This window comes from Pinus tabuliformis, chromosome 4_1 (genome assembly GCF_031772625.1).
Source record: "Pinus tabuliformis cultivar Carrire ecotype Pingquan chromosome 4_1, CPIR1, whole genome shotgun sequence".
Lineage (NCBI taxonomy): Eukaryota > Viridiplantae > Streptophyta > Pinopsida > Pinales > Pinaceae > Pinus > Pinus tabuliformis.
This window is the reverse complement of record NC_142303.1, coordinates 713,536,605-713,608,693: the sequence shown is the minus strand read 5'-3', so window position 1 is coordinate 713,608,693 and position 72,089 is coordinate 713,536,605. Positions and strand designations below refer to the sequence as shown.

Sequence of the window (72,089 nt, the reverse complement as noted above, 5' to 3'; positions counted from 1 at the left end):
ATTCTACATCAAAGTCTCTGACCTCAACTTCTCAATGCATCAGATCCTCCGAGTCCACCATATATGAAGTCCCCAAAAGTCACAACAATCTCATGTCATCATGAGCTCCATGAGTCATCTCCAACCAACACTCAGCAAGCATACAAGTCTCGGCCCAAAGGTCTCTGCAAGATGCCTCAGCTCTCCATGTAGTAGGAATGCTCCATTGTCTGCTCACAACTCCATCCAAGTCCATGGCCTTGTTTGTTATGAAACCAGCTCAAGAAAAGATTGAAAAAATAGATCAACGCCTTAGAATTCAGTCTCTTCGAGGGGGCAACCTCCTTTACATTACATAAATGAACAATTCTTGGATGATTCAAATGAGAAAACCTCATTTCTATATATAAGAGTCTAAGGAGTCACAATATAACCCAGCCGACCTAACAATAATAATATAAAGCCACAAAAATAACAATAGAGGGATTCTATGGGGCACAGTAATAACAATATGGGGATAATAGGGCACAACAATATTAATAAGGGATGCAACTATAATAGTAATGGGGTAATCACTAGTATTATAAGGACCCAACATGCCCCTCTCCTTCAAAAAAGTGTTGTCCTCAATGCTTGAGTAGTTCTGGATGCTTTTGTATAAAATTCTCATCTTCCCATGTAGAATCTTCAACGGATAAATTCTTCCACTTGATAAGATACTCCGAAATTGATCGATTTCGTAGCTGTCGAGTTCTTATTTCTGTGATTGCTTCAGGTTCCAATATAATTTTTCCTTCCTCGTCAAGTTCTGGCAATATTGTTTGAACTGGGAACTTGTCACCTATAACCTTCTTTAAACATGAAACATGGAAAACAGGGTGCAATCGAGAAGCTGCAGGAAGCTCCAATTTAAATGCCATAGTACCAATCTTTTGCAACATCTTGTATGGACCATAATACTTTGGTGATAATTTATTATCCTTCTTAGCTTGCTTGAGGGACATTTGCTTATATGGTTGTAGCCGTAGGAATACCCAGTCACCTACATCAAAACTTCTTTCGATGCGATGTTGATCTGCCTGTTGTTTCATTCTATTCTGTGCCAACACGAGGTTATCCTTTAAGAGTTGGAGGACTTGTTGTTAATGTTCGACGTGGTGTTCCACTGCTTGAACCTTAGAATTTTCTCTTAAATATGATGTGATGGATGGTGGCTGATATCCATAAAGTGCCATAAATGGGATCATTTTTGTTTCTGTATGGAAGGAAGTGTTATACCACCATTCAGCCAGAGGCAACCATTTGACCCATTATGTCTGTTTATCAGATACAAAGCAACAAAGATATCCTTCCAAACATTTGTTTACTATTTCAGTTTGGATAAGATGAGCTATGAGCTAACTGAGTACCAAGACAAGAAAATAATTCTGTCCAAAAATTTCCAGTGAAAATGGAATCTCTGTCACTTACAATAATCTTTGGGTTTCCATGTAGCTTTTGAATTGTTTCCATAAATGCAGTAGAAACTGTACTGACTTTAAATGGATGTGATAATGCACAAAAGTGTGCATACTTGGTAAGTCTGTCAACTACCACCATGATGATAGTATTTCCCTCAGACTTGGGTAAACCTGTGATAAAATCCATTGAAACCTCCTCCCAACATTGCTTGGAATGGATATAGGTAGTAATAGACCCGGTGTCTTAATTGTTTCAACTTTATTTTGTTGGCAAACCAAACATTCCGCCACAAATTTTTGAATATCCGATTTAAGGCCATCCCAAAAAAATTCCTTCTTAACCCTGTAGTAAGTTTTTAAAAATCCTGAGTGCCCTCCTAAGGGAGAAGTGTGCAATTCCATAAGAATTTTTTGTTTTAGTTGGGAATTCTTACAGAGGTATAAGCGATCTTTGTACATAAAGAATCATTTTGCCAGCTAAATGTATCAGACGTACTAGAATCTTGTTGTAACTTTCGAATAAGTGCCCACACTTCTTCGTCATTCTTCCATTCCTCCCTTGCTTCGTTTATCCAATCTGGTTGGATAATAAAAATGGCGCACAACAATGTTTCCACATCCTCATCCTTTCTTGAGAGTGCATCTGCCACCACATTTTGCTTCCCTTTTTAGTAGATGATTTCAAAGTTATAACCCAACATCTTTGTGACCCACTTTTGTTGCTCTTCAGAAGATAATATTTGTTCTAAAAAGTATTTAAGACTATCATGATCCGTTTTTACCTTGAAGTGTCTTCCCATTAGGTAGGGTCGCCATTTCTTAAGTGCATGGAGTATTGCCAACATTTCCTTCTCATAAAATAGCTTTGTGTAAAAACTTTCCCTTGATTGGACGACTTTCAAAAGCAATGAAAACAGCACCAATTCCATTTCCTGAAACATCACATTCCACAATAAAGGTTTTTGTGAAGTCCGATGTAGCTAAGACCGGTGCTTGGCACATTGCCTCTTTAAGATGTTCGAAAGCCTTTGTTGCTTCTGGAGTCCATGAAAATGCATCTTTCTTCAATAATGTTGTTAGAGGTGCTGCTATTCTCCCATAATTCTTAACAAACTTGCGATAATACCCTGTCAACCCGAGAAATCCTCGCAGATGCTTTATGGATGTGGGGATTTTCCATTATTTAATGGCTTTAATTTTGCTAGAGTCTACCTTAACTCCTTCATGAGATACAATATGACCTAGATATTCCACCTCTTGTACTCCAAAGAAACATTTGGATCCTTTTGCATATAATTGTTTCTCCTCCAATAGTTGTAGCACCCTGTCAACATGTTCAACATGATCCTTCCAAGACTTGTTGTAGATTAATATATCATCAAAAAATACTAACACAAATTTTCTAAGGAATGGTTTGAAAATGGAATTCATCAAACCTTGAAATGTTGAAGGTGCATTGGTAAGGCCAAAAGGCATGACCAAAAATTCATAATGACCCTCATGAGTTCTAAATGTTGTTTTCGGAATGTCTTCAGTCTTCATTCTGATTTGATGATATCCTGAACGAAGATCCAACTTGGTGAAGTAAGTTGATCCATGCAATTCATCTAGTAATTCATCAATGATAGGAATGGGAAACTTATCTTTAATAGTGAGCTTGTTGAGCTCCCTATAATCCGGACACATGCGCCATGATCCATCCTTCTTGTGCATTAATACTACTGGAGCAGAGAAAGAACTTTGATTCGGTTGAATTATACCAGCCTCTAGCATTTCTGCAACCATACGTTCAATTTCACTCTTTTGGGTATAGGGATATCTGTATGGCTTGATGTTTGGAGGAACACTTCCTGGAATCAGATGAATAGCATGATCATGATCACGAATAGGTGGGAGACCTTTGGGAGTCTCAAATACCTTGGAATGATTGTCCAAGACTTTTTAGAGATCTGGAGAAACAGATGATTCCAATGTGGAAACATCTAGCGAACATAATTGTGCAATTACACCACTTTGTTCTTTTTTTAGAATCTTTGTCATACCGTTAGAACTTATTATCTTTCCCGGTTTCCCTGCAATACCCCTTAATTCAACTTCCTTTCCTTCCACTAAAAATTTCATGAAAAGTTTTTGAAAATTAAAAGCTATTGTACCCAAGGATTGTAGCCATTGGAGTCCTAGTACAACATCAGCGCCTCCCATTGGAATGGAAAGCATTGGACTCCTAGTACAACATCAGTCCCTCCCATTGGAATGGAAAGCATTGGGCTAGTCAATACATATTCTCCCATCGATAGCTTGATATTATGGCACTTTCCAGAGCAATTTATTGTTCCTCCATTTGCAACCATCACTTGACACTCTGGTGCTAGATATAAGAAGCAATTCAATTCTTTTGCTATCTTACAATGAATAAAATTGTGGGTACTTCCTGAATCAATCAACACTATTACCTTTTTCTTCTTGATTTGTCCTTCTATCTTGATGGTTTGAGGAGTGGTAATTCTCGCCAATGCATTACAAGATATCGTCGAATTCATTTCTTCTTTATCTAGGCTTTGTTCCTGAGTATATCCTCTTCTTTTGACATTTCTTGCTCCTTTTCTTCTTCCTCTTCGCATTCTATGTAGAAAAATTTCTTCTCAGCACACTTATTACCTTTAGTGTATTTATTATCACAACTGTAACAAAGCCCTTTTGCTCTTTTTTCTTCCAATTGTTGTGGTGTCAACCTTATAGGTTGTGGAAGACTAGGGGCAACAACACTTCCATCTTTATATTTGTGAGTGGTATGCTTCCTGGTTGTCATAATTTTGCTTTCCATTTTTCTTGCTAACCTGAATGTCTTCTCTAATGAATCAGGTTCCCAAAGGCGAACATCATGTTGGATATTATCCTTTAAAGTCCCTATGAACACATCAATCCTATGCTCCTCTGGAATATTTTTTACCCTTATGTTCAATTTTTGGAACTCCTCAATGTGCTCCATTATTGAACCCTTTTGTTTGAGACTTATCAATTGACTAAAAAAAGTGTTGCTTTTTGTATCCTCATAATGTGCTGTCAATTCTTCCGTAAAAATTGCCCATTGATACCATACAAACTGATTTGGTTCCAAATATAAAGTTGCAATACGTACATTTTGTATGTTTTGCACATTATTGAGATCGAAAAATTGCTCCATCTGTAATATCCATGTTGCGGGATCATTGCCATCAAACTTCCTCATATCGATTTTTGGAATATGGTGGGTCTTCGATCCCACATTAGAGTCTATGAATCATGATTAACATTTCTTTTGTTCGCATCATGAGTTTCCTTTACTACCTTTTCACCATTAGTAAGTATTTCTTGTAGAAAATTTGTCAAATTCGTCTTCAAATCTGCCATGTCTGTCTTCAAATCTATCTTCAAATCGTCCATATTAGCTTCCACGCCCTTTATCTAAGATTCCACGCCATTTATCTTAGTTTCTGTTAGCTTTTGTGAGAGTGACATTTGTTGCACGTGTTCTTGTAATTTTGATATATCATGTAGCATTTCTTCCTCTTCTTCATGAGTCATGCTAGAGTTTTCAGGTTGCTTACTAGGTGTTTGCATTTTCTTTCCTCGGGGCATCAGTTACCAATAATAATGCTCTACTATGCCCTTTGAATTCCTTCAAAATAAATTTTCAAACCAATCTTAAGCAAAAATTTAAAAGAATCTACACACCTTTTTTCACTTTGTAGGAGCTCGATATTGCCTCTGATGTATCTCTGTACTTTCAAATCATCCAGTTCTGAAATTGCGACCTGCAGTAGTCCTCTGTGTCCTCTTTCCAATCCCACCAGTCAAATCCAAATTGGATTCTCCAAGGAAGAGTTATGCAAAATCTCCCACAGTGACCTGATTATAGACTAGTTCAGTAGAGCGAACTTGTACGACGTGCCACGAGTCACTGTTTCGACCTTTGGCTCTGAAAATATATACAAGAAACTACAGTCCGTCCTCTTTCTGTACCTTCTTACGAAATTTCAATCCAATGCTCAGAGAGAAAGTTATGACGATTTTCCCCAGGTCACCTGTTTGAAATGTAATTCAGGAGTCTGCAAAAAGACCAACTTCCTCAGATCATATCTCCGTAAATATAGCACGAAAAGCTCTGAAATTCGGACCCGAGATTCAGCACGATTTCTTCTCAAATGGGTTTTTTTTTTAGCTTCTGAAACGTCACAGAAAAAAATTATAGCGAAAATGCCATGATGACCTATTTGGAGTAGCGAAACCCTAGAATCCAAAGCTCTGATACCAAATGTTATGAAACCAGCACAAGAAAAGATAGATCAACGCCTTAGAATTCAGCCTCTTCGAGGGGGCAACCTCCTTTACATTACATAAATGAACAATTCTTGGATGATTCAAATGACAAAACCTCCTTTCTATATATAGGAGTCTAAGGAGTCACAATATAACCCAGCCGACCTAACAATAATAATATAAAGCCACAAAAATAACAATAGAGGGATTCTATGGGGCACAGTAATAACAATATGGGAATAATAGGGGCACAACAATATTAATAAGGGATGCAACTACAATAGTAATGGAGTAATCACTAGTATTATAGGGATCCAACATTGCTGTACAAGAATGCACAACCTCTCCATCGGCTCATAAGTAAAATATCTCCATGTCACACCAGCAAATCTACCTGCATAACATCCCTGCCTTGGCACTCCTCATTGGATGCCCACAAATGACACCTCTACAAGTGCTCATGCATAATGTCCCTACATAAGACTGCCATGCTCCATGTCTCCAACCTGATGTCCATGACTAAGTTGCCCATGTTGTCCAACTAGGTAGACCCATCACAACAATCGTTCATCCTCATCCAAATCTGCATATCCGGTCTAGTGAACTCGGTCACCCAACCATATCATCATCATCACAAGTCCCTTCCATCATAGCTCCCCCACTAAAGGTTCCACCAAGACTTGCTCTTGGTCTCAGCCATGAGAAGTCCACCCACGTATCATCATACCTCAAGTGTGTGCCCTCCTTCAATCTGTCCATAAGTCATGCTGGGCACTTAGCCAATTCCACATGTGGCTAAAGCATGACCCAATCCTCCACAATGATCATCATGTTCCTCCCTTGTCACGGGCCTTTGTACCTTCTGCCACAAGGTCACAAACAACCCCAACAAGTCCTACAACAATCAACAATCATTGCTTCTCCATACAAGATCTCATCATAGACATCCATGGTAAGATGCTCCCTTGCATCGGCAAACTGAATTTTCTCTTCCCTGCATACAGTTCATCTACCAAATGCTCAAGTGAAACACAAGTATCAATAGTACTTACATCATCACCATGAGGCTCCTCCATCTGAGTATCCTCATCCATCCATGTGTGCAAACTACACGATCCTGGTCCAACTTGAATGACTTCAAGTTCATCCTTCATCGCTGTCATGTCTGCAACATCCTCAACTATCACGGCTTCCTCTTCCTTGTTAGCACAATTTGCAACTTCATCCTACTCCATTGTCCAACCAAGTTGAAGAAGTTCGTCTTCAACATTCTTTTCCAAGACTTCAAGTTCCTTTCGAATCCGGGGATTCTCTTCTTTCATCTGCTTCAACCTGTATAAGGTAAGCAAGAGCTTCCCTTCGCATTCTTCCAAACTTGCCATGCCTTGTCGTTCAGCTTGGCCCAAGCACTAAGCTTCACCTCTGCTAAACCTGTTTCACCATTCACCTGAATCACCCTGATATTCCACCTGTCACTTGCAAAACTTGAACTTCCTTTCAAGTATTCGGTCTTCATAGAATCAACTCCTTGATTCAGTTCACCAGCTTCACCAAGTTCCCTGCAACCATGAACCAGCTCTTGTCCCACTTATATGTGAAACCAGCGTCCTTCAACTGCAAGTACCTGCTTCCACTGTCAACCACTGTCAAGTGCATCCACACCTGCACTTTGTCACGAGCAACCTTGCTCTGATACCACCTGTCACGCCCCCACACCTGCAGTAGTCTTTCAACCGCTTATGGCGAGGTGCGGCACCACCACACACTTTCTTTTCACCAATACTTATGTTCATGGACTACGCCTTAACATTCAATACTTGGTAACGAAAAATAAACTAAGTATCAAATGTTAAGGCATAGTTCATGAACATAAGTACTAGTGAAAAGAAAGTGTTCGGTGGTGCCGCACCTCGCCATAAGCAGTTGAAAGACTACTGCAGGTGTGGGGGCGTGACAGTGCCTGTCGAACTAGCACTATAGTTATTTTACTTAAATTGTTTTATTTCGTATTAAATTTTTTTATTTATAATTTCAATGATTATTCATGTGATATTGTATACTTTAATTGAATAAATATAAACTAGTAGTGCACATCTTTAACAAAAAAAAAAAACCTAATTAAGAGAAAAACATGTGCAGCGAGATGCATACATAAGTCCACATCTCTACTTCATCATCCTTCCAGATATGGGAAGGAAACTTTAATGAGATCCCTCAACACAAGCTATGTTACTTCATTCTTTCGGCTAGATTTTTCTCTGGTTGTAGGTGAATAAGGCCAACCTCGACCAGTGCCATGATTGGTCTCTGATTACTTTAAAGAGACCCTCTCAACACAAGCTCTAGTACTTCATTCTTTCAACTAGGTTTTTATCTGGTTGTAGGTGAATGAGGCCAACCCCGACCAGTGTCATGATTGGCCTCTGATTGCTTGCTCCTATGCTTTCCATACCATGCATTCATTCATTACTCCCAAATCGTGAATGGCTCGTCTTTATATGGCCAGCAAACTGAGGGAGCAACCTAGAATAGCACCATACCTTACAACAATAGAGTATGTTGAAGTTCGGACAATATTTTTCAAATAAAGAATCAAAATAGACTACATTAAACTTCCTTCAGTCTTATTTTGCTTGTGTTTTCTGTTATTATTTGCAGGTGGGAAGCCCACGTTGTTGGGTCGGTTTTAAAATGGATCAGTTAGGATAGGAGATGTTCATGAGAGCTAACATAACATTCTATTTAGAAGGAACTTGAGAAATTAACAGTATAAATGTGGTTCAAAATGGTACATAATGCTTATGTCAAATGTACAAAATAATACATTATCATTACTATTGAAGTAACTGCCATCAACTATGCTATGTGTTTCATGAAACAACAGCGAGGTATGATCAGCTAAATTTATGATCTCTGAAATAGTGCTTAAAAACAAAATGCTAACAAGTGTTTTATGAAAAGAATCGGCCTCTTCCTAGGTATGAGAAGAATCTTGAGAAGCATAATGAGCAACAGATAAGCAGCAATAGTTACGAGGAACCACAATCATGATGATCCCATATGAAGTGCGCCACCATGGGTTGTTCTGCTAAGAAGTACATGACGCTACCATTTATATATGAAGTACATGGCGAAGGGCTACTACCCCTCGCAAAAAAAATGATCATAGAATCGGTTTATCCTGGCACGCGCCTAAGCCTATAACTGCCCCGTCTCACTCTAGACTTATCCCCTCAAAGCTCTCTACAGTGCTCAGGGATATGAGTTCTTCCGTGAATGAGCCACAGACAGACAGTTACCAGATTAGCACCACCACAGTGACTGAAGGGCGGATTCTCTCTCACAAAGGGAATGGTTCGATTAGCGCCGACATAGTGACTGAAGGGAATATAAGAATTGATTAAGGGGATGCCTCGATAGGTACAAAGTGCATGTTGTTTTATCTTTGTTAGGCTACCATGAAACCAGCAAAGATTCTTTATAATGAAACGCTGGTTGGCTACAATCGCAAGTATGTCTCACATAGTTTTGTTGCAAATTTACATATTTTTATCGCTTTGTGCAACTCTTTCATATGCTCCCTATTTCGATTGTCTTATAATCTTGTACTCCTTAAAGAATCCATTCGGATTGTTATCCTCCTTTGTCTTTATAATAATAATAATAAATTTTAAGCTTTTGTGGTAGTTTTTTGGAGTAGCATGATCCGGATTATCCACAGTGTTATGTTCATTCTGTGGATATTTCGAACCCCAAAGGTGGTCCATCATCAGGACCAAAATTGATAGAATATGAATGATAGTTTCTTGAGAGAAAAATCTTCCAACCAGAGTATATATAGACCTAGAAATTGATAAATCTTTATATAAAAGTCGACCCTTACATATATGAATTCTTTAATTTTTAATTTTTAATTTTTATTAAAGAATTCATGTATGTAAGGGTCAGCGTCTATATAAAGATTTATCAATTTCTAAGTCTATATATACTGTCGTCGGAAGATTCTTCTCTCAAGAAACTATCATTCATATTCTATCAATTTTGGTCCTGATGATGGACCCCCTTTGGGGTTCGAAATGTCGACAGAATGAACATAATATTGTGGATAATCCAGATCATGCTACTCCAATAATAATAAAATTCTCCATGTATTATAAGTTTCTAACCAGGATAGTAGCTCTTGTAAATGAAAAGACATGCACTTTCATAAGACACTTGTTAGCATCTTGTTTTTAAGCATTATTTCAAACCCAACAGGGATTACCGCTACCTACAGTCCTTGTTTAATTATATTAAATCATCTTTCCCTATTCATCTTAGGGATTAAATTTTTATATTTTTTTAATTTCTTTTTTATTTTATATTAAAAATCTTAATTAAAGAAATAATTATATATATATATATAATGTTTTTAAAATTTGTCTCATAAATAAACATTTTATGTTTTTTAAATTCCCTTCATCCTCCAAATAAACATTTTAGATTTTTTTAAATTTCCTTTCGATTTTTAACATTAGCATTTTATGTTTTTTAAATTTCCTCATCTTACCAATAAACATAATAAACTAGTGTTTTTAAATTTCTTTTCAATTTTATATTAAAAATCCTAATTAAAGAAATTGTCAATTCATTTTTCAAATTTCTTGTTTCTTATAAATAAACATTTTATTTTTAAATTTGCTTTTGATTTTATGTTAAATTTTCTCTCATATATTATATTAAGAAAATATAATGAGCAGGTACATAAAAGCCAAATCATGGCAGCCGGCTGTTCCTGAAAATTCAGAAGATATTAGCTGAGGCCTTGCAAGCAAAAGCTAGAAATCTGGGCCTATAACAAGAAAGAGCTTAAACAAATCCATATGTGAAGACCTAATATATCAAAACATATCCTGGATATCTTCCAATAATGAGAGGGAAATTCTGTGGATATATTATTTAGTAATATATATTTTTTTATATAAATTAATATTTTGTTATTATCATGTATTTATTTAAATAAAATTATCTTTATTATTAATAATGCCATTAATAACACTGATTAATTCATTTTTTTTACCATTTTAAAATTATCATTATTTATATTAATTTTATTTTTAACAAAATTATTTTTATTAATAATAACCACTAAATCCAATTTATTTTCAAATTATTTTATTGGTTAATTCAAATCATTCTTTAATGAATTTTAAATCTATTTTGTAATTATTTTAAAAAAATTTGTTTTCTGATTATTATTAAAATTTTGTTTTAAATTTTTTAATTATTAGTAAAATCTTATTTTCTCATTATTATTCAAAAATTAAAAATTATTTTAAAAATAAAATTGTTAGTTTAAAACATTTCTTTTAACATATTCAAACTATTTCCTAGTATTGTCATTATTTTCCTCCTTTATTATTTTGAAATTATCAATTATTCATTTCATAATAAATAAACATTTTATTTCGAATATTAATATTATTTTAAAATATAAAAATTTACAAATAATTATTTTTATTATTTTAAATTTTTCAATTGATTTTTACAATAGTATAGCTATATTTTGTTTTAAATTTTTTAATTATTAGTAAAATCTTATTTTCTAATTATCATTCAAAAACTATTTTAAAAATAAAATTGTTAATTTAAAACATTTTTCTTTAACTATTTCTGAGTATTTTCATTATTTTCCTCCTTTATTATTTTGAAATTATCAATTATTCATTTCATTATTTTCCTCCTTTATTATTTTGAAATTATCAATTATTCATTTCATAATAAATAAACATTTTATTTCGAATATTAATATTATTTTAAAATATAAAAATTTAGAAATAATTATTTTTATTATTTTAAATTTTTCAATTGATCATTGCAATAGTATAGCTATTTTCATTATTTTCCTCCTTTATTATTTTGAAATTATCAATTATTCATCTCATAATAAATAAACATTTTATTTCAAATATTAATATTATTTTGAAATATAAAATTTACAAATAATTATTTTTATTGTTTTAAATTAATTTTTTCAATTGATCATTACAATAGTATAGCTATTTATTCTAAACATTAAAAGTTTAGGAATATAAAAATCACTAAGTTACATGGGAACTGCTCCCTACATATAGGGAGCTTTAGAATGGGGGCAAAGTGTTTTGTTTTCCCAAGGAAAGATAACAGGAGCAAGGTCACATTTCTAGAACTTTGAGGACGTTGATCATGGAACTTGGGAGCAGAGCTTTTAGTGTTCCCAACTGTGGGAATGACCACTCGTTCCCTCCTTGTCGAGGAGCGTGTGGGGGGAAAGTGTTCTTATTTCCCAAGGAACGATAAGAGGAGAAAGGTAACATTTCTAGAACTTTGAGGACGATGATTGGGGAACTTGGGAGCAAAGTTTTTAGTGTTCCCAACTGTGGGAACGCCCACTCGTTCCCTAGGGAGGGAAAGAGTGGTCGTTCCCATAGTTGGGAACACTAAAAACTCTGCTCCCAAGTTCCCCAATCAATGTCCTCAAAGTTCTAGAAATGTTACCTTGCTCCTGTTATCGTTCCTTAGGAAAACAGAACACTTCACCCCCACACGCTCCTCAATAAGGAGGGAATGAGTGGTCATTCCCACAGTTGGGAACACTAAAAACTCTGCTCGACAACGTGTGGTCGTTCCCATAGCTAGGAACACTGAAATGACATAAAATGGCACGAATTCTCCTCTTTGGCACCAAAATTTTCCCTCAATTCTCCTTAATTGACGTGAAAGCGACTTTGCCTCTACTCCCAAACATCCATAAATTCCACTAGATCGAACCTCATCACTCATTTGATCACTGAGGTGTGAGGCGGGTGAGAGCATTGTCACTGTTTGTGCACTACGGATTGATCAAAGGAGAGTGATCTATGTATTGTTGAGAGCCGGAGGAGAGAATCTCTATGTTCACCTGGCAGCGAATGGTCGAACAATGGATAGTGGGTTGAGCAATGAGCTTTGCAAAGGAGAGGCGCTATTGGATGACCCGATGCAATATTGGATGACCCGACACAACTACAAAAGGAGGCTTGTTGGCAATTCTAATTTTTTTCCTTAGTTATAGAGAATTTAAAGAGGAATTTGCATAGGCTACAATAATTTAATTAATATCAATGCATTTTGTGCAACTAATAAGGTTACTATACATCATCAAATTAAGTCATTAAATTCTCATTCTAAATTTACTCTTAATGGATTCATAGTGTCTTGGATGTATTATGATTTTTGTTGTTAACATTGAACATATTTTAGTTGGAACGACTAGGTAGAGCACTTGCATGTTTATGGCAAAATTTTAATATTTTTGGAGTTTGTTGTGTTGTGTCTTACAGCGTGTTATTGTATTTTGTTTTATGTTTGGAGACATGGTTTCGATTAGTGTTGAATTGAAATGATTGAATTAGTATACCATTATTGAAATGTTGACTACTGGACACGGAAGAGTGCTTGACAAAGTTCGTTGTAACTTATTTTGTTCTAACTCTCGTCTAGTTTCCTTTTGCCTTTGTTTGCATTCATTCTTTGTATCGGAATATGCTCGAATAGAACTACCACCGGAACCAATGCACAAGAATAACTACTCTGATATCTGCAGGACCAAGCTACTGCCAGGACCTAATGCCATGCTACTTTACCTAGCAATGTCTTTTTTCGCTGAAGCTTCTAAATACTTTTTCCATATTAGCAGTTGACAAGATTAGGGGCAAATGAACTCGTCATTATGTGTAAAATTATCTCCCTTAATTGCTTGCCTTCAATAAACAATGATGAACAGAATAACTTAAAAAAAAAAAAAAAAAAAACAATTTTCTTCTCATGATTGCACTACTACTTGTGTTCCTAGATGCAAAGATAATTGGAAGTACTACCAATTAGAATGTATCAAATACATACTGTACTATTTTATCTTGTGTGTATCTCGAGATCTAGAATCTTGGTTTTATCCATGTTGAAACACATTAGATACCATTGCTTAGAATGACTCTGTAGTTATGGCAGTGATTGATTAACAACCTTCATCATGTTGTTTGCTTTGTAAAGTTATGGCTAGATGGCATTTATCATGTGTTCTTCTTCATTAAGTCATTGATTGATGGATTGTTTTTCATATATTGTTCTTGTTATAATGACTTTACTATCAATTGTGAGATTGAAGGTGAGATTGAAGGTCCTAATAGACTCGTATAATCATTTTCCCCATTGTCTTTATTTCTATAATCATTTTCTCCATTGTCTTTATTTGTATCCTGATGACCAGTGTATATTACAATTAATTGTGCATACTTCTCTATGGTGATAGGAATATGTTACTTTTTTTTGATGAAGTACACTATAATTTATCAAATCTCTCTTTTTCCTTCTTATGAAAAAACCACTGGACTATCTTACTTTTGACTTACATCAAATGGTTCTAGATTTCTCATAGATATTTTTCCTTTTGTTAGGTCATAATTATCATGTAAATTTTATTGATTCAAGTGTAGTGGCAAAGATTTATAATTTTTTATTTATAAGTAGTATTTTTTTTAAGGTTTATTTTTAATAACTACTAGCACATATTTATAATTTCGGATTTACAAGTAGTATTTTTTTAATTAATTTATATAAATTATTAATCAATAATTAGTTAATTAATTTTAAATTAACATTATATTAAAAGAACAATATTGATTCTTAAATGTTCAAATATCAATATTATGAAATTCTCATTTTATTTTGATAATTTGCAAAAAAAAAATTTAATATTATATATTGCTATTTCATTCATGATTTAAACATGCCCAAATTTGTAAATTTTGTTTAAGAAGTTGAATATTCAATATGCTTTAATCATACTTTTAACTTTCAAGTTTTTAAATTTGTTTAACATGTATTTTTTTCATTTCTCAATGTACATTTTGTTTATGATATGTTTTTTTGTTCTTGTATTAATCACGGAAATCATGGAGGGTGGTAGTTCAATACCAACTAGTAGATATGAAAATACTTCTCTTCCTCCAATTCTAAGTGGCCAAGTCCAACAAAACACAAACACCAAGAAACCCTTGTTTAAAGATTGTGAAGAAATTACTAAAAACAAGAAAAAGGATAGAGATGGTTGTGAAAAATGGATGTGCACATTGTGTAACATGTGTTTAAAGAAAGTTACGCTAGGGTGTGGCATCATCTTTTATTCCTATTTGGTGATGAGATAAAGGGTTGTACATGCATTATTGAGAAAAAAAATGGAGTTGACAAAGCTTCACTTCACTGCCCTAGGATCCAATGTAATGAACTTGGACAATGATTGTACTTTTAAAGTACCTAGATCTTCTTTCCATGATATGGACAATTCAATGAATCAAAATTGATCAAACCAATTTGAATTTGTGGGGGATTCTACTTCTAGGAGGAGTAAGCGGCCTGCTAGTTTTTTTAATGAACAAATTTCTAAAATATACAATTCATTACATAGGGATGAGGCTGATGATGTTATTACTGATTTTTTTAATGGAAAATGGAATTTCATTTAATGCTACCCATTCTCCACATTACCAAAAAATGGTGCAAAAAATCATAATTGTTAGGCCAGGATATGCACCCCCAAATCACAACAAAATGAGTACATCATTGTTAAATAAACAGGTGATAAGAATTGACGGGCCTATGGGCCCCCTTAAACAATCTTAGATTTACTCAAGATGTTCAATGGTAATGGATAGTTGGACAGACATCAACAAAGGCCATTGTTGAATATTATTGTTACATCTCCAATTGGGCCCTATTTTTTAAGAGCAATTGATTGTAGTTGGAAACTAAATGATTCTACCTTCATGTTTGAAGTATTGAAAGAAGCAACATATGAGCTTGGTCCTTCAAATGTAGTAAATGTAATCATAGATGCAGTACATGTTTGCAAAGCAACAGGTTTGATGGTACAAAGTCGATATAGTTGTACCTTTTGGACTCCTTGTTTTCTACATACCTTGAATAATGTCCTCAAACACATTGGCAAAATATCTTGGATTGAAAAACTCGTTTTAGATGCAAGTAATGCACAAATGTACATTTGCAACCACCATGCCTCTTTAGCAATCTATAGGATGTATTCAAGGGAGAGATTTTTAAAACCTGCAAAAAAAAGATATGTTACATACTTTATTCTTCTTCAATGTATGGTTGAAGTGCAAAGCCAAAAATATGTTACATACTTTATTCTTCTTCAATGTATGGTTGAAGTACAAGCATCCCTAAAAGCCATTGTTATTTCTTAAGAGTGAAATGCATAGTCTGAATCTAAATTAATGTAGGCAAAGAAGTTGTGAGAGCAACTTCTCAATGATGATTGGTGGTCTGATTGTAAATATATTGTTTCTTTCACAGGTCCAATTGTGGAGTTGATTAGATATGCAAATTCTTATTCCCCTACCCATGGGAAAATCTATGGATGTATTGATAGCATGGTAGGCAAGATAAGGCACATCATTCGTGATAGAAACCCCTCTTTGGAGTTCTTCAATGAAATTCACAAGATAATAGAGAAGATATGGAGCAATACCTCTCTTGACATGGTTGCCTATGCCCTTAATCCAAAGTGGTATATGGAAAGACCAAATAGAGTTCTACCCATTGATGATGAAAAAGTAGAACAAGGCTTTTTTGATGCCATAAATAAACCCTATACACCTAATGAAGCAAATGCAATGCAACAACAGTTTATTGAATTTGGTGCCTTAAAACCCTTCCACATTTTCTCAAGATGCAAGGGTGGACATCAACATTTATGCACAAAAGAATCTCATTCGATGGTAGAGAATGTATGGGGGGAGCCCAAAAACTTCGAAATCTTGCATCGCACTTGTTATCTCAGGTTTCTAATTCATCAATAGTTAAAAGGAAAAGGAATTGGTCCACTTATAGTTTCATTCACTCTGTTAAGAGGAATAGGCTTACCACTAAGAGATCAAAGAAATTGATTTATATGCATAGTAGTCTTCGACTTCGCTCAAGGAAGCTACCTGAGTATTTAGAGCCCTACATCACGATGGGATGTTGATGATAAGGATGGTTCTCAAATTGATGATGATGAGGATAATCCTTCACTAAATGTAAGTTTAATTGGCATGCCTTCGAAAGAATTTCAAGTGATCTTGGTATTAATGATGGTAATGATGATGTTAATAATGATGTTTATGATGATGTTAATAATGACGGTGATGATGATGTCAATGATGATGATGGAATTGGAGTGCCTAGAAAGGCTCAAGCCTATATGGATAGTCTTGATGCTAAAGATTGCCCTTTAGGATCATCTTCAACCTTAACGTTATATTTTGGCCTTTCAACATTTTTGGACCATGTGTTACTTTGACATTTTGGGCATTTGCCATTTTTTTTATTATGTACTACATTAGGCAAGTTAGCAATATGAAAATTTTTATGATGAGTTCTTTGATTTACACTATGTTTCTTAAATTCAAAAGTGTCCCTTGAATTATTTACATTTTCAATTTTTTAGATTTGAATTTGATATTCATATAATGAATTAAAATTTTAAATTGATTTTAATATTTGAACATTTTAATTTAATATTTTAACATTTTACATGTACCAAGTTCCAACTTAATAGGTAATACTAATTTTTAATTTACTAATTAATGTTGGTTCATTAAGCAAATGGCATACATACACCACAATATCATTATCATACTTGCAATTATTTTTTCCAATTCCCCTTTGGAGGTGTTTCAATGTTTAAATTTAACCAAATAGATGCAGTAAACAAACCATTTTTACAATTTGTCACCAAGCTTGACAATGAAATTGGATCTCAAAAATGCTCATGCAATCTATGTGGATTCATATTTAGGGGAAGCTACAATAAGGTGGTTGCCCATTTAATGGGGAATGAAAATCAAGGGATTAAAAAATGTCATCATTCTAAAGAGTAACACAATGAGATGATGTTGCAAATTTCTTATCAACATCAACTTTATAGGAACCACTGTAACCTATAACTTTGTAAGCATTGAAGTGTTTGCTAGTGTATGACACAAACATTCAAGGAACTAATGTAACCTATAACTTTGTAAGTATTGAAGTGTTTGCTAGTTGACATGACGCAAACATTCACTTATGATTGTAAGTGTCAAACTTTAATAGTGTTTTGAAATATAAACCTTTTTCATTCGGATCCTAAATAGTACTAAGTAAATGGCTTTAAATTTTTTTGAAATGTTTCATTGAATCTCTAATGTTGTTCTAAATTAATTTTGATTATTGAATTAATATTAATTTTATTATATTTTTTCAAACTTGATAGATCCTTCCATTTTCATTAAATATAAGCAAGTTACATCCATATATGAGTAGTTAGGTGGCCACAACTTGCCGAAAGGGAAACCAAGTATGTTGGCCACCTAACCGCATGATAAGCCATCCAGTATCAAAAAATGATAAGTCTTTCTACCCAAGCCATATAAGTGTGTATATCATGACTGTGTCCACACACTATTTGCCTATGAACATATAAAACATCAGGTTGAAAACTAAAAGCTAATCACATATGTACTAATCAAAATTGAAGCCAACTATCATCCCATTCATCTCCCTTTGCAGAAGCAAATTCGACCGAGGTCAGGTCCTTAACATTGGAACCAAGCAGCACAGGCAACACTGTCTGCGAGAGAAGGCAAGGGAGGTGATCTTCAATTCGACATAGGCATCCATCATGTTTTTGCAATTAGAATTGAAGTTTCTAGAAGTCCTACTTGTAGTTGGGGAAGTCATGTACTGTTGTCGCCATGCTCAATGAAATTTGTTCCAAGGCTTTGCCCAAGGGACTTTTCATGGTCCAATACAAATACCAAGTTTGTTTAAACTGAGTCACTCGCCCACGAGTATGCCTAGGATCCAGTACCATCACTCGCCAGTCCTCCATCTCAATATCCATTGAGCCTGCCTGGCGATTAAGATCTCCTTCCCACTCCTCAATCAATCTTCTGATTTCTTCACTGGTCCCCTCACGATAAGCATTGGCCGCATCATTATTGATGTTGGCTACCGGCTTATGGCTCCTTGTTTTTCCGCCTGAGGAACTGGGTTGTTCCTCCTGCACTGTCACCCGAGGCCTCCTACCACAACCCCTAACCAACTCACAGTGCCCAGTGAAAAGTTGGTGTTGTCAGATGCCTGAACAGGTGGTAGCCCGAGCCCACAAGCTCTTCGCTTCTTGGTGAACCTACCTCCCCGCGCACCTGCCATGGGAGAACGAAACCATAATTTCCATAATAAAAAATGTTGAATCTCTGCCAGTCTCAATCCATGCATCCTATTGAGGCGTTCCATTCCACACAAGAATTCATATTCCTTACCCCACAGCCGATTTGCATAATAGCCAGAAAGAGTTTAAGAGACCACCATGATCAAGAGTAACAGCATTATAATAATCCCCAAACCTAGAACGGTGCAGATCCTCAATTGTAACCCCATGAAAGCTTCCACGAAGGCCATGGGTGTGGAAAATAGCAAGATAGACAGCAAAATATGTACAGTGACAAGACCACCAGTTATGCAGGGGGTAAAACTTCCCCTCAACCCCATAAATTACAGTTAAACAACCCTACAAGCAGAGTTGAAGACAACCCAACCCCAAACCCCATGGTCTTCGAACCAAACCAGAGAGCAGCATTCCCAAGGGTTGGCGCCACAATCACGCATCCCATATAAACCCATTCAAGAGAGAAGAATTTCATAACAAACTGACACATAGACCATACCAATCAGGATAACATACTACAACAATAATATTAGCGCCAGTGGCTTCCAACATCCCTAGTTACTCCCACCTGCAGACAATTCGACCCCATGGAAAACCAAATCCCATGACCAAACAATCGAATGCATGGAGGGGGAGAAAAAACAATTAACCTACCAGGTTACCCTCGTCCAAAGACAAATAGTCCACCACTTTTCCTGGAGCTGCAGTGTATCTCTACCCTCGGCGTCACTCATCCACACTACAAACCCCTGGACACTGAATCGACCAACAAACCTCGCAAAGCTATTGACACCAAGCCCGTCCACTAACATAATGTCGCTGCCACCTTCCGCAGAGGTATTTACCGCTTTCATGCAAGGAACCACCACACCCATTGCCTCGAGCGTGTGGGGGGTGTTGGGTTTGTACCCTCATGTCCTTCGCATTAAATCTAAATTGATGGGAGTGGCATCCAACTCATACCCCGATCGGTGTATTGAATATTAATATCTTTAATATTATTATATTAAAAGTTAATTTTAAAATTTTAAAAATATAAGAAATTTAAATTTATAAATAAAATTATATATATATTATTTTTTTATTATATAATATTGTTGCTTCTAAACAGTCGTTTCTTGTAAATTTTGGAGAAACCTCTAGCCATTCTGGACACCCATACCCAAGTTCCTAATGCTTCCCATATAAGAAACCCATACAACATAGAAAACTCATTAATTCTTCTCAACAAATTAGAAAAATATGTATCGAATAATAAGAATATATATATATAAAACAAAGAATCCACGATCTCACACAATTTATATTCAAAGTATCAATCAAATTATATAAGTCGGAATATGATAATAAAAGTTTAGGTGAATTTATATTTTTTTGGGGCGTTAAAATCTATGTTTGAATATATAAAAACCATAGTTACACAGGTACCACTCCCAGGCATTGGAGAGCACATACCCGAACCTCCCCCGCTCCTAAGAGCTTGGGAGCTGATCAAAAATGCTCCAAAACCGCCGGGAGCTTCAACAGGTACTTTGGAGCTTTTCGAGAGCTTCACTGCAACCGATTTTTGACGTTTTCGGAGCTTCACTGCAATGAACAAGTGCAAACATAGGTGTATTTGACATTGCCAGCTTGGGTGCTACTTAAACTAATGGAATTGTGTGAAGGGAAAGTATGCCGCTGGGTTCATATTTGGATATGGGCCTGGAACTAAGAGAAACAACCTGTTTATGGAAAACCCTTCTATCCAAATGAAGATGAGGCGTCTGGCCAATCCTAATCTTTGTCATTGGAAAGCTATTCATTCTCCTCATATACGCGGATGGCGAATGGATATAAAAGAATTTAGGAAGATTGTTGGCCACTGGCAAAACCATCATTATCACCCAAGCTGAATGGACAAAAGATGGAATACTAAAAAAAAAATAGTTGAAATTATGAAATATAAATATTATTAAAAAAACAATTTTTAATTTAATTTTCATATTTATTTAAGTATAAAATATATATTAACTTGGAAATTTATAATTTTATTATACAAACTCTTTTTAAAATAACATTGGATTTAAACTCTATTGTTTTAATTTTTTTAATTACTATTAATATATATTTTATTTTTTCTTATCTCTATTATAATTAGATGTAATATATATAATATTGGTGAGGTTACATCAAGGGCGAAGAATTGAACCAATGACTTAACATATAGCATTGCATGAAATCACCTAATAATCGAGTAATAACAATCTTTTTTCCGGTTTGGGAGTTCTGCATGTTTCTTTGCTCTGAAGGAATTTGATTGAGAAATTGTTGATGGATTAATATTTTGATTTTTTTTGGCAATGTTTCAAAATTCAATCTTTTACATGTTTCTTTGCAAGATGGAATTTGATTGGCAAGTTTTGGATGGAAATAAATAAATTATTTTATTTTTATTTTAATATATATTAAATTTTAATATATTATATTATTGCCGCTCCCAACTTGACGTTTCTTGTAAATTTGGGCAATACTTCTAGCCATGCCAGATACTCGTTCCCGCATATCAGAAGTACCCGCGTAAAAGAAACTTGTGCAACATAGATAAAAACTATTGGAAAAATTTTAATTATACCAAAGAAATAAATTTGAAATAAAAAACAACACTTAAAGTAAGTATTTAAAATATATTCTAAAGTACAACATTAAAATATAACTTTAAATGCATTCTTTCCCTTTAAATTAAAAAATAATATAGAACAGTGTAACAAACTCATCAAAATTAAGGATGATGAGGTGTGAGAGTCGGTATGATCGAATAGATTGACTCGATTTAACACGTGCCCCGTACGTCAGCCAATCATCTATCTCATCTTGGACTCTAAAGATGAGGAATTAAAAAAAAATCCAAAATTCCCATCCAAAAAAGCGTAGTGAGAACCAAAAATTCCAAACACACAAATTATGGTTAAGAGTACATATTAGGAAGTTGGTTAACAGTGTTGTAAATTTGGTTGTCTGACTGTTTGGCACTCACCGTGCTGGTAATATAAATATTTTCACTCCATTAACTACCTCAGATCAAACAAAAGAGAAGGAACCGCCTTTAAAAAAGAAGATCAAATTCACAAATATTTTATTGCATTTTCCTGCTATATTGGTTACTTTTCCATATTTACATTTCCCTTCTAATTTTGTTAATTTCCCGTAGTTATTTATTTTCCAAGTTTAAACTAGTTGCCAAGGACTTATGCAATTTTCCATGTTTCGATTTCCATTCTAATTTTGTTAATTTTCCACGTTTAAAAAAATTCTCAATGCATGGAGTCTAATATTGTGTGTGATCCTTATTTTCGTTGAACCAAATGCCTTTAATCTTTTGGATTTCGTGCATATCATTATTAAACATAAATGAGTCAATATCAAAATAGCCATTGTAACATTGCATGAAACAAAATGCATAAAACTAATTTCAAAGAATAGATATGTACCTCTTCTTTCTTCTGATTTGAAAACCTTTTAAATTGACTTTCACTAACGAACATGAATCTTACTCCCTGTGACTTTCTGCGACCAACTGTTGAGATGGAATCATGTACACTTACCATCCTGTTTCTGTCCTTAGTGATAAGTGCCCTGCGTGCTAATATTTCCAGTTCACAGTCTCCCACAATAGTTGTCATGTCCAAAAAATCAAAAAATGTCCAGGAATGTATGTGTGCACTCTTCAATTTTGCAGTTGTATTAATTTCGGAGGTGAATCTATATTCTCAAAAGTTCAACATTAACATAACAATAAAGGATGTCAATAACTATTCAATAGGTTCAAGATTAACATAACGATGAAGGATCTCAATAAAAAAAATTCGAACCATTGAATATTGACATCATGAAAACATTAGGTTCAATTTTTTTGAGAATCCATATTGTCAAGAAAAACAAACAATTAAATATTGACATCCTTCAATGTTATGTGAATATTCAATGATTCAACAATTTTTTAAGAATATAAATTCAACTCCAAAAAATAATAAAAGCACAAAAACAGCATCCGCGAAGGTATTACCCATCCCTCCAATGCTATGCAATGATTGTGACAGCATTCTTGTTGACATCTTTAAATGTTGTCAACATTCCATGATTCAACTTTTCATAAATTCACCTCAATACTCAATGGTTCAACCTTTCGAGAATATAGATTCACCTCCAAATATAATAAAACTTCGAAAATGCAGCATCTGTTAGGGTGGTCTTACCCATGCCTCCAAAACCATGCAATATGACTGTGACAGCATTTTTTCACTCCCCTGTTCCAATGGATCAATAACTTCGCTAATGGCCTCCTGAAGTCCAACTGTTGCAATAATACGAAACATGACACCCATAATTAAAAGTTATCTATAATAGTAATAACAACCTCTCGAAGAATTAAAATTAATTAATTTTGGCAAGATATGGGCTGGATAGATTTGCCTTCTTACAATAACTAGCATCATATATTTCTATACCGATTTGGATATAAATATGCTTGTATTTGACATCCAACTGTTGTGCAAGTTCACCCAGTTCTTCCTTGTTTACTGACGTGGAGAAGAACCTGTAATCAAAGAATGAAATTCCGCTAAAGCACCCATCACCCATCAAACAGACAAAATAATATAAAACAACCTATTCATCCTGAAATGATAAACCTCGATATCACTGCAACGAGTATGGTCCAGGCTGTGGCAACAGTTCTGAAAGGCATTTTGATAAAGATCGGGAGGCTGAGAACAAAGAGGGGACTAGGATCATGGTGAGGTTCTCAAGGCATTGACTCGGGCCTTAAGTAAAACAGAGGAAGCATACTTGGAAATGGCTGATAAGCCCATCGCTGAAAATCCAAAGCTGGCTGTGATTGTATTTTGTGTGCTCGTAATGCCGATGAAGAAAGAATAGGGCAATCCCGGCCAAGAAACTAAAGGCTGGTCCGGGTGAAATGGCTTCTAAATCTTAGGCAGCGGGAGAATCCCGACACTATAGAGACTTAGTACGAATCAATGAAGAAACCTCATACCATTTGGAGACATGATATGTGTTAAAATTGGCAACTAGGGCCAAACTCCATGTGGGTCATCTTATTAATGGCAGCTGATATTTTTCTTGGATCCCTCTCATCGAGAGGTGTAGGATTGATCTAGAGATCATCCGATTCTAATAAGTATTCATGGAGATATGAATTTATTTGTGTTATGGGACAATTCATCAAGGTCGGCCAGCAACCAAATAAACCCCTCATGTGCTCCACGTTTTTGTATAAATAAAGGTGCCTTGAATCATTTGAGAACACAACTCTCATGATCTCCCTCTCTCCACTTGTTTTGGGTTTGTCTTCTCTCAAGGAAGACGCAGTGGAGAGGGTCATCTAAAAGAGCCCTAGACGTAGTCATCTAGGAGAGCCCTAGCCGTAGTCTTGGAGGAGATCTGGCCGCAGATCTAAGAAGCCCTAGCTGCAGTCAATAGGAGTTCTAATGCACAGCAAAGGGAGCCCTAATCCGCAGCAAAGGGAAGGCTCTAATCCGCAGCAAAGAGAGCCCTAATCCGCAGCAAAGGGAAGGCTCTAATCCACAGCAAAGGGACCCCTAATCCGCAGCAAAGGGAAGGCTCTAATCCGCAGCAAAGGGAGCTCTAACCACAGCAAAAGAAGGCCCTTATCTGTAGCTAATGGGAGCCCTGAGTCAAGGCCTTAGCCACAACATAAGAAGGACTTCATCCGCAGCAAAAGGGACCTTATCATAGCATGAATCAACGTGGGCATGGACAGCAGCAAGACAGGGAAGCTGCAGTCACAAGGAGGAGAGATTCAGGGTTGTATATGTATGTGTTTGAGTGCAGGTAAGTGTTGTCAGCTTGCCCGAGTTCATGAGGAAAAAAACGTTGTTGTTTGGGTATCATTTGGAAAGGCGGGGTGCTACAGCTAGCTATTGTGCTAGGCTGCAAGCCAGAGCACACAGCTGAGGTTGTGTCAAGGACTGTCAAGTGTGGACAGCACCTTCAAAGGGCGGCGTGGCATGAGGGAAAGCTCTTCAAGATAAACTGCAGTCCTAAAAGGACTCATTTCATGACTGTGTGGTAGCCCTAACCTGAACACAGTCATAACAGCAATGGGCAACAATACATATGATCAGTATTGCTAGACATAGGTGCTGCAATGGGACAGCATGGCAATGATGAGGTATTATAGCATGCATGGTAAAACATGATGCAACATGGGACAGCTGCAAGCATGAAGAATCATGGACAGCAGCAGCATGGTAAAGCATGGACAGCTGCAAGTAGAGTGTTGTATGGGACAGCAGTATAGTACTTGATGCAGCTAGGACACAAAGCAGCAATGGTGCAGCAAGCACATGGGCATAGCATGGTGCAGCCGTGGCACTAGGTAAACACTGGGACAACAGCAACATGAGGTCCAGTATTGTGATGATGGGTGCAGCATGGTGCAGCACAGTGAGGTGCAGCATATGGACGAGATGCAGCACATGATAGGTGAATGAGTCACCTTGGAGAATCAGTTGAAGCAGCATGTCTTCAACTGATCTCATGTAGAGATAATATATTAGTCAAAGTATTGACTTCTGTTGTAAATGTACTATCTCTCTCTCTCTCTCTGCTGAACTATTGAAGAACATATAAGAAGAATTGATCAAGGGTTTCCCCACATTGGGGTTTGTCCCTGGCTAGCGCCACATCTTGTGTCCCCTTGTCTTGGCTTGTTTTCTGCGATTTATGTTTATGTTCTATCTGTAGTTTACTTTAATGTTGATGTGATTGCTAAAGATATTGAGCTAACTGTGAAAATTGAAATAAATTGCTCTAAGCATAGAACCTAAACATAAGATGGTATCAGAGTTGAGGCGAAGACAATGCCCAAGCAAGAGTGAGAGAGCAATCACCAAAGACAATTAGGAAAGGACAAAAGGATCAATGGGTTCTTCATCCCTCTTCAAATTCACTGAGGGTGAAATCGAAGCAGAGAATATTATCAGAATGGCGCAGCGGAATATGGCCTACCTAAAGATCACTTCATTGGGAAGACTGGATCTCAGGGTGGAAGGAAAGGCATCTTAGTTCGGCCATTATGCGAAGGAGTGTCTGAATGGCAGGGACACATCACTTGATGATGATAACAATCATTCCAGGGACATCTTCAATGATCAGAGGAATGACAGTGCAGGTCATCAAGGTAACGACTGACTCTTCAAGAAAGCAAGGAACCCCAGGTATGAAGAATCAAATGTTGTTTCTGATAAGATAAAGAAGTGATATCTTGTATTGGCCCTCTCCTTCAGATTCTTTGGGAATTTGGCTTATTGATTGTAGTGCTTCAAGGCACTCCATCGGATAGAAGGGTGCTCTCTCTAATTTGGTAGAGATGGAAACAATCGTGGGATTATACTTGGAGCCGATGCCACCTATCCCGAAAAGGGTGTAGGGAATGTTACCTCTCAATTGAATGAGGGTAACTCGATTCACTTACAGAATCTCTTTTATGTACCTGATCGCAAGAAGAACCTGGTGTCCATTTCGGCAATGGAAGTCAAAGGTTTCAAGGTGGCATTCATCGATGGAAAGGTACATGTTTAAAAAATAAAAATTTCTAAAGATGATTTTGAGTTCAGGGTTGGCAATTTGTATCAAGTTGCAGGATGGTCCATTGGGGACCATATCAATTGACACATCTGATCTATAGCACCGAAGGTCTACTTATGGGGCCCTACCTGATATGAGTCAGATGCCTGAATTCAAGAAGAGCATGAAGGTACATGTTTGAGATGTACCGAAGGCAAATCTTACAAGGGGACCATTCCCCTCATGTAGCAGGTCCACAGGTTTGGAACAACCCGAGGAGTTTGAGATTCATGATTCGGAATCTCATGTATACGGGTGGAAGAAAGCCCTTTATGGCTTGAAGTATAACACCCCGGGCATAGTATGAGAAAATTGATAGTTGTCTGATGAAGCTGAGATTCACTAGGAGTGAAACCAATTCAAACCATTGCTCAAAGGTTGTGGATGATAGACCTCTCATATCGGCACCTTCTGAGGACGACCTATTTCTGATAGGTGCAGACCCTCTCACTTGCAGAAGTAAGAGGGAGTTGGATTCCAGATATGGAATGGTAAACTGCAAGCTCGTGACTACCTTGAGGATCTTAACTTTCAGAAGTTATATGGTGGTGATGCCGGACCAGATTTGGGAAATGCCTCTGAGTTTCATAAACTCATCTACATTGATGTTCTTCGTGAACTTTTGTCCGTATATATGCTTTGCACTTAGCATGGTGAGCTCATATTTGGTTGAGCCTCACATATATTGGTGCCAAGAATCTTTTGAGATATCTTCAGGGCACAATCTCTCATGGATTGAGATACACTGCCGGAAATATAAAAGTTGCATGATTATTCGAATGTTGACTGGGCAGGAAATGTGGAGGATCGCTAGAGCACTTCTTAGTGTTGGTTCTCTCTGGATTCTGCTTCGATATCATGGATGAGCAGGAAGCAGAAGTCGGTTGCTATAAGCACCGCCGAGGCCGAATACATAGCTACGAGTATGATCTCGTGTGAAGTTGCCTAGTTGTGGAAGCTCATCAGTGAGTTGTTTGTACACATCATGAATACCATTGCGATTCTTTATGACAACCAGGGGGGGATTCGATTATTGAGGAATCTCGTATTCAATGATTGCCCCAACAGATAGACATCAGATACTACCTTATCTGGGATATGGTAAGTCGATGAGCAAGGACACTCCACCGCATTGAGACTGATGTATAAGTCGTAGACACTTTGTCAAAGCCCCAAGGAAAGGTCAAATCTATGATTTTCCCGAACGACTTGGAGTCGTTGAGAGACCTTCGTATAAGGGTCCTACATGTTGCATGCACTGAGCTCTGGGAGCTCTGGAGGGCTTGGGGTACTTACTGGAGCGACATACGACCACAAGGCGACTCACCCTCCCCTGGTGGTGCGCTATGTACAGGGTGACAGGTTCAACCTTTCCCTGTGACACATCGTGGCGACTATGGAACAGGATGATTAGTTCTCCTGTGGGCCGAGATGATTAGTTCTCTCGTGGCAACTATGGAACAGGATGATTAGTTCTCCTGTGGGCCGAGATGATTAGTTCTCCCGTGGCGACTGTGAGCCAGGATGATTAGTTCTCCTGTGGGCCAGGATGATTAGTTCTCTTGTGGCGACCAATGGACAGGATGATTCGTTCTCCTGTGGACAGGATGATTAGTTCTCCTATCGAGGCATACTACCCATGCAGTCTAGGACTCATAGGAAGTACCTCTCATCTGATCAATGAGCAGGGAAATGGGGTTAGGGACCATAGTAGTACTATCGATGGACGCATCGTTGTATCTACCGTACTCCCTATGCTAAGATGACCTCCATTGATCTGGGATCAATGAAACTGATCTAGGATCAGTATGAGTGGTTTGAGACACTCTTGTGATATTGATCTGGGACCAATAAAACTGACTTCGGGTCAATAAGAGTGATATGACATTCTCTTCAGATGAAACTAACTTCGGGTCAATAGAGAATGGTATGAGACATTGTCGATCAATTCTTCTTCTTCATGGTTCAGCAAAGCAGAGCAGAACAGTGCAGGGCACTAATGGCAGAGGTAGTACAATCAGACGTATAGATCAACGGATGGAGTCCTCACTCCTCCCTAGTTGAGAGGGAGTGTTAAAATTGGCAACTAGGGCCAAACTCCATGTGGGTCATCTTATTAATGGCAGCTGATATTTTTCTTGGATCCCTCTCATCGAGAGGTGTAGGATTGATCTAAAGATTGTCCGATTCCGATAAGTATTCATGGAGATATGAATTTATTTGTGTTATGGGACAATTCATCAAGGTCGACCAGCAACCAAATAAACCCCTCATGTGCTCCACGTTTTTGTATAAATAAAGGTGCCTTGAATCATTTGAGAACACAACTCTCATGATATCCCTCTCTCCACTTGTTTTGGGTTTGTCTTCTCTCAAGGAAGATGCAATGGAGAAGGTCATCTAAAAGAGCCCTAGACGCAGTCATCTAGGAGAGCCCTATTCGCAGCCTTGGTGGAGATCTGGCCGCAGATCTAAGAAGCCCTAGCTGCAGTCAATAAGAGTTCTAATGCACAGCAAAGGAAGCCCTAATCCGCAGCAAAGGGAAGGCTCTAATCCACAACAAAGGGAGCCCTAATCCGCAGCAAATGTTAGGCTCTGATCCACGGCAAAGGGAGCCCTAATCCGCAGCAAAGGGAAGGCTCTAATCCGCAACAAAGGGAGCTCTAACTGCAGCAAAGGGAAGGCCCTTATCCGTAGCTAATGGGAGCCCTAAACCACTGTCAAGAGGAAGCCCTAAAATGTTGTCAAGAGGCGCCTTGAGTCAAGGCCTTAGCCGCAACATAAGGACTTCATTCGCAGCAGAAGGGACCTTATCATAGCATGAAGCAACGTGGGCATGGACAGCAACAAGACAAGGAAGCCACAGTCACAAGGACGAGAGATTCAGGGCTGTATATGTATGCACTTGAGTGCAGGTAAGTGTTGTCAGCTTGCCCGAGTTCATGAGGAAAGAAATGTTGTTTTTTGGGTATCATTTGGGAAGGCGGAGTGCTACAACTAGTTGTTGTGCTACGCTGCAAGCTAGAGCACACAACTGAGGTTGTGTCAAGGACTGTCAAGGGTGGACAACACCTTCAAAGGGCAGCGTGGCATGAGGGAAAGCTCTTCAAGATAAACTGCAGTCCTAAAAGGACTTATCTCCTAACTGTGTGGTAGCCCTAACCTGAACACAGTCATAACAGCAATGGGCAGCAATACATATGATCAGTATTGCTAGACATAGGTGCTGCAATGGGACAACATGGCAATGATGAGGTATTATAGCATGCATGGTAAAACATGATGCAACATGGGACATCATGGCTATGATGAGGTATTATGGCATGCATGGTAAAACATGATGCAACATGGGACAGCTAAAAGCATGAAGAATCATGGACAGCAGCAGCATGGTAAAGCATGGACAGCTGCAAGCAGAGTGATGTGTGGGACAGTAATATAGTACTTGATGCAGCTAGGACATAAAGCAGCAATGGTGCAGCAAGCACATGCGCATAGCATGGTGCCGTCGTGGCACTAGGTAAACACTGGGACAGCAGCAGCATGAGGTCCAGTATTGTGATGATGGGTGCAGCATGGTGCAACACGGTGAGGTGCAGCATATGGACGAGATGCAGCACATGATAGGTGAATAAATCACCTTGGAGAATCATTTGAAGCAGCATGTCTTAAACTGATCTCATGTAAAGATAATATATTAGTCGAAGTATTGACTTCTGTTATAAATGTACTATCTCTCTCTCTCTCTGCTGAACTATTGAAGAACAGATAAGAAGAATTGATCAAGGGTTTCCCCACATTAGGGTTTGTCCCTAGCTAGCGCCACATCTTGTGTCCTCGTCTTGGCTTGTCTTCTGCGATTTATGTTTATGTTCTATCTGCAGTTTACTTTAATGCTGATGTGATTGCTAAAGATATTGAGCTAACTGTGAAAATTGAAATAAATTGCTCTAAGCATAGAACATACCTAAACTTAACAATATGGCATCTGGATCAGCCAGGAAAGAGGCCAACCTTGGGTACTGTGCGGTTATCCATGGATTATGGTATTGGTGTTGAAGAGGCAAGATCATATTTCTTTATTTTGCAATCAACAGCATACGCTCGTTTTAATTGATCTTCATTCATTTCTATTTTGTTTCAACTTTCCAAGTGTGTACCTCGCCCAATTTTCATACTCTATCGAGGATCTATAGGGAAGCATGCCATGTGTACTGCCAATCCTACTACCCGATCTGGAATCAATGCTCTGTGACTTCGTCGGGCGCGAGACAACAGCCTGGATTCCACAAGTTCGCTGCCATGCACCGCTCTGTGGGAGAGCATTTGCTTGGCTTTGGCACCCCGACTGCCGCATTAGGTGACGGGACTGCCCACCAACAAATACAATATAAACGGCACCTCCCTTCCCAGGCTTTGGAAATAGACGAACAGGAAACCAATTATGCGAACGTGGTCCATGAATTGAATTCAAACAGATATGGTGAAATAACAATAAGATTAGCGAAAGCTAGTTGATATTCTCTGAGATCAGTCCTGGTAATGCTCATGGAAAACCACTATTCCCTCAGACAGAAACGATGTTTACCGATTATGACCATTGTGGGAGAGTTGCAGAGAAAAGCCACCCAAGATGTGTGAGGTATGGTTGGTTTGTTTGATTGAAGGACTATGCTGGCATCAATATATAGGCCCAGCAGTCCAAGCCTTGGTGAGTTTGACCAGTGTTGAGCTAGTTCAGTATCAATAATTGAAATAATGACAACATGAAGTGATTCCAAAATTAGTTTTCATTCACCTGCCTAATTTCATTGCAGGTAAATGTTGTAAGAGCAAATCTACTCAAACCCTTCCCTCTAATAAATCAATTTGCATTACAGATTGAACAGATATTTCGGCCATCTATCTATTTCCAAAGTCCCCCTTACCTAGGTTATAAATATTGAATTCCATTTTACCATTTAGGTTCTCCTTATTTTGTTTGCTACGATGAATACTTGAACAAAAATGCATCTGGATAATTAACAACACAAAGTTGAAACCTCGTGTATTTTAAAACAAAAGGTTCTACAGAAATGCACCAGGATAACTATCTGAAAGTTAAAAGTTAAAACCTAACGTATTATTTACAACCCTTTGGACAACAAAAAAGCTAAAAACCTTATGCTTTTTTTACAATCCTTCGAAATTTAAACCATACTGAGCCTATAATCCATTCATCTGTTGACAGAGCTATTAAGTCGCTTTGGCAATGTAACCAGAGAAAACCCCTGATAAAATTGAAAATGAAACCTTGTAGAAAAAAACAGCACGTCCACTACTTATAGTCCTTTTACACATGCAAAGTTCGAGATTACTTCAATTAGGATCATTTGATCAAGTTAGTAAATTGAGATAGACCTCCTATAAAAAAACGCATTGATTTTGCATACTATTCGATAACTGCCATACGTAAGATTGTAAACAAGACAAGTATGTTGAACTAAATCCTGCAAATTTTAGTAGTCTCCGAAAATAGCTCTTAAAGAATTTACCCTTGCAAACCTCCAAGCTCATGAGCTGGTTGCCAATTTATTCAATCTAATTTACTACCACTGCAATTATTTCAATTAAGGTCATTTGATTGAGGTAAGTTTCCTATAAAAAAAGCCATCCATTTTGCACACTTTTCTGCAACTGCCATCTGTTGAGATTGAAGACAAAACAAGTATGTTGAACTAAATCCTGGAAATTTTAGTAGCCTCTGAAAGTAGCTCCCAAAGTTCTTTGAAGAAAATCATTTACTCTTGGAAACTCCCAAGCTCATGATCCGGTTGCCAAGTTATGCAATCTAGTTAACTACCACACCAAACAATTTCGATTAGGGTCATTTGATCAAGTTAGTAGATTAGGGTCATTTGATCAAGTTAGTAAATTGAGATGGGCTTCCTTTTAAAAAAACCATCCATTTTGCACACTGTTCTGTAATTGCCATCCGTTAAGATTAAGGGAAGACAAGTATGTTGGATTAAATACTGCCAGTTAGAAGTCTCTGAATGTAACTCCCATGGTTTTTTAACAAAATCATTTAAACCTGTAAAACCGGTTGCCAAATTATTCAATCTAACTAACTACCGCTACAAAATGGCAGCTAAGCAACCTTATGGTCTCAACGTGGAAGATGATTCATCGTCATAGGTCGCATACAGAACTGCATTGTCATTGCTGAAGCTTAAAATCAACAAAATAACTGTAATCACGGCAAGTCCTAAGTTTACCAAACCTGAAGATTCTTATATGAAACCCCACAGATAAATATATGGAAAACCACAATTCCAAAGTAGTCTTTTATTTCAAATTTAAAACAAAAATAAGTAAATAATAAATTGAAACCCAAATACATTATTCGATGATTAAAATGTATAGCCGGCAATTACAATAAACCCTAGATTTACCAAACCTCATGATTTTCACATGAAACCCCTAGGAAAAAATATGTGGAAAACCACAATTTATTCCAGAATAGCCTTTTTATTAAAATGAAATAAATGCATAATTGAAAACCCCACATATCGTTCGATGTAAAACGCATGGCCAGGAATCGCTGACTGAAGACAACTTCATTAAAAATATATGAAAACTGAAAATGAGAAGAAAACATTAAAATACGAACCTCTCGTCTAGAGAAAATTTTCGGACGAGAAAGCCTGTGGGCAGAGTGGAGTGTCTGTCTGTGAACATATATCGCTCCTCATAATGTTTTCTGCGAGGAGGGTTCGGTTCCTTTTGGGGCTATAGGTTCTGTTGCGGCTTCGGTTTACTCCCAGTTCGCCTCCTTCCCGGGCCCCTTGGAACAGCTTGATGCCAGTTAAAATGCGAGGGCGTCTCTCAACACATATTACACACATAGATTTGCTCTCATGCTTGCCATCCAAAAGCACATTAGGTGGTTGTTCGGAGTTTTCAGTTTTAACCCGGTAGAGGTATTTTGAGAAAGACTACATTTGAGGGTAAGATATATATGAGATGATTAAAAAGTGAGATAAATATATGAGATGATTATGATGAGTGTAAATATAAGATTTTAAATTAGTAATTGTATCACATGTCTCCACTGAATATAAAATTAGCAATTGTCTGAAAAGGTGTAAAGAGAGGTGGATAGGATTGCTAAATTGGAATTGTTGAATTGCAAAATTTGTACTTTGAATTGAAATAATAATTGTTGTATTACACCTCGGTTGTTGAGTGTGTTTGAGTTAAGTTGGTAATATACAATTAAAACAATAATTGAAATATGGAGAAAACGAAAGTTGTTTGAGATATAATTTACTACTTATTTTATCAATGAAAAATTAAAACCATTGTGAAGAAATATTAATGTTCTAAAATGGGCAATTTATACTACGAGGAAACAATAAGTACAAATTACTTTTGCGTCATTTTAGACATTCTCTGTGTTTTGATGAAGGGCATTTAATAATAAAAATTGCCTATGTCTGATATGGTGGTATTCAAAATATATGTTATATTCTTCTTTTTTTGTAAGCTTAGGTAGAGCCTCCTTTTCTATTTATATAAAAGCAAACTGAAACCACATACAGTTAATAGGTGGCCTCAACTTGCCCATTGGAAAACCAAGTCTGTTGGCCACCTATGCATATTGTAAGCCATCAAAAAATGGTAAATTATCAGTCCTTCTACCCAAGCGATATATATATAACTATTTAAAGCCCAGTCTATAGTCTTAGATCCCATAAGCATGCATATAAAAGAAAGCTAGCCGCTAAAAAAACAAAAACCTGAGCTATCATTGTGCTCAACTATTCTTTGAGGTCTTCCGGTTCTGACTCAACTGTCACTGGATCTTCAGCTGAATCTCTAGGTGCTGGTGTCATTTCAACAATACATGGAATGTGTCGTTGTATACGGTCCAATATTATGTCCTACTTGCAGAGCTGAAACTGGATAGTTTGCAGGTCCTTTTTATAGTCTGGCATATCTCTGATGATCAAAGCCATCCCCATGTACACTTGTTCCATTGCTTTTCCTACCAGTCTTTTCATGAACTAATACAAATGCAGGGTCTATTTGAATTGGGATAGTCACCCTCTGGTGTTCCCTGGATCTGGAATGTGGTCTTTCCATTCCTCCATTTCGTCCTCAAAATCCTCTTCCATAATTCTTTACTCCATTTCTTCTATAATTTTTCGGATCCCTACATCCGTCCCTTCTTTGTATGCTTTGCAGCCGCCCTGACAGTCTCGTCCATGGGTCATCTTCCTTGCCTCTGTTCCGAGGTTTCCAGGTCCTTTGAAGGAGGACCAAATTTTCCTCGTCCTCCGTGACCTCTTCCTCTGGTTGGTCGCGCCATGTCACCAATGTCTGCTACCTGTTCACAATGGTCACAATTCAATGTCAGGATAAAACAGCCATTACCATTCCATATGCCAATTGCCTCATAGGGTTTCTGCTCTCCGTCCCTACCTCCCCTTTGCCTGCACTCCGTTGCTCCCAGGTTATCAGGTGACCCAGGGGTGGGCTTCACCTTTTCCCTGCTCCCCCCAACCTGTCTCTCGATCAGACCCATAGTCTATGTTTCTCCTCCATTGTCCCTTCCTCCCCCGTTGAGGTCCCTCAGATTAACCCATTTCCTGTGCGACCCCAATAGAGCGAACAAAGGGAACTGCGTGCTGAGACTCTCCTCCCTCCCCCTACCTTGCTGGCCATCGCCACTCCCTCCCCTAGCAGCGCTACCTCCTCTGCATGTCCCCCATTCCTTTCTTAGCCCCCTACCCAGCTTTCCCTCCCAGGCTTGCTCTTCTCTGCTGTCATAACTCCCCCTATCTACCCAGAAATTTGGCCTGAGGAACTTCTCCAGACCCTCTGTCCTCCATTCCACCTAAATAAAATCCTCTCTAGCCTCGCTAGCCTTGGTCCTGAGCAAAATGCACCACTCCCTAATAGCTACTATGCCCTCAAGCCTGGCCAGCATCAATGCAAAGCTACAAGGCCACTCTTTCTCACTGATTTTGCTCTTGCTGCGCAGCATAACCTCTCCCCGAGGTATTTCCTTCCCCATCTGGCACAAATTCCTTCCCCCACCCGGCATACTAGACTTCCCTTCACGAATTACAGAAAGAAAACAGTTAACCTACCCGTGGGTGCTATGCTTGCTTGCTGAATGCAAGTATGGCTGGTCCTCCGCTTTCGTTCTCCCGCTACCCTGCAATCTAGCTCTCCTCCCTTCTCTACACTTCCTCTCATACTCTGCCTTACCTACCTGTCGTCCCATCCACCTTACGCCGTCGTCCTCACCACCTCTCCTCTTACCTACGTACCAAACGCCACTTCTCCCTTCTGATGTCGCTGTCGTCATGCAGGGCTCCACCACGCCCTGCGGTATAATCGTGTTGGCAGTGGTAGGTAATCCTTGCGCCTCTTGGCCTCTGACACCCATAATTGTTTTGATTACCCACTCCATCACCCCGATCGGGATAAAATATATGTTATATTTTTATTCTCATTTGTATTCTCTATTATTGATGGTTATCTCATTTAGGGAATTATCTGTAATTAAATCAAGGCAATGTATCAACCCAAAGGATGACAAATTAGAAGAATCCTACTATTGTTGTATATTGGTTGCTTCAATAGTAGGTTTTGGATGATATTGTTTGCTTACAAGTTGTCATAGGTTCTTTCATAGTGCATACCATTCTACATATGCATTTGTGGAGTAACTCAAAAACAATACATTGCCCTATCTTCATGAAGTCTCATAGTTTATCTATACATATCAAACAAGCCCTAGTGCCATACGCACACTTTTCTTAGTAATGAAAAATGAGATCTTCTTCTCACCTACAATATAAGATGTGGCAACTAGTCAAAGGATGGTTCTTATATTGCGAGTAATGGAAACTTTTATAATTGTACATCATCTAATAGACCTACAATGCATGGAGCTTTTGTATGAATTCTCTAGTATGGTATTCAAATATAAATTTGTGCATTAATTTTTGTGTTTAACCAAATCATTGTTACGGTATGCATTTGATAAAAAATTTGCAATAGTGACAACATGTTATCATATATATGTTTGTTTCTAAATTAAAGAAATGTATTAAATTATAGATTTGTGTATTAATTTAGTTCTTTATTATCATTTTAAGAATGGAAATAGTTATTACTTTATCAAATTAGTGTGTTTTATTTTAACATAAAATTTTATTTTTAGAGTTTTTGTAATGATAAAAAATAAATTAATTTGCTTAGTCTAAATCATACAAAATTTAAATTATACAATCTATGAAAAGGATGAGTCATTTTTATGTTAGACTAATATATTCTTCCATAAAAAAATAAAAAAATAAGAAAATGTTGTAAAATAAAATTGTCATAAAAATATATATATTTTAACTTATTGTAATAAATATAGATATCAAGAATGTATTTTAATTTATTTATAAATATTGATGTTGAAGTCTAAATTAAAATTATTTTGTCAGAAAAATATATATTTTTTAATTTATTGTAATAAATATAGATTTCAAGAAATGTATTTATTTATAAATATTGATGTTGAAGCTTAAACTAAATTAACTTTAATTAAATTTATTTAATATTAAAATGTTTAATAATTAAGTAATATATTATTTAAGTTTTCAATTTTGCTTTACATTATATTTAGTTTGTAATAAAGGTCATCTACTCTATGTTATAGATATTTTTAGTTATTATAAATTGGATGAAGAGACCATATACCTAATAAATTATTTATCTAACATTACTTTTTATTATACATAGAAATAAAAATAAATAATCTCTTTAAAAGTAATTTAATATTAGACAAAAATAGATAAAACATTATTGAAAAATATCCAAACTGTCAACTCCCAATATCTTAACATCTCATAACTTCACCCATAACTAAATATTAGTTATTTGAAAATATTTGCTGAAGTGATAGTGCCTTCCTTTTATTATGAGAGCCAATTTTTTGCCAGCTCTTGGGTATATGGAGAGACCAAGCAGAGTTCTACCCACTGATGATGAAGAAGTAAAACAAGGCATTACTGATGCCATACGCAAAACATATATACCTAATTAAGCAAATGCAATGCAACAACAGTTTATTGAATTTGGTACCTTAAACCCTTCCACATTCTCTCAAGATGCAAGGGTGTACATCAACATTTATGCACCAAAGAATCTCATTGGATGGTGGAGAATGTATGGGGGGAAAGCCCAAAAGCTTCGAAATCTTGCCTCGTGCTTGCTATAACTAAATATTAGTTAATATTTGCTAAACTGATAGTGCCTTCCTTTTGTTATAAGAGCTGATTTTTTCCCAACTCTTGGGTATATGGAGAGACCAAGCAGAGTTCTAACCACTGATGATGAAGAAGTAAAACAAGGCATTATTGATGCCATAAGCAAAACCTATACACCTAATGAAGCAAATGCAATGCAACAACAGTTTATTGAATTTGGTACCTTAAACCCTTCCACATTATCTCAAGATGCAAGGGTGTACATCAACATTTATGCACAAAAGAATCTCGTTGGATGGTGGAGAATGTATGGGGGAAGCCCAAAAGCTTCGAAATCTTGCCTCGTGCTTGCTATCTCAGGTTTCTAATTCATCAGTAGTTGAAAGGAATTGGTCCAATTACAGTTTCATTCACTCTGTTAAGAGGAATAGGATTACCTCTAAGAGATCATAGAAATTGAGTTATATGCATAATAGTCTTCGACTTCGCTCAAGGAAGCTACCTGAGTATTTAGAGGGCCCTACAGCACGATGATGATGAGGATGGTTCTCAAATTGAAGATGATGAGGATAATCCTTCACCAAATGTAGGTTTAGTTGGCATACCTTCGGAAGCATTGCAGGTGATCTTGGTACTAATGATGGTAATGATGATGTTAATAATGATGGTGATGATGATATTAACGATGATGATTGAATCGAAGTGCCTAGCGAGTCTCATGCCTATATGGATAGCCTTGACGCTAAAGACAAACCTTTAGGATCATCTTCAACTTTAATGTTATATTTTGGCCTTTCAACATTTTTGAACCATGTGTTACTTTGCCATTTTGGGCATTTGCCATTTTTTTTTATGTACTACATTGGGCATGCTAGCAATATGAAAATTTTTATGACGAGTTCTTTGATTTTCATTATGCTTCTAAAATTGAAAAGTGTCCCTTAAATTATTTACATTTTCAAATTTTTAGATTTGAATTTGATATTCGTATAATGACTTAAAAATTTTAATTGATTTTAATATTTAAACATTTTGATTTAATATTTTAACATTTTGCATGTACCAAGTGCCAACTTAATAGGTAATACTAATTTTAAATTTACTAATTGTTGGTTCATTAAGCAAATGGCATTCATACATCACAATATCATACTCATGTTTATTGTTTTCAATTCCTCTTTGCAGGGGTTTAAGTTTTTAACTTTAAACAAATGATTAGCAAACAAACCATTTTTACAATTTGTCACCAAGCTTGACAATGAAAATGGATCTCAAAAATACTCATGCAATCTATGTGGATTCATATTTAGGGGAAGCTACAATAAGGTTGTTGCCCATTTGATGGGGAATGAAAATCAAGGGATTAAAAAATGTCATCATTCTAAAGAGCAACACAATTGGATGTTGCAAATTGCTTATCAACATCAACTTTATAGGAACCACTGTAACCTATAACTTTGTAAGTATTGAAGTGTTTGCTAGTGGACATGACACAAACATTCAAGGAACTATTGTAACCTATAAGCATTGAAGTGTTTGCTAGTTGACATGACGCAAACATTCACTTATGATTGTCACTGTCAAACTTTAATAGTGTTTTGAAATACAGACTTTTTCATTTGGATCCTAAATAGTACTAAGTAAATGGTTTTTAAATTTTTTTGAAATGTTTCATTGAAACTCCAATGTTGTTCTAAATTAATTTTGATTATTGATATATATATATATATATATATTTTGTAAGTTTGGTAAATCCTTCCATTTTCATTAAATATAAGCAAGTTACATCCACATGAGTAGTTAGGTTGCCTCAACTTGCCCAAAGGGAAACAAGTATGTTGGCCACCTAACCGCATGATAAACCATCCAGTAGCAAAAAATGATAAGTCTTTCTAACCAAGCTATATAAGTCTATATATCATGACCGTGTCCACATACTATTTGCCTATGAACATATAAAACATCATGCTGAAAACTAAAAGCTAACCGCATATATACTAATCAAAATTGAATCTGATTATCATCCTATTCATCACCCTCGGCAGAAGCAAATTTCACTGGGGTCGGGTCCTTAACATTGGAACCAAGCAGCACAGGGAACATTGTCTGTGAGAGAAGGCAGGGGAGGTGATCCTCAATTCGGCGTAGGCATCCATCCTGTTTTTGCAGCTAGAACTGAAGTTTCTGGAAGTCATGCTTGTAGTTGGGGAAGTCTTGTATTGATGTTGCCATGCTCACTGAAATTTGTTCCAAGACTTTGCCCAGGAGACTTTTCATGGTCCAATACAAATACAAAGTATGTTTAAACTGGGCCACTCGCCCGCGAGTATGCCCAAGATTCGGTACCATCAATCGAGTCCTCCATCTCAATATTCGTCGACCCCGCCTGGCGGTTCAAATCTGCTTCCCACTCCTCAATCAATCTTCTGATCTCTTCACTGGTCCCCTCACAATATGCATTGGCCACATCATTGATGATGTTGGCTACTAACTTACGGCCCCTTGTTCTGTTGCCTGAGGAACTGGGGTGTTCCTCCTGCACTGTCACCCGAGGCCTCCTACCACGGCCCCTAACATTTGCAGCCCTTGCCATCACAACCAGCTCACAGTGTCCAGTGAAAAGTTGGGTGTTGTTAGATGCCTGAACAGGTGGTAGCCCAAGCCTAGAAGCCCTTCGCTTCTTGGTGAACCTACCACCCCACGCACCTGCCATGGGAGAACGAAACAATAATTGCCATAATAAAAAACATTGAATCTCCGCCAGTCTTAGTCCATGCATCCTATCAAGGCCTTCCATTCCACACAGGAATTCGGATTCCTTACCCCATAGCCAATTTGCATAGTAGCCAGAAAGAGTTTAAGAGACCACCATGACCAACAGCAACAACATTATAATAATCCCCAAACCCATAATGGTGCAGACCCTCAACTGTAACCCCGCAGAAGCTTCCACGAAGGCCATGGGTGTGGAACATAGCAAGACAGACAGCAAAATGTTTACAATGACGGGACCACCAGTTATGCAGGGGGTAAAACTTGCCCTCCACCCCATAAATTACAGTTAAATAGCCCTACAAGCAGAGTTGAAGACGACCTAACCCCAAACCCCAGGGTCTTCGAACCAAACCACAGCAGCATTCCCCAGAGTTAGCGCCACAATCACGCATCCCATAGAACACCATTCGGGAGAAGAATTTCATAACAAACCGACACAGAGACCATACCAGTTAGGATAGCATACTACAGCAATAATACTAGCGCCAGTGGTTTCCAGCATCACCAGTTACTCCCACTTGCAGACAATTCGACCCCATGCAAAACCAAATCCCATGACCAAACAATCGGATGCATGGAGGAGGGGGAGAAGAAACAATTAACATACCAAGTTACCCTCACCCGGAGACAAATAGTCCACCACCTTTCTTGGAGCTGTAGCGTATCTCTGCCATCAGCATCATTCGTCCACGCTGCAATCCCTTGGACACTGAATCAACCAAGCCCGACCACTAACATAATGTCGTTGCCACCTTCCGCAGAGGTATTTACCGCTTTCATGCAAGGAGCCACCGCACCCATCACCTCGAGCGTGTGGGGGGTGGTGGGTTTGTACCCCGATGTCCTTCGCATTAAATCCAAATTGATGGGAGTGTCATCCAGCTCGCACCCTGATCGGGGTATTGAATTAATATTATTAATATCTTTAATATTGTAGATAAATGTCTTTCGGATTAATCACATCATTAGGATTTGGTCGACGTTTCAAACCAACCAATGTGGTTCATCCTCAACCTTGTCCTAAGGATGAACCACATTGGTTGGTTCAAAACATCGACCAAATCCTAATGATGTGATTAATATGAAAGACGTTTATCTACAATATAGATCACAAAAGTCTCAGATCTAACATCTTTAACATTATTATATTAAAATTTAATTTTAAAATTTTAAAAATATAAGAAATTTAAATTATATAAATAAAATAAATATTTTTTGATTTTTTTTATTATATAATATTGTCACTTTTAATCAATCGTTTCTTGTAAATTTTGGAGAAACCTCTAGCAGTTTCGAACACCCATACCGAAGTTCCTAATGCTCCCCATTTGAAAAACCCCTACAACATAGAAAAATCATTAATTTTTCTCAACAGATTAGAAAAATGTGTATCGAATAATAAGAATATATATATATGAAATTAAGTGACAAAGAATCAATTTATATTCGAAGTATCGGTGAAATTGTATAAGTCGGAATATGATAATAAAAGTTTGGATGAAATTATATTTTTTAAAGTGTTAAAATCTATTTTTGAAGCTATAAAAACATTTAGTATCTTAAAAATACTATTGCAAAAAATTTAATTATACAGAAGAAATACATTTACAACAACAACACTTAAAGTAACTATTTAAAATATATTCTATAGTACAACATTAAAATATAACTTTAAATGCATTCTTTAACTATTTATACAACATTAAAATTTAACTTTAAATGCATTCTTTAACTATTTATACAACATTAAAATATAACTTTAAATGCATTCTTTCCCTTTAAATTAAAAAATATTATAGAACAGTGTAACAAACTCATCAAAATTAAGGATGATGAGGTATGAGAGTCGGTATGATCAAATAGATTGACTCGATTTAACACGTGCCCGTACGTCAGCCAATCGTCTATTCATCTTGGACTCTAAAGATGAGGAATTAAAAAATTTCCAAAATTCCCATCCAAAAAAGTGTAATGAGAACCATAATTTCTAAACACACAAATTATGGTTAAGAGTACATATTAGGAAGTTGGTTAAAAGTGTTATAAATTTGGTTGTCTGACTGTTTGGCACTCACCGTGCTGGTAATATAAATATTTTCACTCCATTAACTCCCTCAGATCAAACAAAAGAGAAGGAACCGCCTTTAAAAAAGAAAATCAAACTCACAAATATTTTATTGCATTTTCCTGCTATATTGGTTACTTTTCCATATTTACATTTCCCTTCTAATTTTGTTAATTTCCCTAAGTTATTTATTTTCCAAGTTTAGAATAATGGAGAAGGACTTATGCAATTTTCCATGTTTCGATTTCCATTCTAATTTTGTTAATTTTCCAAGTTTAAAAGAATTCTTAATGCATGGAGTCTAATATTGTATTATTGTGGGTGATCCTCATTTTTGTTGAACCAAATGCCTTTAATCTTTTGGATTTCGTGCATATTTTATTAAACATAAATGAGTAAATATCAAAATGGGCATCGTAACATTGCATGAAACAAAATGTATAAAACTAATTTCAAAGAGTAGAAATTTAGTACCTCTTCCTTCTTCTGATTTGAAACCCTTTTAAATTGACTTTCACTAACGAACATGAATCTTACTCCCTGTGACTTTCTGCGACCAACTGTTGAGATGGAATCATGTACACTTACCACCCTGCTTGTGTCCTTAGTGATAAGTGCCCTTCGTGCTAATATTTCCAGTTCAGTCTCCCACAATATTTGCCATGTCCAAAAAACTGAAAAAATATCCAGGAATGGATCTTTGCGCTCTTCAATTTTGCAGTCGTATTAATTTTGGAGGTGAATCTATATTCTCGAAAGTTCAACCATTGAATATGTGGTTCAACATTAACCTAACAATAAAGGATGTCAATAAAAAAGTCGAATCATAGAATATTGACATCATGAAAAAATTAGATTCAATTTTTTTGAGAATCCATATTCTCAAAAAAAACAAACAATTAAATATTGACATCCTTCAATGTTATGTGAATATTCAATGATTCAACAATTTTTTGAAAATATCGATTCAACTCCAAAAAATAATAGAAGCACAAAAACAGCATCCGCGAAGGTATTATCCAAACCCTCCAAAAGCTATGCAATGATTGTGACAGCGTTCTGTTCCCTCCCAGGTTCCAATCTATGTTCTCAAAAAGTTGAACCATTGAATGTTGACCTCCAAATATAATAAAACTTCAAAAAAACAGCATCTGTGAGGGTGGTCTTACCCATCCCTCCAAAACCATGCAATATGACTGACAGCATTTTTTCACTCCCCTGTTCCAATAGATCAATAACTTATCTAATGGCCTCCTGAAGTCCAACTGTTGCAACAATATTAAACATGACACCCATAATTAAAAGTTACTTATAATAGTAATAACAACCTCTCAAAGAATTTAAATTAACTAATCTTGACAAGATATTCACCTGTATGTTCAGGATAAGGGCCGGATAGATTTGCCTTCTTACAATAACTAGCATCATATATTTCTATACCGATTTGGATATAAATATGCTTGTATTTGACATCCAACTGTTGTGCAAGTTCACCCAGTTCTTCCTTCCTTGTTTACTGACGTGGAGAAGAACCTGTAATCAAAGAATGAAATTCCGGTAAAGCACCCATCACCCAACAAACGGACACAATAATATAAAACAACCTATTCATCCTGAAATAATAAACCTCGACATCACTGCAACGAGTATGGCCCAGGCTGTGGCAACAGTTCTGAAAGGGCATCTTGATAAAGATCGGGAGGCTGAGAACAAAGAGGGGACTAGGATCATGGTGAGGTTCTCAAGGCATTAACTCGGGCCTTAGGTAAAACAGAGGAAGCATACTTGGAAATGGCTGATAAGCCCATCGCTGAAAATCCAAAGCTGGCTGTGATAGGATTTTATGTGCTCGTAATGCCGATGAAGGAAGAATAGGGCAATCCTGGCCAAGAAACTAAAGGCTGGTCCGGGTGAAATGGCTTCTAAACCTTAGGCAGTGGGAGAATCCCAACACTGTAGAGACTTAGAACGAATCATTGAAGAAACCTCATACCATTTGGGGATATGATATGGCATCTGGATCAGCCAGGAAAGAGGCCAACATTGGGTACCGCGCAGTTATCCATGGATCATGGTACTGGTGCTGAAGAGGCAATATCATATTTCTTTATTTTGCAATCAACAGCATACACTCGTTTTAATTGATCTTCATTCATTTCTATTGTGTTTCAACTTTCCAAGTGTGTACCTCACCCAATTTTCGTACTCTATCGAGCGTCTATATGGAAGCATGCCATGTGTACTGCCAATCCTGCTACCTGATCTGGAATTCATGCTCTGTGACTTCGTCGGGCGCGAGCCGCCCACCAACTAATACAATATCAATGGCACCTCCCTTCCCAGGCTTTGGAAACAGACGAACAGGAAACCCATTATGCGAACATGGTCCATGAATTGAATTCAAACAGATATGGTGAAATAACAATAAGATTAGCAAAAGCTAGTTGATATTGTCTGAGATCAATCCTGGTAATGCTCACAGAAAACCACTCTTCCCTCGGACAGAGAGGATTGTTTGCAGATTATGACCATTGTGAGAGAGTTTCAGAGAAAAGCCACCCGAGCTGTGAGAGGTATGGTTGGTTTGTTTGATTGAAGAAGGACTATGCTGGCATCAATATATAGGCCCGGCAGTCCAAGCCTTGGTGAGTTTGACCAATGTTGAGCTAGTTCAGTATTTACTATTAACAATTGAAATCAAGACACAACTTGTCATGCTTCCATAAATGACAACATGAAGTGATTCCAAAATCAGTTTTCATTCACCTGCCAAATTTCATTGCAGGGAAAATGTTGCAAGAGCAATTCTACTCAAACACTTCCCTCTAATTGCTTGGAACCTGTCAATCGGATTCTTCCTGTGGAACCTCTGTAAAGCCCAAAACAGGGTAATATTCAGAAGATAAAAATGACACAGGGGAAATCTGGAACCAAATTATGGGGAATATAAGGGAAACAATAATTCTGGGAAACTGGACAGAGGAACACTAAAAGACGGAAGGTATGGAAACCAGCATCATGAACCGACTGGAAATTAAAGTAAAAAACACAAGCAGCACAAGGAAGATACAAGATGCAGAACAGGTAAGAGCGGAAGAACGTTACAGGAAACCCCCCCCCCCCAGGATTCATAAAACTAAACTTTTATGGGGCAGCCAAAGGCAACCCAGGGGAGGCGGATATAGGAGGAATATTCAGAAACGAGGAAGGAAAGATCATAAGGGTATATACAATGGACTGTGGCATTGCCACAAACAATGAAGCAGAATATCATGCACTAAATAGGGGACTGGAGATAGCGATACGAAAAGGGTACCAAAGATTGCAGATAGGATGGGATTCTAAGCTGGTCACAGACACCATAAAACAATTACAGCAAGGAGTAACTGCGGAAAAACTAAGCAAAAGTTGGCGGACGGCGTGGGTAATCACAGAAGTTGAAAAGCAACTTCAAAGACTAGCATATACTATCTCGTCCCATGCAAAAAGGAAAGGAAATGCCCCCGCGGACCTCCTCACGAAATAGGGATGCCGAAACAGAGAGCACCAATTAGATGTGGGAGAAGCAGAGCTCAACCAGAATGAGGAAATGAATCAGATGAAACAGGCAATCGAGGCAGATCAGAGATAGCAAGAGAATTCGGATGGCGTAAATAGGAGGGCAGAAAGACGCAGGCAAGCGCAGGCAGATTAGCATAGATCATCCACGAAACAGCACAGGACGGAAGAAAGGACCGAGAGGACATGGATGACGGAAGAGGAAATAGAAAGGACAGACCCGAGAAGCGTGGGGAAAGAAATGGAAGGAGGTGGGTACAGGGAGAACAGGACAGCAGGACTGAGAAGGGACAGCAGAGGAGAGCCAGATGGCAATGCGGAGTCAGCAAATGGACTGCAAGAGCAGCTGGGAGAAGATAAACATTAATGAAACACAGAGGACAAGACATTTGGGCAAAATCCCAAGGAAAAAGGGCCAGAAAACGCGCCATGGATCGTCGGAAATGGAGACAACTAGAGGCAAGGTTAAGACAGAGGAATGTTAAAAGAACAAAGTATGAGGGACTCCATGCATGTTGCATGTGGACGCAGAAGAAGGAAGGTGGTGAGTAAGAACGCGTCGACGGCCAAAGACAGCTGTAGAAGATAGAACAACAGTTCCAAACTGATGGGTATGTTAAAACTCCTCCCCTCACTTGGAAAAAAGCTTTTGCATGAAGCATAACGTAGGCATGCAGTTAGATAGGGATAATCTGCATCACCCCAGATTCAGTTACAAAGTTAAGATAGTCTGGGTCAAGGGAGAACCCCGAGAATCCATGGCTGGGAAGGGTGATTATATTAGTAAGGAGAAGGGCTCACAGGAAAGGAAGGACCCATCATTCCTTGACCCCTGCAACAGATGGGAAGCCCCTAGAATGCCAAACCCTGAGACTATGCCTTTGGTAAGGCAAACCTAGATCACCCGAGCGAGGAAGCAGGTGCCTTCCATAGGAACCAGAGATTTGGGGAAAAATAGGGAGGGGGACCCTGAACCAGAGGAACTCAAAATGGGAAGGGGGATAGGAAAGCCTAGGAGAGATGGGAGGGGCCTAGAACGCAAGACGGTCCGCGCAGCCCAGAAAAAATATGCTAACTATCCTAGCGTAACCCTCAAAAAAGAAAACTCGGGACTGGAAAGCTATAGAGAGGCTTTGGATATGTATTCAAGCGTCAACCATCACTCGAGAGGACCTACGAACAAGGGTGGTAGCTCTATCCCCTCAAATCACACTGCCCCAACAGTTAAAACTGACTATTGTGTTCATACAGTGATAGGTCTAACTCATAGTGAGGGGACATCACTCATAGTGAGGGGACAACTACAACCCAGCAAGTCTACCTAAAGGATCAGAGCATCAGCTGCCCAGTAAAAACATGGCACCCAGGCGAAGCAAAAGAAATGTCAAGCAGGAAGCCGAAACAAGCAGCACAGGCTAGAAAAAAGGAAGAAAATAAACAGGTAAACAGGTCAAGAAATTAGTGGACGCCTATATGAAAGCAAATTCGCAGGAAATCCGGGACCAGATATGGAGCTGGGAACGTGGCCTGAGACAAAATCTTTGAGGTAGAGAGCTTCCCCTGCATGAGTGGGAAGAAATGGTACAAGACCCAGGCACTACAAACGGCACGCAATCTCTCTATACCAGGACTTTGCAACAATATTGGATCATGAAGCACATAGTCGCTTGCGCTATGACTCTCCATCAGGAGCACATGGAAGGAGAAGTGGTGAATCAACAGGAGCGAAACAAAGAACCGGAACATGACAGAGGGGAAATAATGAAGGAATTGGCAACCATCCAGATCCAAACATACAAGAACAACCTTGCTTTGGGCCGCATTGAGCAAACTCTGTCCGAGCTAAAGTGGAAACTGTTTCAGCAGGGATGAGAGCTCCCAGGCCCAAGGGTAAAGCCGCAGAACAAAGGAAAGAAGATGATGAATCCGAAAGAGCAGGAAACTTTTCAGATAGCCTCCTCAAATGAGGAGTAGATGCTTTATCTTTAGTCTTTTTGTCTATAGTTTTATGAATGTTTATGCCTGAAAGACCAGAGAGAGGAACTTGGGAGATACAGATGATGATGATGAACTTATTTAAAGTTTGGAATGGATACAATGTTGATCGATAGCCACCTGGTTTCCTTCGAGCAGGTGGCTGGCTAATCGATGTGTTGGGAATGTAAATTTTGAAAAAGTAAATATAGAAAGTACTACCTTGTTTACAAAAAAAAAGCATTTCCCTCTAATAAATCAATTTGCATTACAGATTGAACAGACATTTCGGCCATCTATCTATTTCCAGAGTTCCCCTTACCTAGGTTATAAATATTGAATGCCGTTTATCATTTAGGTTCTTATTTTGTTTGCTACGATGAATACTCAAACAAAAACGCATCTGGATAATTAACAACACAAGGTTGAAACCTCATGTATTTTAAAACAAAAATTTCTACAGAATAACTATCTGAAAGTTAAAAACTAACCTATTATTTACAACCCTTTGGACAACAAAAAAGCTAAAAACCTTGTGCTTTTTTTACAATCCTTCGAAATTTAGACCATACTGAGCCTATAATCCATTCATGTATTGACAGAGCTATTAAGTCGCTTTGGCAATGGAACCGGAGAAAACCCATGATAAAATTGAAAACGAAAACTTATAGCAAAAAACAGCATGCGCGCTAGTTTTACACTTATGCAAAGTTCAAGATTATTTCAATTAGGGTCATTTGATCAAGTTAGTAAATTACTAAATTGAGATAGGCCTCCTATAAAAAAAACCATTGATTTTGCATACTGTTCTGTAATTGCCATCTGTAAGATTGAAGGCAAGACAAGTATGTTGAACTAAATCCTGCAAATTTTAGTAGTCTCTGAAAATAGCTCTTAAAGAATTTACCCTTGCAAACCTCCATGCTCATGAGCTGGTTGCCAAGTTATTCAATCTAATTAACTACCACTGCAATTATTTCAATTAAGTTCATTTGATTGAGGTAAGCTTCCTATAAAAAAAGCCATCCATTTTGCACACTTTCTGCAACTGCCATCTGTTAAGATTGAAGACAAGAAAAGTACGTTGAACTAAATCCTGGAAATTTTAGTAGCCTTTGAAAGTAGCTCCCAAAGTTCTTTGAAGAAAATCATTTAATCTTGCTAACTCCCAAGCTCATGATCCGGTTGCCAAGTTATGCAATCTAGTTAACTACCACACCAAACAATTTCGATTAGGGTCATTTGATCAAGTTAGTAAATTGAGATGGGCTTCCTATTAAAAAACCATCCATTTTGCACACTGTTCTGTAATTGCCATCCGTTAAGATTATAGGGGAAAACAAGTATGTTGGACTAAATACTGCAAGTTAGTAGTCTCTGAATGTAACTCCCATAGTTTTTTAAGAAAATCATTTACCCCTGCAAAACCGGTTGCCAAGTTATTCAATCTAACTAACTACCCCTACAAAATGGCAGCTAACCAACCCAATGCACTCAACGTGGAAGATGATTCATCGTCATAGGTCGCATACAGAACTGCATTGCCATTGCTAAAGCGTAAAATCAACAAAATAACTGTAACCACGGCAAGTCCTAAATTTACCAAACCTGAAGGTTCTTATATGAAAACCCACAGAAAAAATATATGGAAAACCACAATTCCAAAGTAGTCTTTTATTTCAAATCTAAAACAAAAATAAGTAAATAATAAATTGAAACCCAAATACATTATTTATGATTAAAATGTATAGCTAATGTATAGCCGGCAATTACAATAAACCCTAGATTTACCAAACCTCATGATTTTCATATGAAACCCCTGGGAATAAATATGTGGAAAACCACAATTTATTCCAGAATAGTCTTTTTATTAAAATGAGATAAATGCAAAATTGAAAACCCCACATATCGTTCGATCATTAAAACGCATGGCCGGGAATGGCTGACTGAAGATAGCTTCATTAAAAATATATGAAAACTGAAAATGAGAAGAAAACATGAAGATACGAACCTCACGTCTAAAGAAAATTTTCGAACGAGAAGACCGGTGGGCAGAGTGGAGTGCCTGTCTGTGAACATATATCGCTCCTCATAATGCTTTCTGCGAGGAGGATTCGGTTCCTTCTGGGTCTATAGATTCTGCTGTGGCTTCGGTTTACTCCCATTTCGCCTCCTTCCCGGCCCCCTTGGAACAGGTTGATGCCAGTTAAAATGCGAGGGCGTCTCTGAATAAATATTACACGGATAGCTTTGCTCTCACGCTTGCCATCGAAAAGCGCATTAGTTAGTTGTGGGGAGTTTTCAGTTTTAACCTTGTAGAGGAGGTATTGTGAGAAAGACTAAATTTTTCCCTTTTCCCGTAAGTCTGCTTTTACTAAAATCATAGGAACTTAGCATAAGATTTGCCTGCTTTTGCTAAAATCATAGGAACTTAGCATAAGATTTGCAGGTGGTTGGTTATGCTATAGTGGCAGCTATGAGGTTTGATCCTTGGTCTCCCATAGGCCTTGCAGTTACCGATTCACCATGTAGTTAAATAAAAAAAGTATTGAAAATATAAGGTTTTTAATTGGGTATTAGATGTTGTAAAGGAAATATTGTAAGGGATAGATTTGATAATAATTGTTTATAAATTATGTAATTTTTCTAATGTTTATTGCTTTTCAATCTTAAAAAATACTTTTTCAAGTTTTAATAGCAAATATTTTATAAATATATATATATATATATATTTTGTTTAACACTTTTTAGGAATTTGGACTGAGGTTTATTCAAAGCTCTTTTCTAAAATGACAAATTCCAAAAAAATATTCACTATATTATAACAATTATTCACACTTATCCAACATTAATTTGATCAAAAGCTTACACTCTTTTACCACTTGTTTTTAAGGTGATTGGGTTTGTCTTTGCTTGTCTTTGCTTAATTTTTTTGGGGCTTTTGGACTGACACAAGAGGTTTATTCAAAGCATTTTTCTAAAATGACAAATTCCAAAAATATATTCACTATATTATAACAATTATTCACACTTACCCAACAATCACCAAGGACATTTCCATTACAGCAATCCATAAAAGGCATTGTGATAGATGGGGTTCTATGAATCAACCAAGGAAAGATCATCTCTTCTCTAAATGTTATTTTTTTAAGAGTTAGAAATCTAAAACTACAATTGTTAAATCAATAAATTTGCAGAGGTTTTGTCAAAATCCTTTCTTATCTCCATCCTTGAAAGGATAAGGTATAACAAGGAAACAAAATAACTTTCTCATATATATACAAGGACATTCTAAAGTCATTTAGCCAAACTTATGATATTTGAAGGACAATATCTTTTTTCATATACATACAAGGACATTGTAAACCCATTTAGTCAAACTTATGATATTTGCATGATAGTAACCTAACTAATTATTAAGTAATAACTTGTTGAAATATATAAAATTGGTCCATTCTTTATTGAAAGAAATGAAAAGTAAATGAATATATAAGTAAGACTTCATATTTGCTACATATATTGGTAGTGAAAACCAATATGGAAAAAAAAAGAGTAATAATTAATTCACTACTTGATTTATTGTTATATAAAATATTTTTATATTATTGTTTATTTTTTTATTTTGTACTTATACAGTGAATTTTACTTTTTGTTTCCTTTCATAACATATATTATTTTACATCTTTCATGAGGATGTGGTTTTATAGTGCCTTTTCTTTTGCAAATAAGATATTAATAAATTTATTATTTATTTTGTTATTAAAATATTAAAGATACTTATTATTATATTATTATTTCTTTTATTGATATTTTATTTAATGTTTTCCTTTATAGTTTATTATATGTTCATTCATATTTAATTCACTAATTTTTTTTTGTAAGCTTGGTGGAACTACATCTTCATCATGTCCTAATGTCACCTTGATCAGGGCTAGAAATTTGTAACACCCCCAAATGCATCAGAGTGGTCAATGGGAGCGTGGGAAGAGACTTATTAAGACTATTATGAAGAAGAAACACAACTATAGAACGTGCAAGTACAAAGACATCTGGCAAGAATTCCAACTGGGATTCTTTAATAGAGCAAGCAATAAGAGGAAATGTGGGTGTGGAGTTGTCATTGTCATTGAGCTAGGTAAATTCTTCCATTTCTTGTGGGAGGACAAACTGGGTACTAATAACAAAGCAAAGATCATAGCATTATGGGGAGTCCTTATCCCGGCAAAATGCCCAAGACTCAAAAGGATACATGTATATGGAGATGCAAAAGGCATCATTGATTGGGTAAAGGACCACACAAAAATCAATCCTCCCATATCAACAAATTAGATGAAGCGAATTAGAGATTTGGTAAGCACCTTTCACCACATTCAGTTTCACCATATTTAAAGGGAACAAAACTGGACTGCAGACCTACATATTATCCAAGCTAGGCATAAAAAAGAAATATGGTAAGTTTTTTTCCGCGACTTTTGAACAAGGTGTTATGGTTAATGTTGGCAGCATTAACTACTCTTAAGAGACAGTGAATGCATAGAGGATATTTTGATTTATGTAATTTGATATATCATATAAGGATTTTGTTGTAATGTTGGGGAAGATGGAGGCACGGAATTGTAATGTGATAGTGAGACTCAAAATGTAGACAAGTTCTTTGAAAATATAGATAGGGAGACACAAAATGTAGACAAGTTCTTTGAATATGTGTGCGTGTGGGGGAAGAAATTTGAGATATGATAAATAGAAATAACAAACAAGCAAAGGAATAATCAAACACAAGCATATGAACTATCTTTTTTATTTTAATTTCAAAAAAAGAAACTTTTTTCCTCGGAAAAAATAAATAAATAAATAAAAATTAAAAAACAAACAAACAAAAGAAAGAAAAAAAGGCAGACATTGCACTTATATTGGCTCATGAAGCCATTGATTTGCAAGGCAGTTGAGCAAGTCTCAATGGGTATGGCTCTAATAACAAGGGACATGCCTAATTATAAAAAAGACTTGCAGACTATTCAATTTAAACTCTGCAAACAAGATATGTGAATGGATCGCATAGAGAGACACATCCCCAGTATAGCGAACAAGACTCCTGTGCCTGGCGACTCAGCAGCGGACCCAGATATGGTTGAACCAGATCAGGATGAACTGGATGAGTAGACTGAGCTTTTGTTCTCAAAACATTATTGTTTAGCGGCAAGTTTCTTTATATAGTTGCATAGGTATTGGAAGATTAGATAAAAACTATATTTTCAATAGTTCTGTTTACATAGCATGGTTAGAAAGACTTCAAACTTATGTATCATTTTGGCAAGATCGATGACCAAAATACGATAAAAAAAGGTTTTAAGAAACTGCAACCAGTCATTTAAAATTTCAAACTTATATTTTGGAATGCCATGAAACATTTGGATCTTTTTAAGAATCCATCAACATTTTCCAGCCAACAAATCATATGAAATTTCAAACTCAGTGAAATTGTATCTTGGAATGCCATAAAACTTTTGAGACTCTTAACAATCAACCAACATTCTTCAATCAGCTCCACATGCATCAGGGCACTTATCTATATCCAAGAATAACATCCTTCTTTAATGCAGGAACATTCTAAAATCTATTACTAGTGTTCATTGAAGGATGTTGTAAAATCTCTTACTTGTCTTGAAATACAAATTAATTTAGTTGTGTTCAACCTAAGGTATGGTAATCATTGTTATTTAACTTCAAAGCTCAAAACCAATGGCAAACTTAACACGTTGAACATAGTTCAACATGAGAGCTTTATGGTCTCTCAATGGTAGTCCACATTCCAATGGCTTTGGCTTGCGCTCCTGTTGCACGTCTTATAGGCAGGGGCTCGAACATATAACAAATCTGACCATCATTCTCAGCCTAACCAATCTGTGTCTTATAGGCAGGGCTCGAACTTATAACAAATCTGACCATCATTTTCAGCATAACCAATCTGACCATCATTCTCAGCAAAACCAAAGACAAAAATGTTGTCATTGCATGCTACGCAACACGAAATCCTTGCAAGAGTGTTTGGAAGAGAACCCACTGCCCTCCAAACGTTTTTATCAAAATCGTATTCCATCACTCCCTGATGCTTATGGAATGAAAGCAAGCACTGAGAAGAAGCAACCATACACGACTGTGGACCTCTCCCTTCCCCGACAGTCCACATATTCCACGGCATGCTCCATGCCCCCTTTTCCGGATCATAAATTTCGGCACTCCAATCGAATAGATTACCCGACTCGGGACTGTAACCGTTGATAACGAAAAATTTGTTGTGGATGAAAGCACCATAACATTCATCTCGTTCTTGGTTCATCTCAGGAAGAAGCTTCCATTCGTCTTCAAACACATTGTAAACAGTTGCCGATGGTAGGAAATCTTCATAGTCATCGTGTACGCTGGCAACGTAGACGAGTCCCTCAGGTGATACAGACGAAGCACCGGAGATTTGAATCACCGGCATGTCTCAGTCGCGGCTCCACTTACCAGATGTGAAATCGAAGATGAAAATGGTGTTCATGAGTGCTTCCTCTAGGTCGAGGTCAGAAGGCTTCCATCCATCCATTAAAATGAGCTTTTGATTGACACAAATGCAGTCACAAAAAAAGAGGAATTCCCTTATGATTGTCGGGGGAGTGGGGAAGGGGAGAAAGCGTTTTTAGGGTGCCTCCCAGAAGGTCAAACACAGAAACCAGAAATTCTAGATCATCATCATGGTAAGCCCGTAGCTCCACTAAACATATACACTGTTGCGAAGTCCCATGGTTTTTTCTGTCTTTGTAGAACTAGGGGGTGCCTCACAATCGCCTCCCAGATTTTGCAAATAGATCTGAGGTTTTCATGGGAATCATAAGGGACTCTTAGCAGACACTGTCGACCAATTTACCATGGCAGACTAGCAAAACACTCCATAATAAAATGCAGTCTCAGCTAACGAAATGTAGACCGATACTATTGGTATTCGAAATTTCGTTTCAATGGGTGAGATATAAAGTTCGCAGACCCAGACTGTTGGAAAAACCTTGCAAGCGAAGCACAAGATGATACCTTAGTAATGGGATGAATACAGAAGCGATCTTGCAAGCCAAAACTGACCCACCAAAATCAGCTAGAACGGCTAAGCCCTGTCGTTTGCTCAATACCAAGCCGGTCGGATCGAAAAAAATTAACGCTAACTGTCTACACAGTCAATTACAGAACAAAAGAGTAATTTTGAGTGAGGGACAACCTGCCGCACCCATGCACAGGTTGTCTCGACTCAGGAAACTGTGGTAGCACAAGGGAAAATTGAAGAACAAAAACCTGGAAGCCTGTTGGTGTACATGCACTTAGACTAGCTGTGTTGGTGTACATGCACCTAGATTAGCTCCAGTTAACTTATTGCTTGCATGTGGCACATGTACATATTAACATAAGATAAAGCACACTTAGCTTTAGTTAGCTTTAATTATTGCATGTACAACTAAGCTTAACTTAGTTGCTTTTATGTATTTATTCTAAACCTAATATTGTAGAATCAATTTTTTATTCTTTTTTCAATTCTTGTTCGCTTCCTTCCTTCTCTTGCAAGCTTGTTTATTGTTTTGCAGATCTAGATCTATGTATCTCAAAAATCTTACATGATATCAGAGCACAGGGATTTGTAATCAGTGCACAAGCAATTTTATTTGCAGGTTCAGAAGATTGAAGCAACAACAAAGAATGGAGTCTAAATTGGAGTTTCCACAATCGGCAATTCTCACTCCATATAATTATTTCGAATGGAAGCCAAAGATTCAACTTCATCTCAGAAGTAGAGGCTTATTTCGAATAACCATGGAAACGGAAGTTGAACCAACATCGGCAATGGAGAAAACAAGATATTTCAATGACATGGACGAGGCCTTCGGCATCCTATGTTTATCTATTTCTCCGGAACTGCTATTTCATGTTGAATCATGTTCAACTCCAAATGAAGTATGGAAAATTTTGGAAGGATTGTTTGGAAAACAGGATGAAATGCAAAGTCACATTCTCGAAAATGAGTTAAACTCATTAGAACCGAGAAACTTTGAGAACATTCAAGATTTTTTCACAAGGTATAAAGCCTTGTTGGTTCAGCTGAAAGGATGCGGGATCGACAAATCCAAGTAAGAAAATCAATTGATTCTTTCCATTTTATCAAAACTTGGTCCAGAGTATGCAGTATTCGTCTCTACATTCCACACAGTCAGATTTGCAACTAGTGTAGCTTGGAAGATGCCCTCACTGGATTCTTTTATTCAGTCTTTGATGCATGAGCAAGATAAGCTCATCAAAATGGGCACACTTAAAAATTCCAAAGCGCATGCACTTACTGTGCATGCAAAAGGAAAGGCAAATTCCAAAGACCATCAGAAAGGAAAAGGGAAGAAGGATTCTGATCCAAGAAAGGGAGGACATCCCAAACCCCCTGATGGATCATCTGGCTCAAAGGAAAGGAAAGGAACGAAAGGGCAATCAATGTGCAATTATTGCCACCGTGGTTTTCATCATGAATCTGCATGCATGAAGAAGACTATAGATCTTATGACGCAGACACTCCAGCAACACAATCTTGGAGACCACATTCCTGAGAATGCTAAGAAGAAGTCTGGAGAAAAAGCACCATATCCAAGAGGTAACGGGCATGCTTTGATTGCTCTTCATTCTGCACCACAAGAATGGATCATCGATTCAGGAGCTTCACATCATATGGCTTCTTCAAAGGAATCCTTTTCTTCTCTACATGCATACTCAGGTCCTCCCATTCTCATGGGGGATAATTCTGTAGTTGCAGCAACTGGACAAGGAAGAATGCAATTCGAAGATGGAAGTTTTGAAAATGTCTTGCATATTCCAAGGCTTTATGTGAATCTTCTCTCAGTGTATCAGATGACACACACAGGCAGCGGAAGGAAAGTGGAATTTACCCCAGATTTCGTGAGCATTTATGACATGCAAACCAATTTCAAGATTGCATCTGGCAAGGTAAATGATCAATCTCGTTTGTATACATTTTCTGATTTTGTTCCTCAATCAGATTATATTTTGCTACTTATGCATGCAAATGAAGAAAGTAGGATTTGGCATGAGAGATTTGGGCACTTGAATTTCAGATATATGCAACAGCTTAGTAAGCAAGGGATGGTCAAAGGATTGCCAACCATTGAATTTTCAGATGGTGTTTGTAATGGATGTGCTCTTGGAAAGCATCCACAAGAAAAATTCGAGAAGGGGCATGCATGGAGAGCCTCTTCACCTTTGGAACTTGTACACAGTGATCTCATGGGTCCATTTCAGGTGCTTTCAATGAGCAAAGCAAGATATGTGTTGTCATTTATAGATGATTACACGAGATTCACTTGGGTTTACTTCTTGAAACTCAAGTCTGAAGTTTTTCAACATCTAAAGATTTTCAAAGCGCATGCGGAAAATCAGTCTGGAAAACGCATCAAAATACTCTGCACAGATAATGGGACGGAATATGTCAACAAAGATATCAAGAATCTTTGTGATGAAGCATGCATACAATTGCAGCATACAGTTCCTTACACTCCACAGCAAAATGGCGTGGCTGAAAGGAAAAACCAATCTTTGAAAGAGATGGGTAATTGCATGTTGCATGCAAGATCTCTTCCGTCGAAATTGTGGGTCGAAGTTATTAATTGTGCCTCATACATCCATAACAGATCTCCTCATAAATTTGTTACTGGAAAAACACCTTTTGAGGCTTGGACTGGCATGCAACCTAAAGTTAGTCATTTTCGCATTTTTGGATCTCGAGCATGGGCCCGCATTCCTCCAGAGAAGAGAAAGGCTTTGGAGCCTCAAAGCATGCATGTTTGTTGGATATTCTGATGAAGTCAAAGGGTACAGATTGCTTGATATCCACACTGAAGAGCTCTTTATTGAAAGGAGTGTAAAGTTTGACGAAGATATTTCGCATGCACCAGTAGATGAACTTGTTATCAAATTTTCATCACCACTCATTGATGAGTATGCAGATGAAACTTCAGACCAGCATTCTGATGAAGATGAGTCTTTTCCTGTGACCCCTGTTAGACCACCAGTTGTTGAACATCAAGATCATACTTCTGCATGTAGTTCGGAAGATTCTTGACCACCTTCAACACAAAAATGGGCAGCATGAGTGATATCCTTGATGATCCTGCCTCTATCCCTCTGTTTGAGGAAGATCCGCAAGCACTCTTAGCTATGGAGCCATCCATGCCCATGCATGCTTATATGATGCATGGATCTGATCCACAAACTTATGCAGAAGCAAATGGACATCCTGAATGGGAAGCTGCCATGGATGAGGAATATAACTCTCTCATTGAGAACCAGACTTGGGATTTGGTTCCGCTACCTTCAAATCGCAAACTTGTGAGATGCAAGTGGGTTTACCGGACCAAGAAAGCATCAAATGGCCAAGTTAGTCGATATAAGGCACGATTGGTAGCAAAAGGTTTTCAGCAAGTACATGGTGTTGACTATGATGAGACTTTTGCTCCAGTGGCAAAAATGGATTCCATTCGGCTAGCTCTCTCCATTGCAGCAGCAAGAGGATGGGAGGTGCATCATATGGATGTGAAGAATGCCTTTCTTCATGGTGATCTCGAGGAGGAAATCTACATGGAGCAGCCACCGAGATACATGCAGAATTCATCTCTGGTATGCAAACTAAAGAAGTCTCTCTATGGCCTCAAGCAGGCACCTAGAGCATGGTATGCAAAGATGGATTCTTATTTGTTATCTCAAAATTTTGTACGCTGCAAATCTGATTCCAATGTTTATTTTCTGAAGAAAATTGACTCCTTGTTGATCATAGTACTCTACGTAGATGATCTTTTGATAACGGGTAGTTCAGCTTCTGTCATTACTAACATCAAAACTGCATTGCATAAGCGGTTTTCTATGACAAACATGGGCTTGCTAAATTTCTTCCTTGGACTAGAGATCCATCAGCGTGATTCTGGAATTACCATTTCTCAACCAAAATATGCCAGAGATCTTTTGGCACGATTTCACATGAGTGACTGCAAGCCAGCAGCCACACCTTTCTTATCAGGGATAAAGCTTGAGAATGGCAAAGACACACCATTGGTTGATTGCACATTGTATCGCCAGCTTGTGGGAAGTCTTCTTTATCTCACTCACTCCCGTCCTGATCTCTCCTATGCTGTCGGAGCAGTTTCCAGATACATGCAGGAGCCACACGAGTTACACTGGAATGCTGCAAAGCACATCCTTCGATATGTCCAAGGGACAATCACCTATGGGATTCATTATGCAGCCAATTGTTCTTTGAATCTCATCGAGTTCACAGATTCAGACTGGGCTAGCGACACCATTGATCACAAGTCTACTTCCGGTTATGTACTTAGTTTGGGATCCGGCCCAATTTGTTGGTCAAGTAAGAAGCAGGCTCCCATTGCTTTATCATCAGCAGAGGCCGAGTATAGAGGAGCAGTCAATGCCACTATTCAGGCAATTTGGCTACAACATTTCCTATCTGAGCTTGGGATTAGTGTCCATCATCCAACTGTCATCTGGTGCGATAATCAAAGTACGCTAAAGTTTTGCAGAGATCCAGTGCAGCGGCAGTGTACCAAACACATCGAGATCCACATGCACTTCATTAGAGAACTCATTCATGATGGGATCATCGATCTTCAGTACTGTCCTAGTTCCGAGCAGATTGCTGACATCTTCACCAAGACTTTCACTGAGCAGAAGTTTCGATTCCTGCGAGATCGTCTCAGGGTGAAGGACACGACTGCCTAGCAGTTGTCTTTTCTCTACTTTTGCATTATATTTTGAGGGGGGGTTTTCTTCCCACTGGGTTTTCCCTCTTTCCTCCTTTTTATGCATTGTATATGGGTACCTAAAATGGCCGTGTTGCCGGGACTCATTCATTTTGCATCACACTCACCTAAGTTATGCTTAAGGGGGGGTGTTGGTGTACATGCACTTAGACTAGCTGTGTTGGTGTACATGCACCTAGATTAGCTCCAGTTAACTTATTGCTTGCATGTGGCACATGTACACATTAACATAAGATAAAGCACACTTAGCTTTAGTTAGCTTTAGTTATTGCATGTACAACTAAGCTTAACTTAGTTGCTTTTATGTATTTATTCTAAAACTAATATTGTAGAATCAATTTTTTATTCTTTTCCCAATTCTTGCTCGCTTCCTTCCTTCTCTTGCAAGCTTGTTTATTGTTTTGCAAATCTAGATCTGTGTATCTCAAAAATCTTACAAAGCCGCGACTCTGAATTTTATCTTCCCATTTTTTTTCTTCGACTTTTACCATCATAACTGGGCAACTAAAATTATGAGAGTGCGTTGCTTGCAAGATCAACAAAAAGAAATTTCCATGGGTTGTTTGCAAGATCAATAGAAAGACATGTCGAGATAAATGGGTACTCCATATTTTAGGGCAGACGATCCCTAAGCATTTTTGGCACACAAACTGTTAGAAAATGGCCACATATAATGCTTCAGCTACACAAACTGTTAAGAAATGGCAATATACATGAATTAAAAATATATGAGATTCATTGTTGGATGTCTTTGCAATATATGATGTAGAATTTGAGCCATAATACAATATCGTACCACTGAAAATGTCGAGGATGCCATATAATGCAGAGGATACCTTACTATGCATACACATTGTGTAATGAAATCATTTGGAAGAACCATTTAGAGATGTGAGATCACTGTAATAATACCTTCGAGCAAGATCATAACCATACCAAAAACTGAGCGTGATCATTTACCATACAAAGATGCGATGTTATACAATTATAGTGAGAGAGAGTGTGCCAGTCTCTTACCGTTACAGAGAGACGAATGCGAGATCATTCTAAACCGTGATTTTCTATTCTTCGTCAACTTATTTCGGTTTTGCATCAATGATCAAAAGTCTTTTAATAGGACGCCCAGTATGCCATATAATGCATAGGATACCTAATTGTGCATACACATTAATAATTTAGAAGAACCATTTAGAGATGTGAGATCACTGTAATCATACGTTCAAGCAAGATCATAACCATACCAAAAATTGAGTGTGATCATTTACCATACAAAGATGCGAGGTTATACAATTATAGTGAGAGAGACCGTGCAAGTGTCTTGCCCTTACAAAAACGAGAATGCGAGATCATTCTAAACAGTTATTTTACGTTTTTCGTAAACTCATTTTCGGTTTTATATCAATGATCAAAATTCTTTTAATCGTCTAACACACAAATCCACGATGCACAATAAGACACGATGGTTGCTGGGTGTAATAAATAAAGTAAATTAGAGATTATTATATTAATAATATTATAATTATGTTTATAAATATTTATATTTATATTTTAATTTTCATTTTCATTTGATTATGTTGAAAGGTGTTTTATTGTGAATTTCATTCCAGTGAGAATTGTCTCCTCTTTTGCCTTTAATTTGGCATATGTCGTGGGTGGAATGGTGAGCATTTCAGTTATGGGTGGTGGAGAATGTTGCGCTGAAAGGTCGTGTGTGGTTTCGGCTACCAATTTTGTAGGGCCTCCACCATCGTTAAGAACATGATTGTCGAATTTGCAGGGTCTCCATCACTATGTATCCTATCAAACACAGGTCTACCTTCACTATCTTTTTATCTAAGACGGGGCTTATGGGTAGCAACAAAGGTGCCAATTTTGCAAGCCTCCATCATCGCGAAAAACAAATTGGGGACCTGCACTACATTATTATTTGTGATGGGGCTTGTGGGCAGCAACAGAGGTGTCAATTATGTAGGGTTCCATCACCGCTGAGAATAGTTTGTGGGCTTCTACTACCTTATTATCTGTGAGGGGGCTTGTGGGAAACAATAGAAGTGAGCACGATAAGGCCCTCATCATGCCACTACCACCAAACCCCAGGAGGTTCCAGCTGGGTTGTCGCCCCTCCCTGATGGTTAATCTTATTGCTCAACCAAAAAACTGCTCATTTTTGTTTGAAATTGGTGCAAAGAACAAGGTAGCTTCTACCAGAGTTGCCGTGTCACTATCACCAAAAACCAGGAAGTTCCAACAAGATTGTCATCCCTCCAAGATGGTTAATGTTATTGCTTGACCGAAAAATAGCTCATTTCTATTTGAATCTGGTGTAAAGAAAAAGGTAACTTGATTTGTTTGTGTTTGGTATTATTCATTTAAGTTAAACCTCAATAGATTTTGCATACCAAAGCCTTGAACTTAAAGTGAACTTAAACATATTTTCTAAAAGGTGGAAACTTTAGCCCAGCCGAGCATAGAAACCCATCAACTATTAGCAGGTCATTGAACATAAGGGCGGACAAATTCAGATGTTGTGAATCCTTCTAGTAAAACAGAAGTGCATGCACTAAATACCACAAGTCATGGACAACCACAAAGAACTATGCCCTAATCCCCCAATGACGAAATCATATTTAGAGGTATTTTTTAAAGAATATTTCACGTCTTATTTGAAATAACAATGGTTATTTGTGTTGAATTTCTTTTGACTTTAAACAATGGAGAGAGAGGATTTTAGAAAGAATTATTAGAGGAAATTTTAACACATGGAATACTTAAATGCAATTGTGTTTAATGAATCGCAATGTATGGAGTATAAATAAGATGGACTCCCATTTGTCTTAGATTCATCAGCAGTGCAATCCTTAAATCAATCATAGCTATAGGTCTATCAACCACAACTATTATTTTCATTACATCAGAAGAAGTAGAAATAGCATTACCTCCCATCTTTGGTACTGCCCTATTGTTGCAGGGCTACGCTGGTGTCTTCACCATGCTGGGATTGAGTCAATGAGATATTTTTCAATTCTGATTTCAATTTCTTATTCCTCTCTTCGAGGTATTCCACATGAGAGTTAAAAATCCCTCGTGTAGGACAATATGGAAGCATTGTCTTTATGCAAACATATGAATGAGAATAACTCATTTGTTTGGACCTATGTTAACTAAAATATGAGAGAATAATTGTTGCTTTTGCATATCTTTTTATATATGGCTCTAGAGATTAAATCCCCAAGTTAATGGAAGTTCATAAAATTTCATTACATTACAACAATTATTATATTTTGATGGAATGTAGCCTTGAGATTCTAAGGATGATAAAACTGTAACAGTCCCTGGTTGATTTTCCATGTAAATAAAATAAAACCAAGGTCATTGGACACATATTCCAGTATTAATGTTGGGAAAAATACTATAGTGGGCATCACTTGTGATTAATTAATGGTTATGGAAAATGGCAAAGGCAAAGAGACAATAATTGGCATTTATTTATGAAAATAAAGGAAAATAGGAGAAAAAGAAGGTGAAGAAACACAGCTTTGCATGCAAGGGAAATTAGGGGGAAAATGAAGAAAATAGAGGCATCAATGATAAAAATCCTTTAGAGAAATAGTTCACAACTTTTGGATTAGCTTTTGTTGGTTTAGATTTTCTCAGTTCAGTTTTGCAACTCTACTTTCATTCATTCTCTCATACATTCTTACACACTTAGAGTATTCTTGGAGCATGCTTGGAGCACTCTAAAATTCACTTGGATTTGGAGAAATAAGGCAAAGGAAAGCAGCGATCGCAAGCAAATAGTTGGATCAACAACTACATTTGGATTGTTTTGTAGGTAACAGGTTGCATGTGTGATTTCCTTGTTGGTTTTGGATGTATGGTATATGCATGTGGTTCCTTGGTTATGTGTTGTCATTGGCATGGAGATTTTCCTGGATTGACAGTGGTTTCAGCCTTTCCTTGCCATTTCCTGGATAGCCATGGTGTTGTGTGTTTTCCACTTATTTTTCTCATTGGTGCTCAGGTTCCCAATGGTTGTTGGTTGGAAAAAACGTTGTGGAAGTTCTGGAACAACTTGGGTTAAGTTACTAGTTCCTAGAGCTAGAGGTTGGGACAAGCACTCTAGAGCCCTTGGTGGATTGAGTTACTAGTCCATGGAGTCATGGTTGGAACAAACGCTCTGGAGCTCTGGAAGTTTGTGGGTTGAGTTACTAGTTCCTGGAGCCTTTGACAACTTGGGTAGAGATTGATCTGGTTGATGTTAGTGATTTTCTGACAATAAATGTGGAATCAGTGTGGTTGAGGGTTAAGGTGGTTTGGCCTCGGGAAACCCTGGTTGGTTTTGTCTTAGTTTATTCCACGCGATCCCACATTCATGCTTAGAATATGGCGTGGGGGTGTTTAGCTATAAGATAGCTTTGGTTCAACCTAATCTATGGTCGAGTACCTTGGAAGTCCCTAATTGGTTGGAATTTTCATATCTTAATAAGATTTATTTTCCTACTATGATTTACGAATACTTGTATTGGTTATGATGTTGATATTATGGCTTATTTGAAATGTTTTCTATGTTGTTTATTTGTTGGTTATGTGTTGGTTGTGTGTTGATTATACGCTGGTTATATGATGTATACTATCTATGGCTCTTGACATGTTTCGATAAGTTATTGAATGGTTGATGAATGCATGGACTAACAAGTGTTATTGTCGCTAGCTAGAGAGGGATTAGAAACTTCTTGGTGATTCGTAGATGAATACTATTAGTTTATCATGAGATATGCATACATGATTTGTAGCTTATATGTTTACCATATGTTAGATCTAAGACTTTTGTGATCCATATTGTAGATAAATGTCTTTCGGATTAATCACATCATTAGGATTCGGTTGACGTTTCGAACCAACTAATGTGGTTCATCCTTAAGACAAGGTGAAATGTCTATGATAGATTAGGCATGTTTAGGTCAAGTTCTTGCATCAAGTTTGAATGTGTGGCATTTTCATCATGTTAATTATGATTTTGAAAAGTTACAGGCGGTTTCGGGCAGTGGTTTAGAGGCTAGCTTGAAAAAGTGCCTCAGATTTCCAAACCGCTGGCACTGAACTGGAGGATTCAAGTCATAACCACATGGAAGCAGGCATGGGCGTGCAGTTGGGGCCTCATAGCTGCACTCTTACATGTCGTGTGTGTATTGGGGGTGTTAGGTCATAGAAAAAGGGTTCTAGCTTGGGTATTGATCACCTGGGGTGGTTGTTCATCTCCTAAGTGATTTGTGTCAGTAAGTTTTCAAGTTGTAGGCTCCACTTCCTTAACTAGAAATTGGAGGTCATGTCATGTCATGGTGACACTCGTCTCATGTTTACCCTAGAAAGCTTGTGAATTTGGATAAATATGGGAGGAGGCAGTTACACGGTGGTATTAGAGTGAGGTTGCAGCACTAGACCTTAGGGTAGATGTGATTGTTATGAATGCATATTAGTTGTAGATGTGTTTGTTGTGCATGCATTGTGATGGCCATTGTTGCAGTCTTGTGTTGTAATGATGACGTTGGTGTGTTATGATGCTAAGATTATTAATATGTTGATTGCATTATGTATATGCATATTGTGTTATTCTCGATTGATTGTGTAGACAAGATAGCCTCCCTTGAACTTTGCAGAGGTATGATTTTGATTATGTATACATTTGGTTTATCTAACATTACATGTTTGCAGGAAATAGAAGATCAGAGGTGATGAGAAAAATGGTGGATTACAGTTCACATGACTATCCTTATAAATCATTTCAGCAATAAGGAGATGAGTATTTCCTGATATAGTAGATACACTGAGAAGTTTGAAGGTAGAAATCAGAAGTTGCAAGTCAAATAATGACAGGATAATTCAGTCACAGGAAATACTTGTCATAGTTAAGGAAAGGCAAGAAGAGGTTAATGTAGTGATCCTTTAGAGCTTATCATATTTATAGAGACAGGGACAACCAAGAATCAGTCATGGATAGGAGGAATCGACTAATGAGGCATATGGTAGTAGGTCTCGATCAGGATACAAGTTGGACAAGGATGATACAGTCAGAGGTAGAATATGGTTCGATACACATGACATGAGAGGTAGTGCTTATGGGTTCTATTCTAGTTTTGGTTCAAAGAGACATAATTGTCATCATTGTTATCATCCTTATAAGAGGAGTGAGAAGCAATACTTTCCAGATGAGTTTAAAAAATCTAAGCCTCCTGCACTGCATGGAGAGATTAAGAAATCGGAAGATGCAAAAGCATGACTACTTGGGATGAAGAAGTTCTTCAAGTTGCATGAGTATACAGAGGATATGAAAGCCAAGATAGTTATATCCAATCTCAAGGGAAAAGTAGATATCTAGTGGGAAGACGTGAAGTGTGTTAGAGGCATCAAGGCAGAGGAGTTGAGTTGACATAAATTTAAAAGACTTCAGAAAGAAGTACTTGTCCGAGAGATATTACGATGGAAAGGCTAAGGAGTTTTATGAGCTAAATATGGGTTCTATGACAGATGAAGAGTATAAGACTAAGTTCCTAGAGTTGTTGAGGTATGTACCATATCTTAAGGATGAGAAGACAAAGATTCAAAGGTTCATTAACGGATTTCATTTAGCATTTAAGGATAAGTTTAAGTATGATGAGCCTCAGTCGTTGGAGGAAGTCATTGGGAAGCTTAAGCATTGTTATAAGCAGTCGAATCATAAGTCTGAGCCTAAGCAGTATTAGAAAGGCAATGAAAATACTAAAGGAAAGTGGGTTAAGAAGCGAGTAAGACCTCAAGATGCAGGTGACAAGGAGAATGTAGCATTGTACAAGAAGTTCAATGCAGTTGATAAAGGACATGAATTTCAATTTGAGGAGAAGAATAAGGGTGATGCAAGAATCCTTTGCAGTGTTGGACTTGTGGTGGAGAGCATCCCAAGAGATATTGTCCATCACATCAGGGTGGAAAACCTCAGATTTACAATGCTCAGGAGGCACAGACAGTTGGAGATGTTGGGCAAAGTATTCTTTAGATTAATGCAATAGTGGATAATAGTAGGCTAATCATTAGGCATCTGTTATTGAGATGGAAGGTAAGCTTTGTGATCAAGTTATTTCTACTTTGATTGATCCTGGATCTAACTATAGTTATATCAATCTTGAGTTGGTGGATAATTGTTTATTGAATAAAGATGTGCATGCAGAGTCCTGGTTGGTGCAGCTGGCTGCAGGAACCAAGAAAAGAGTTCATCATTGGGTGAGATCTTGTGCATTTGATCTAAATGGTATGCCTATGTCATCACATCTAAGTGTGCTTCCTTTGGGTTCATATAGTATGCTTTTGGGCATGGATTGGTTGTTCATTCATAGAACTAAAGTGGATTTCCATGAAAAGGTTATTGAGTGCCTAGATGATGTGGGGAAAGAAGAGTCTTGCAGGGAAAGAAGAAGCCTACATTAGTGATAATGGTTACAGCTATGCAGGAAAAACACAGTTGCATAAAGGCATGTGTATTTTTTGCAATTCATATTTTTTGTCACAAAGGAAAAGATGTTGTGGATGATGAAGTTGTTAAGAGGTATCATGTTTTGTAGCAATTTCGAAATGTGTTTCCTGCAGAAATTTCAGAGTTTCCTCCTCATAGGGAAGTGGACTTTTCTATTAAATTGATGCCAGGAGCAGCACCAACATCAAAGGCACCCTACAGGATGAGTACTCTAGATTTGGTGGAATTGAAGTTGCAAATTAAGGAAATGCTTGATAAGGGATACATTAGGCAAAGTGTATCACCCTTGGGTGCAACAATGTTGTTTGTGAAGAAGAAGGGTGGTACTCTCAGGTTTTGCATTGATTGCAAGCAATTGAACAAGGTGACTATCAAGAATAGATATCCTTTGTCGCAGATTGATGACTTGTTGGATCAGTGAAAGGGAGCAACAATGTTTTCAAAGATTGATCTGAGATCAGGATATCATCAGGTGTGCATCAAAGAAGAAGATATCTACAATACCACATATCTACAATACCACATTTCTTACTAGGTATGGGCATTATGAGTTTGTGGTGGTTCCTTTTGGTCTTACTAATGCTCCAAGTACTTTCATGTGTTTGATGAACAATGTGTTGCGTCCTTATCTGGACAAGTTTGTGATAGTGTTTATTGATGATATATTGATATATTCTAAGAATGAGGAAGAGCATGCAGAGCACCTGGCAGTAGTGTTGAGATTGTTGAGAGAGCATTAGTTGTATGCCAAGCTTAGCAAGTTGTAACACCCTCCTCCCACATCCACCCAAGTAACCATGCCAACCGGGGTAAACATGAGACGAGAGGCTACTATGATCAGATTAGACCTCCTATGTGACCTTAAGGAAGTGGAATCGACGGAAACATCACACACAGTGATCCAACATCAACAACAGAACCCTCAAGAGACATGTCAGCCACTCAGATAGCATGTCCCTAGGTCCCACTGTTGTTCTGGATCTCTTAGGCCATAGTCGCTCTCATGATATGGGCAAGGGAGCAACCAACAATGTAAAGTCATTCTCACAGGCTTGCCTGTCAGTGACAAGAGACCAAAATTTCTAGTTCTATGCCAGCAACCCTGGGATTTAAGCCATTTTTTCAGGCCTGTAGTTAAGGCCACTGTCCAGAATGGAATGATAGTTTGAAATCAGTAAAAATACAGGGAAACAATGATGCAAAGCAATAATTTGAATAAGACCATAACCAGAGCCCTACTAGCAATGACAAGAATTCATTAAACATATCATCAACATGTAACCTACAGGGGTAAACAACAAAATTAAGTGTAAGGATCTCATACTTATTTGAGAATTGCTATGAACCATTGTTCCCTCGCGTCATTTGCTTCATTATCATCTATTAGGCCATGGATACACTATCCATTCATTTACAAGTAAAACATTATAAGAGCCATACATAACTATTGTCATAAAATATACATATAACTAGCATAATAGGAACATAATTACCATAAACATATCATCCATCGAAACCCACATATACATCAATACATTTGCACGTGGAAATCAAGGGAGTAAATTTCTCATTAATGAATGCAATAAACCAACTGGAGAAGGGACTACCACGTTCCACCCGACCATAGAATGGTTGAGCTAAATCTCTCTTCAACCATTCATCCCATGCCATATTGCAAGCATGAATGTGGGACTCAAACCAAAAGAAATAACCAGGGCATATCGAGGCTAAACCACCTCATCCTCATCAACAGAAATCACGCTTTACCGTATTCCATCCTGGATCACTAGGCCAACACAATAAACACATCATAACAGGCTTTACCGTGATCTCCACCTGATCACTAGGCTAAACAAGTATGGATGCCATCAGATTTCTCCACCTACACCGTGAGGAATTTTCTTGTTTCCTAGTCTCTCAAGCTTTGCCACAATCCAAACCCAGATCACTAAGCCCTAAACTGAGACCCAATCTCCAAGATTTACTGCATATCCCAAACCCGGGATTACTAGGCCCAATGGAGAGAAATACACCTCTTGGATTTATTGTATATCCTGCCATTCACCAGCAAGGATTCCTAGGCCCACCAAGGCAACACAATCTTGGCTTTATTGTAACCCACAGTCTAGTTCAAGGGTCACTAGGCCAGTGGCTTTACCGTGATCCATAGTCTGGTTCAAGGACCACTAGGCCATGTGCTCTATCATTCAGAGATCCACCCCTCAGCTTTGAATCCATTCGGAAATCCAACTCAACAAAACATGAGAACCTGTTGTAGCGGCTACAACCACCCTCCAAAATTTTTCCTTATTCTGTTTTGGAGCCTCCCTACCAACCTTACACAACACTTTGTCTTGCTTCGTCAAGTACTCAAGCTTCCGTGCTTTTCTCGCACAAAGGCAACCTATCAACCATAGTTGATCCATTTCCCTCATAGGCTGCTCATCTGGACTTGGTCCAGCTGCAAGTTGAGCAGCTTCCCAGTGAAATTTGCACATTTATGGAGGGAAACTAGCCTTCCCTCCAGGAATTGCACAATTCCCTCTAACAGCCTGCTCGGCTCCAGGATTACGCAATCTTGCCAGGTAACCCTCTCAACAGGATTTGCGCAATTTTTCCCATCAGCAGGTTGTTCAGCCCAGGATTTGCGCAAATCTGGGCAGCAGTCAATTGCTCTACCCAGAATTTGTGCAATCCTCTTGGGTAGTCAGCCCAACGTACAACAAAAACTGCGCATTTTTCTCCAGCAGTCAAGTACGTGCAGCTGAGTTGACCGGTTCCCTCCGGGACTGAGAAAAACTAACTTACATGCATGGGCTGCTTCTCCCAAAGTAGCATACAAAGGCATCCCTTGTTTCAGGGATCTATGTTTAGCAGTTGGAGGTTACATGCAAGGATCATTTCAGAAACCTCCCACCAAGTGTCGCTTCTCCTAGATTTGTGGCATGCATGTCACAACCTCGATGTTATCAAAACTCATCAATCGGATGCTGCAAAGCTTATTCCTCACATAAACCTTGCAGCTCTGACATCCCACATCACATCTAGGAGCGATCGACACATTTAGTTAAACTGTTTTGAGGTAATCTCACTTCCCATGCCTTGTGCTGCATTTCTGTCGCTTTTTGTGTTTTCTCTCGTGGGAGTACTGTTTTCTTGATTTCTTTGAACGCTTGCTGTCGTTTACATGTATACTAGCTTGTTCTAGCTCTATTTCAATTTTTGTTTCTATCTCACTAATGTCGCTTGCGTGAAACTGTTTTGCATTGATGTTCGCGCAACCGGTGAACTGCCTCACCCACATGCACGTTGATATGTTTGTTGAATCTTTCATTCATGTTTTGCATGCAATGTCTATCACTTCTGTTATCACTTCGAGTCACCATGCATTCATTGACTTACTTGTTTTCAGTTGCTCATCGGCGAGTCGGGCCAACCTTGGCCCGAGCTCTACTTTCACCAAGGCTGCATTGCGCAATTTGAGAGAGGAAGGCTCACCTTCCTCTCCAGATTTGAGCATTCCTTCCCAACATTGGCCTCAAGGACTGTTTTGTGCATTTCTAGAGGATAGTGGCTGCTTGGCCCAAGAAATTGCAGAAATCTATCCCTGGGTCAGTATTCAGCAGCTAGACTGGACTGTGCATTGCGTAGTTCCAACAGTCAGTCAGTCTCTCAGCAACCAGATTGGACTCTGCATTGTGCAGTTCCAGCATTCAGTCAGTCTCTCAGCAGCCTGGACTATGCCTTGTGCAGTCTTGGCAGTCGATCTCCTGACCTCCCGACTGAAATTGCACAACCTTCATGATCATTCACCTAGGTATGTTGCAAGTTTGTTCTCATGTTCATATTGTTTTTCGATTGACAGATTGCTTGTTATGAGTGTTGCCATGTCTCCAGGTATCGTAGGTGTTTGTCTGCCTCTCAGAAATACAGGTACAATGGCTTCCAGGAGAGTAGAGACGAAGACACTGTTTAGAGCACGCTTGGGGATGTAATCAATCAAGTGTCTATGAGCTTGCCTACTCACGAAGACATCAAGTTTTTCGTGGACAAGGACATCAAACAACAGCATCACAGCGAGCAACATCATGAACAACAGCTGAAGGCAACATACCAAATGCAGCGAACGTAGCGGATGCAAGAGGAAGGTTGTTGACAACATAGAGGCGGAGCAAAGTTGCAAGATCAAGCAGATCCATTGATAACGAAAGCAACTTTGGAGACTCAAGCTATGAAGTTAAAGGCGCGACATGAATATCACGCAAAGGCAGAAGATGGACCAAAGAAGGAGTTGCAGGTGTTGAAGTAGCAACTCAGGAAGAACATGAAGTTGCACAAACATTCCAATGAGTTGCAGCAGGAACAGGAACAACAGTGGGCACAACATGCACTCGCGGATGAAACTGTGCCAATACAAGTTGAGGATCCATCCCACCAGCTGACATAGAGCAAAC

At 37.8% G+C, this 72,089-nt stretch overlaps 2 protein-coding genes across 6 annotated transcripts; both read right to left on the bottom strand.

Moving 5' to 3' along the window:
• Window positions 1–21,828: 21,828 nt before the first annotated feature.
• On the bottom strand, window positions 21,829–50,630 carry LOC149178122 (uncharacterized). 5 transcript variants are annotated; one of them, XR_016258166.1, is made up of 5 exons: window positions 50,294–50,626; window positions 44,122–44,283; window positions 43,920–44,015; window positions 43,225–43,541; window positions 22,171–23,338 (listed from the first exon to the last, which is right to left on the bottom strand). XR_016258166.1 is itself a non-coding variant. In XM_089420272.1 (3 exons), the coding sequence occupies exons 1-3, from the start codon at window positions 33,373–33,375 to the stop codon at window positions 23,226–23,228; spliced, it is 270 nt and encodes an 89-aa protein (XP_089276398.1). In that variant the 5' UTR covers window positions 33,376–36,692; the 3' UTR covers window positions 21,829–23,225. The 5 variants fall into 5 exon arrangements, 2 of the variants coding, with proteins under 2 accessions (XP_089276398.1, XP_089276397.1); XR_016258167.1 differs by adding an exon at window positions 23,466–23,581 and having other exon boundaries at window positions 22,179–23,338; window positions 43,225–44,015; window positions 50,294–50,630; XR_016258165.1 differs by lacking the exon at window positions 22,171–23,338 and adding an exon at window positions 23,531–23,581.
• A 3,560-nt stretch (window positions 50,631–54,190) lies between these two features.
• On the bottom strand, window positions 54,191–54,766 carry LOC149178121 (F-box/kelch-repeat protein At1g15670-like). The gene has a single exon (XM_089421991.1). It carries the CDS (start codon window positions 54,764–54,766, stop codon window positions 54,191–54,193), a length of 576 nt encoding a protein of 191 aa, XP_089278117.1.
• Between the last annotated feature and the right edge of the window lie 17,323 nt (window positions 54,767–72,089).

What these genes read in the sequence shown, in the direction of transcription:
- LOC149178122 (XM_089420271.1), bottom strand. Translation starts at nt 33,375, where the DNA reads ATGTTCACAGACAGACACTCCACTCTGCCCACAGGCTTTCTCGTCCGA. An exon ending in AAATTTTCTCTAGACGAGAG is followed by an intron (nt 23,582 to 33,307) that starts GTTCGTATTTTA and finishes CTTTGATTACAG; the next exon opens with GTTCTTCTCCACGTCAGTAA. An exon ending in AATATATGATGCTAGTTATT is followed by an intron (nt 23,339 to 23,465) that starts GTAAGAAGGCAA and finishes TTATTGCAACAG; the next exon opens with TTGGACTTCAGGAGGCCATT.
- LOC149178121 (XM_089421991.1), bottom strand. Translation starts at nt 54,766, where the DNA reads ATGCCGGTGATTCAAATCTCCGGTGCTTCGTCTGTATCACCTGAGGGA.